The 72,089-nt window shown below is 41.0% G+C and overlaps 2 protein-coding genes and 1 long non-coding RNA gene across 4 annotated transcripts in view; all 3 read right to left on the bottom strand.

Annotated features, from left to right (window-relative positions):
- The window catches only part of LOC112842715 (uncharacterized), a 14,005-nt gene extending 11,066 nt beyond the window's left edge, over positions 1-2,939 (bottom strand). Inside the window, exons 1-2 of the long non-coding RNA XR_003214693.1 lie at positions 2,849-2,939; positions 2,343-2,574 (exon numbers count right to left, since the gene is read on the bottom strand). This is a non-coding gene — a long non-coding RNA (uncharacterized LOC112842715). The remainder of the gene's footprint in view (positions 1-2,342; positions 2,575-2,848) is intronic.
- A 33,591-nt stretch (positions 2,940-36,530) lies between these two features.
- Positions 36,531-40,694, bottom strand: phlda1 (pleckstrin homology-like domain, family A, member 1). Its single transcript, XM_005475557.4, has 2 exons — positions 40,008-40,694; positions 36,531-38,823 (listed from the first exon to the last, which is right to left on the bottom strand). Exon 1 carries the CDS (start codon positions 40,497-40,499, stop codon positions 40,047-40,049), a length of 453 nt encoding a protein of 150 aa, XP_005475614.1. The 5' UTR covers positions 40,500-40,694; the 3' UTR covers positions 36,531-38,823; positions 40,008-40,046.
- Positions 40,695-43,364: 2,670 nt separating this feature from the next.
- On the bottom strand, positions 43,365-64,140 carry nap1l1 (nucleosome assembly protein 1-like 1). 2 transcript variants are annotated; one of them, XM_005475556.4, is made up of 16 exons: positions 63,986-64,140; positions 59,902-59,940; positions 58,753-58,841; positions 56,412-56,514; positions 54,313-54,454; positions 52,940-53,020; positions 52,419-52,547; positions 52,180-52,251; positions 51,965-52,104; positions 51,257-51,402; positions 51,135-51,154; positions 50,520-50,642; positions 50,335-50,367; positions 50,198-50,248; positions 48,241-48,279; positions 43,365-45,238 (listed from the first exon to the last, which is right to left on the bottom strand). In XM_005475556.4, the coding sequence occupies exons 2-15, from the start codon at positions 59,916-59,918 to the stop codon at positions 48,274-48,276; spliced, it is 1,152 nt and encodes a 383-aa protein (XP_005475613.1). In that variant the 5' UTR covers positions 59,919-59,940; positions 63,986-64,140; the 3' UTR covers positions 43,365-45,238; positions 48,241-48,273. The 2 variants fall into 2 exon arrangements, with proteins under 2 accessions (XP_005475613.1, XP_003449837.1); XM_003449789.5 differs by lacking the exon at positions 48,241-48,279 and having other exon boundaries at positions 43,368-45,238.
- Positions 64,141-72,089: the final 7,949 nt, after the last annotated feature.

Genomic DNA, 72,089 nt, shown 5'->3' with positions numbered 1-72,089 from the left:
TATTTCACTCTATTGTGAATCAAATGTGGCTTTATGAGATCTGAAAATTATAGCATTCTGTGTTTTTTTTCGTGATTTCATGCACCGTCCACCAGTGTTGGCCAAGTTACTTGAAAATAGTAAGTACTGATTACTTCTCCAAGAAAGTAATACAGTTACTTTACTGATTACTTATTTTCAAAAGTAAGTAGTTACTTTATTACTTAGTTACATTTTAAAAACATGACACACAACCTGAATATGTAATAAAGAGACAGACCTTTCAGCCCAATTCTATTTTTTCTGCTTAATCCATCATATAAAATTGAATCAAATAAAATAAAATAAAAAATAAATAAAAAAAGTCTCTTTTTAAAACTTGTTTTATTAGTTTGAATCTTTTGACTTTATGCATATTGCATTAAGCAAAAATTAAATTATATGCAACAGTCTTTGACTTGAAGAAATAACTTGAAGCGGACACTAATGTTTTTGTCACTTTTTACAGAATCAAAGTCAAAGTAATGTGAGTACTTCCAAGCTTTAAACGCTGCATGGTCGTACTCTCTCCCGCACTTCATATTATTTAGTGATGTGCGATACCATTGATTTCCTTTCCGATCCGATACCAAGTAAAATTCAGGGTGGTATCGATGATACTGAACTTAATATTTCATTGTATTTAATAATACAATATATAATTGTATTATATAATTGTAATAATAACATAATAATATAGCTTCATAATGATTACAGGACATCAGACTACTTGTTCTTATTGCTTAATAATGCAGGATAATCATATAGAAATAAAAAACCTGAAGTTGTGCGCTATTTGAACACGTTGCCTGCCTGCAGCACTAAAGGACTCCGCTAGAGACGTCTGTCTGGCCCTAGCAGCACCTGTCCCTCTCCTCCTCAGTTCGCCTCAACATAAGCTCATATGATTTACTCTGAGGCGTTTGACGAGGTTAGTGGTGTTGCAACAATACCTCACTGTCTTGCCACATGTATCGCAAACCACGTCCTGGCTGTTTGTGGAGGTAAAATACGTCCACACATGATGCCGTTTACGCTCTGCCATTGTTGTTAGTGCACACGCCAGGGGCTGCGACACATTTATACAGCCGTATTTCGCATATGACTATGAAAAGCGTAAGAGGAAGTCGTTCCTTAGTGATATAGTTTCTTTCCACTGCGTTACTTTTAATGGAAAAACTACAAATTTACCCCAGAGTACTAAAATATCGATATTTTAATATGAGAATCGATTCTAGAACATAAATTACTGGTATCGGAAGAATCGATATTTCACTATCGATCCACACACCACTAATATTATTGTTGATCTACACACGTCTGTTGCCACGGACGTCGCACACTCGTTTGTCATTGTCATGAGACACTCTCACAAACAAAATCACGGTTTAGTAACACAGTAACGCAGAGTGCTAAAGGGAAAGTAACAGTAATCTAATTACTTTTTTGCAATAGTAATCCCTTACTTTACTCGTTACTTGAAAAAGTAATCGGATTACAGTATTTCTGCTTATCTCTGCTGTCCACTGGGTAGCCATGGCTCAAGAGGTAGACAGGTCATCAACTAACTGGAAAGTTGGTGGTTCGTTTCCTGGTTTCTCCAGTCAGCACATGAAGTAGATAGAAAGCACTCAGATGTAGAAAAACGTGTGTGATCACGGATAAATGAGGGATGCTGTATAAAACGCTTTGTGTGCCCAAGCAGAGTAGAAAAGCACCACATAAAAATCAGCCCGTCATAACCTCTAAACTTGTTTTTGATCGTGTTTGAGAATAGCGAAGACCAAAGCATGGACAAGCTCATTTTTATTAAATTACCAGGCCCAGCTCCACTCAGCCCCCTCTGCTTCATGGAGGGCTGTGGTGAAATATTGAGGCCTGAGCTGACCGCTGCACAGATAACAGTAACTAAATGATGAGTCTTTCGACAGAATCCCTGAAGAGGGTATTTAAAACAGATATCTGCTGTCTTCCGGCCTCGGGGATGTTAACTCTTATCTATGATGTATCGAGGTGGATTCGTGATTCCTAGCAAAGTGTTAAAGCCTATGTTCTAGTGCCCCAGGTTATATTTTCGCAGACTGTTCGAGCTGCAGACGTGTTCCTCAGATCTGCCTTTTTCCTCCGCTCTCCTCCCGTCTACCTGTCAAACACTGCAAGCTCCTGCACTACGAGCCAACATAAACGCCTGGTTGGTGCTGATGGATAGAGACAGCTATAGTGCAAATTCAAAATGTGTGAGCACACACTCACACAAACACACACACACACTGTTTATAGAGGGTGCAACCAGAGCCCTGGAGCAGATTAACGACTTTACTTACCAATTAGCCCACTCAGCAGTAGAGGAAATGGCTCTAACTGGCCTTCTGCTTCCTCTCTTCTGTGTTTGTGCTTCCCCCTATGTAAGTATGAGCGTGTCGGCTCTGTCTGATCTAATTCTGGAGTGTTCGCCGCTGCTCCCTGACAGCTGCCTGCTGGCCAGTGGCTGTCACATGTTGCCTTCACTTCCTGTTCATGTTAAAGCTCTTCAGAGGCAGACGCGGGTCTAGCAGCCTGGTAGGGGGGTTACAAGTTGGACGTATATAAATGTGTTTGTGTGTGCCGTGTGACACATGCAGTCACACAGCAGTGGATCTTTTCTGATATCTGATTATTAAATGATCTTATGTGACATGCTTACTTTACTCTTTGGAGCATTTTTTTTTTGGCATTGTTTGTATTGAATGTTGACTTTTTTAAAAATGGGAAATTTTCTGCTTTTGTTTTGAAAAGTATCTCCATAAACCACACACACACATAAAAAGACAGACAGTGATATGACTCTTACCACAGAGATAAAGGTGCACACTGTTGACCCTGCAAGACAGAATCTTTTCTTTATCCACTGGAAGTTTTTCAAAAGCCACATTTGTGGTGACCTAAATACCCGTGTACGTGACCTGCAGATCTCACACCTAAGCCAATCATGTGCTAGCTGCTAAAAAATATAGAAGCAGCTTCTTCTTTTAGCAGGTTGCTACTGTAACCAGTGTTAGGTATATAACTTTTAACAGTAACTTACCACATTACACTATAACAAAATACTTTTAAAAAGTAATCAGCTTAACTACATTAAGCCCAACCTACTGAGAAAAGCAATTTGTTTGTGTAATGAGCACTAGTGGTGTGCAATACTGCAAATACCAAGTACAGAGTACCAAGTAAATACAGGCCAGTATTACTTGTACTAATACTGATACTATTACTTTTAATTTGTCATGATTTATGAGATGAATCATCATCACTTTGCCAAATCTAAACACAATTTAATGGCCACTAAATTTCATTGAGGGGTGGCTGTAGCAAAGGTGGTAGAGCAGCTCACCCCGTCTGTTCCACTCTGCACACCATATTATGTTTGGGCAAGATACTAACCCCTAATTGCTCCCTGATGTATCCATTGGAGTATGAATGCATGTGGATGTCAGATAGAAAGAGCATAGAAAAAAGTTATTGTGTGAATAGTCAAAGGAATTTGCAAAGAAAAGCGTCTGGACTTCTTTGAGTTGCTTGAAGACGTTTCACCTCTCATCCGAGAAGCTTAACAACGTGGTGTATGCTGTACAGTGCAGTGAGGAATGCCCAGACCTCTACATTGGAGAGACCAAACAGCCACTTCACAAGCGCATGGCACAACATAGAAGAGCTACCTCCACAGGACAAGATTCAGCAGTCCATCTGCATCTTAAGGATAAAGGTCACTCTTTTGAGGATGCCAATGTTCACATTTTGGACAGAGAGGACAGATGGTTTGAAAGAGGAGTGAAAGAGGCCATCTATGTCCACTGTGAGCGACCATCTTTGAACAGAGGCGGTGGTTTACGACACCAACTGTCTGCCATCTATAATCCAGTTTTGAGTTCCCTCCCCAGACGCCTTAACGCCCACTCACATCCTGGGCCATCTGACCTCAGGAATTCACATGACAAGGTGGGGCCAGGTTTCACAATGAGCTCACCCGAAACCCTGGCTGATTAGGTCCCACACCCGCTTTCACACCTTGGCGCATGTGATTAGAGGATCACCAGGGGGTCCTTTGTCCCTCCTTGGGGGGATACTCCCACTGGGTTTAAATCTGGGACTCTCTGCCATTTGACCTTAGAACTGAAGAAGCTTCTCGGATGAGAGGTGAAACGTCTTCAAGCAACTCAAAGAAGTCCAGACGCTTTTCTTTGCAAACTCCTTTGACTACGATGACCTGGATGACTGAGAACCTTCACAGACATTGTGTGAATAGGTGAATGGGGCAAGCTGTGTAAAGTGCTTTGAGTGCTCAGACAGAGTAGAAAAGCACCATATAAGAAGCAGTCCATTTACCATTTACCGAACCACTGTGATTTTTACTTTTCATAGACATAACACATCTTTCAGCTTTTCATGTATTCAAAGACCTGGAATGTAAATGTACCTGTCTTTACAGCACTTTGAGTTAACGTCTGTTGATTGCACTTGTCGACAACATAAAAAGGAAATTACATTCAGATATTTTTAAATATAGTTGTTTCTATTTGAGGTATATTTCTGTGTCATTACTGGGGTCTGTGTGAGGGATTTCCTTCTTCCTCTCTTCATTTCTTTGCTGCTTGTTCTGGGCAAACCCCTCTTTTTCATGGTCTTTTGTGTCTTACAAGTCGATGGTGTTTCCACAGTGGAGAATTTCCTTCCAGCATGTATCATGGTTTCCAGTTTTTTTCTTTCACAACCCTAAAGCATAATGCTGTGCTTTCTTACTCACTGGAGCCTACTGGCGGCTCAGTGCCACTGAGTTGTGTGACCGCACAACTAAACACAATGAAGCAAATTATGAATACATGGGAGGAGTGGTGTTTGCACAGACATGTCTACTTTCTGATGAATGGGAGAAAACTACTGAACTTATTGGAAGTAAAGTATTGACCCTATCATGCTAATATCGGTCTGATATCATCATTGTTTGGCTCAGTCGGCCCACCCCTAATGAGCATCTCTTAGCGGTTCCTTAGTTCTGCTAGTATAACCTTTAAACTTACTGACTGTACTACCCATATTAGTAGCATTTCTTTAGAGTTGCAGCTTTAAAAGAGCTAAAAGCTCCATTATTCTCTTCTTCAGTAGGCCTTGCCACAATTATTATGGAGCTATATTTAGCTTGCTGGTACTTCTCCAAATATGAACCATGACAGAAATCTGTATGTTATTCTATAATATTCTGCTTGTGTTTTCTTACACAGGTTTTACATAATGTGACTGCTTCCATGACATGCAAGCTATCCTGCGAGATAGAAGTCCACAAAAATAAAACTGTCACATGATCGTAATCTCAGGAATGGCATAACTGATATTACACCTTACATCTACAGAGGAGGATATGTTCAGCTCTCTTAATGGTAACAAATTTAAAGGAGACAAGCTTTTTGACTACAGAAAAAAAGAAAAAAACTTCAGATCTGCATTTGTTGAATTAGAGAGCAGGTAGAAGCAAAAAAATAAAAATCCTCTGACAGCTGCTCTCTCTGTGGTGCAGAGAAGCTTGAAAAGCCACTGACACACTTCTAGTGTAATATAAGCTGGGCCAGAGTTAGCGGTGCTCAGGCAAGTCACGCTTTCCAGTGACTCATGTGCTTAATTTTCATTTCAACAGTTTGTAGAGACTGTGTTACACAAACACCCTGGTGTGTTTACTACAATAAAGAAACTCATTAAGACATCTATGATCATAACAGATGCAAGTTTGTTCTGTGCATATGTAACAGCACAAAGAATCAAAAACGACTTCAGAAATTTACAGACTGCACCAATCTGATGTTCATTTCAGAGCTCTCTCTCTCTGAGCCCCCCCAGTTTGATTTTAACTAGCTTGTTATCAGGTGGGCAGATATGAAGCTGAGGAAACTAAGGACGGGGGGAAAAAGAAATAAAAGTAATTAAAAGAAGACTAGAGACACTGATGCAGCTCAAAGAATTGACCACTAGGAGAGGAAACAAATTGCATCAGTGTTGTAGTTGGGGGAGAGCAATAAAACACAATCTGAGCAAAGGACCAATGTAAGACATGTAAAGTCTAGCTGGTGGTGCAACACTGACCACTAATACCTTGTTCTCATCATATTCATCTTGAGATACTTGGAGTTTGTGGGTGTTGCAGGTTGCAGGTGTTGCAGGTGTGTCCTCTCACACACTGATATTTGCAGAACAAGTCCTGTAAACAAGTAAGTACACCCCATGATTCTGCAGCTTGGAGAACCTCCTTTATTGCAGTAACACAAAGTAAGAATTTTCTATGTGACTCTTATCAGCCTCTTACATTACTGTGGAAGAATAGTGGCCTATGCTTCAGTTCAATGAGCTCCATTTATGCATAGCTCTCTGAGGTCAAACCACAGCATTTCAATCAGACTGCGGTCTGGACTTGGACTGGGCCATTCCATCACCCTGAGTGTTTTGTGTGTGGGTTCATTGTCCTGTTGTCCTGTCCATTGTCCTGCTCAGCAGAGCAAAGGGCCTGAACATTGTAACTATGCAGATCTAAAACATCATCTTTAGATAAGCATTTAAATGTATTTGTTTTCATAGAGCACTTTAGATTTATAACCACCATAACCGCCGCATAATGCAGAAATTCACATTTCTAGGGGGAAGTTTAGTGTGATGATAAGCAGCTGGATAAGCAAGTTCCAGTTCTAGCTGAACTTGGTTGAAAGTTTATTTTGAGCAGCTGCACTTGATCAAACAGGTTTGGGGAATGAGTTATCACTTACCGCTGACCTTCAGAGTGTTCTGTTTATCCCTCCACTCCAAGGTTCTTACATGTCTGAAGTGTTTGAGTTTACATTGACGAACATCTGCTTGACTCCTGCTAACACTCTGGGTGCTCCTTCCTGTCAAACCAGCACCAACTGCTACTACCAACTACTATCAAAACCTCGTGCCATTCATTTGAGGAAACGAGTCATTTGAAGGACCTGCTAATTTAATTGGAAACTGCAAATTATTAATTTGAGGGAACAAATTGCTACTTTGTGCATGCAATTATCAAATATTGTACCCTTGATACCTGATGGGCTGCATACTTTTCAGTCTCTCTGCCTTGCTTTGATAATTAGCCGAGTGAAAGTGCAAAAGCCACAGCACTTTGATATTAACTGGCCTGCAGACTGTGATTTTTTGCTAGGTTTGCACTTCCACTGAGCACTAAATCTATTTATATGATATAAAACTGTCAGTTTTATATCTGTCAATATCAGTCAGATTTGACTGATATTGCATAAGGTCGGCAAAGAGCTTAGAACAAGCTTGAATCATGCAGCTCTTTTTCTCCTGGGCTCCCTTTCTCTAACCAGTTCCCTGTTTTCTTCCTCCTTTCTGTCCTCCCTGTGGGTATTCTCCTACCTCTCAACGATCCCAGCAGCTCCTGTGCTGTCTGCTTGACAGTGCTCTGTCAAGCCCCAGCATCATCTTCCTCCCCTTTAGTTGCCATAGAAACCGACGGCTGTGGAAAAGTACAAGTGAGTGGATTGTCTGGGTAAAGGACAGCGATAGTTGGCCATGCCACACTGCGAGGCAGCTGTGAAAAAGGGCCTGAGGATGCATGGTGTTATCTGAGACAACAAAGAAAATGTTTTATGGGGGGGGGTCAGCTTACACTGCTGATGTCCAGATAATTGGAAGGTTCTGGAGGTTTTAGAACATTAAAGTAATAACAGCTAAGCCTAGATTCACTAATCACACATCCTCCCCCCCAAAAAGCCATTCCCTTCCACCCAGACATCCAGGAACAGCATGTAGTGCAGAAAGTACACGGGCGGTTTAAATGTTTCAGGCACAGTCAGGCTTGTTTTGTATCGGACAGCCATTGCATGTCTAGAGCTAGGAAACTAGAGCTTAGCAGCCCAATACTCTGACATTTTTCTGTCACATGTTTCCACTAATTCCCCCCAGGTACTTTATGAGGAGGATAGAACTGCGTATGATCAAGATAAGAGAAAAAAAATCAGTTAAATTACATTTGTCTGCAAGACCAAAGACAATTGTGGAGGGAGCTGCAACACAAGCTTGCACATTACAACTTTACTGTTAAGCTGAGCATTGCAACTCTTTGTCTCTGTCTTGCTCATAGATATAAAAGATGAACATAGCCACTAATTTGTTAGTAAGGTTCCATACTGAAGCCTCACCATCTTGTTTTAATGTACAGATCTTACTGAGGGGTACTGCAAGCTCAGAGTAGATTTTTCAATCACCTAAAAGGATTTCTGATCAGTAACAGGGACCATAATTTAACAAATTAACAATTCTGTGAATTCAATTCAAGACTTGAAAGGAGCAATTAAAACATGCAATCTGAGTGCTGGTTAAGCTGACCAGGCAGAGCAGATGACCCACATGCTGCAAGGCTCAAATGTCATTTATGCCCCCACAAATGTGTCTATCTACATATGCACTTGCGTTTGAACAGCAAACAAAACGTGGTTCAGTGTAGTCCTCACATCCCATCACAGATCGCCGATGATGAAGTTCACTGTGAACCAACATTAAAGATCAAAAATGTCGGCTCTTCTTTCCAGCTGGCTGATGGACCAACAACAGCACAAGTGAGACCAGCCCACAGGTTCCAGATATTGATAGTATTCATACCAGTGTTAGTATTGGTATGAATACTACTGTGATATACTTGCATAGCGACTATCTTTCCTCACTCATGATGTGAGCCAAATTATCATACTGATAACCTGACTGTGGTTTGTTGTTCTCTGCCAGAAAGTGAATATCCAACTATCGCATTAGTGTGGGGAGCAGTTTGATACACACCCAGGGCACTGCTGGAAAAGTGTAAGCCTGTTATGTCGAATTTCACAGCATAAATAAAGGTTTCGAGCTTTGCCACCAAAGCTTTTGTAACACAACAGCAGTCATCGCAGTGATCCCACTCCTCTGCGTTTATCCTTGCACTGCAGGCAGCTGGGTTTTGGGGAGATATGCCGTAAAATCGAAGCTCAAATTTTAGCCGCCTGTCAGTCACTGGGTTGTAAGTTCTCGCTGAAAGGAAAGCAAAGCCTGTTTTTTTTTCTTTGTACACAGACATTTGTTCAAAGACTCAAAAAGAGTCTTTGAAGAAGCATTAGAGCAGCAAGCAGGAAGGGAAAAGAGCGCAACATAAAGAGCATATGTTAGTTTTTAACACAGGCAAAAAGGAGGTAGGCAATCATGAGCTAACTGGCTAACAGAGCAGAAATGAACAAATTAAATGGAGAAAAGGGGCTCCTTACTTTTATTGAGCTGCAGCTAGGTGTTACATGTTGCTCTCATTCATAAAAGCTGCTGATGGCAGTGAAGTCTCATCAGCGTCTCACAGGCTACACATTTGTTATGCAAACACACAAGTCTATTTAGGGCATCTTCAGAGGGACGGGATCATCAATAATATATGGCTTGCCCCTGTTTCAGAATACGCTGGTTTAATTTTGATCACACACTCACAGTCGGAGCGTGCACATCGTCTGAGAGCTCATTTACCGAACACTGCCTGCATCGCAAGTGTGTAGCAGCCATGCCCAGAGCGCACACATGGTGCATTTACAGTTTCACAACATGTGAAGTTGTGATGTAACTGTCGCTTGTCCTGTTTCCGCGTCTTCATTTTCCCCCCCACCGTTCTACAGGAACGCTGAAATAAACAGAGCACTTCAGTTACAGACAATGAGACGTCACTTTCGTGTATTTGCAGCAGCGTGCGCTTGAAAACAGAAATGTTTGATGCAGCAACCTAAACAGAATGAGTTTAAAGACCTTGCGTGGAGTAAGAAATGTTGATAGACGTGCAGAAAGGGCTTCAGAGAGGATGATGAATTATACATGGGGTATATGCGTACTGACTGTGCTACAGAGTGCATGTCAGTGTGTCTAGGGCTCCCAAATGTTTTCGATTTTTTAGAGTAAAATGCCATAACCATTTAGAGTCATTACTGTTTCAAAAAGGTTACAGCATGTGGTGGGAAAAGAAATCAGCTTGCAGCTAGAGAGTTTCAGAATAATTCAAGGATGTAAATGTGAGCTGAAGTTCATCTATGTCTTGGTGAAGAATTGAGTTTAAAGCAGCATGAAATGAGATTTTTGCTGCAAGAATTTGGAGATGTACGAATGACTCGCACAGACTGGTTCAGGTTCAGTGTTTTACTATAGGATGACTCTTACATCTGTCGGCGTTAATAAGTGGTGCTCGACTTCTCTCAGTGCTGACTGCAGGAGCCTCACTCCTCACTCTTTCTTCTTGTTTTGCTTGAATTTAGAAGATCATTTTTGGTAAAGTTACAAAAATTCAAGTTTCTCATAGCTTGGTGCTTCCAGTATGTGATGATCGACTGAGTGGTGAAACTGTTAAACAGTTTAAGAATCTAGGTTTCTTTTGATTTGTCGTTACAACCATGGTTCATTGCAGCCTGGATGCAGTTTGGACAAAATTAAAAAGCTGGAGAAAAATGTAAAAAAATAAATGGGAAAACTCAAACTTGAAGATAACAAAACTAAAGATAACTAAGAAAACTGTGGATACAGTTGGGCCCAGCCCCAAACACATTTCAGTTCAGTTTAATTTATATAGCACCAGATCACAACAACAGCTGCCTCGACGTCCTTTATATTGTTAAGGTAAACACGCTAAAATATTAGAAAGAAACCCCAACAATCAGTCAAACCCTTATAAGCAAGCACTTGGTGACAGTGGGAAGGAAAAACTGTCTTTTAAAAGAAGAAACCTCCACAGAACCAGACTCAGGGAGGGGAGGCCATCTGCCACGACCGGTTGGAGGTTAGGGGAGGGAGAGAGGACAAAAGGCACACTGTGGAAGAGAGCCAGAGATCAATAATAACTGAACTACTTTTAGTAAACACTGAATATGGTCACACATAAAAATTCACACTTTCACATAGAAATGATGCATTTCTTCATAATAATAACTAATGATTAAATGCAGAGTAGTATATAAATATATAGAAAGTTACAAGAGGTGAGTGAGAAAGACAGACTTCTTCAGTTTGGTGCAATGAGACGCACTCTGGATTAAAACTGGTAAAATCAAGCAGTTCCGGGTCAGCTGCTCTTGAGCTACAGCTGAATCGACACTGGCAGCAACCCTCGCTGTGACAATCACTTTAATTTCACACAGACAGCCTCTTTTTCACCCCTGTACCCCACTCTGCAGTCTCTGAACATTCATAAATGTGACAGTATTGCTGAGAGAAAAATGCATGTACCTGTCTGTGAGAGGGAATATTAAGAGGGGGTATGAAAGTGAAAGAGAGAGAGGAAAAGACATAAAGTGGGGGTGGAGAGGCAACGATAAAGTGTGTTGGATTACAGGGTGACATTGAAAGAAGCCTCTCTGTCCCTTTTCACTCCATCTTTCTATCCCATGTTTCACTCTCTGTGCACTCTTCACTTCCCACACATCATCCATCTCAACACACTGACTTTCCCACCCCCATCTCAATTTTTCCCCATCAGTGAGGGTCCCCCGTGGTATTGCACGAGTACCTGTCAGCGCTCGGGAGCGTCAAACATTTTCCCAAGGTGGGCGTGAATGAGATCATTGTCCTTCGACACAGTGCCGTACAGGAGGACTGCCTGGGGAGGGGTGAGGAGAAGGAATGTTGAATGAAAATGAAAGGTGAACTGACAGGAAACAGGAGGGAATGAGACAACAGGGAAGTAACTGAAAGGAGAGACCAGAAGAAGGAAGAGAATTGGAAAAAAGGAGAGGACGAAAACAGGGTAGGAAGAGAAAAACAGCAATGGCTGATAGAAAAAATGATAAGTCTTCAAAGGAGAAGAATAAGAATGGAATAAAGATTCAAACGAATGGTGGCAAGGAAAGGTGAGACGAAGAGAGGAGGGAAAGGAGAGGAAATGAGGAGAAAATGATGAACAATTGGAAAGAGCAGTTTTGAAAGAAGGTTAGGGGAGAGTTAGAGCAGACAAGAAATAAAACGAGCAACAATGAGAGGATGAAAAATAACAGGCATTACTTTGAGGAAGAGAAAAAGGGGGATATAAGATTAAAGGATCAAAAGAAAGGTAGAAAAACGAACATGGATTAGAGATGTGTAGACGGAGTAAAGAGTAAAGACACAGACATCAGATCATCTGCTGGTGTATGGATTGCTGTTTGGGAAGTGGGCCATTGCCATCTTGATTTTTTTTTCCCTTTTTGAAAATAGACATGAACATATTTGGAAGTTGGCGGACAGCTGGTGAATTATCAGCTAGTTGCAACCATAATACAGTGTAATTAGCATTTAATGCTGATTAATCCTGTCTCAGTGTTAGTGGATATTTTAGTATAAGTAACTACGACAAAGCATCCTTTGAACAGATGTTTCCCTGACTCCTAAGCCTTTTGGTCCTCTTGCCCTCTCCATTGCATCCACCACTAACCTCATCTGAGTTTTCTTGGCTTTCTGGAAACAAACGAGAATCAAAGTAAAACTGCTCTCACCTTCTAAATTGTCCTGTACAAGGGAATCTCCAGTGGGGACTTTAATGGTGAATTTAAAAAGGTCACCTTTCTGGAAAAAGACATATGTACTGTACACACAACTCTAGTATTATGGTTCATAATACTAGATATTATTAAAGGGCACTATTTGGCTGCTGTTTTGCAGAGACATTTTAAAAGCCATAGACAGCAGTCTGGCATATTTGCCTGAGGCTCTGAAAGAACTGCCTGGATTGCTGAAATTTTCTGTCGTATAGAGATTTTCATTAAGGGGACATTCAGTGAACGGCTTGAGCTGGATTCTTCTGTATTTGCAACAGGCCCTGAAGTACTTTGAATTACCACGAACTTTGGAAGTCTCCCAAAGTACATTACAGCATTAAAGGAAAGGACACACTAAATCCATCTTGTAGGAATGAAATTGAAGTACATTTGTGACTTGTTGTGGCCAGAAGCACTTTTGTAAGATAAGACACTGATGTTGGACAAGAAGGCCTGGCTCACAATGATCTAATTCATCCCAAAGGTGTTCTAACATGTTGAGGTCAGGACTCTATGCAGGCCAGTCAGGTTCTTCCACACTAAACTTGCTCATCCGTGTCTTTATGGACCTTGCTTTGTGCACTGGTGCACAGTCATGATGGAACACAAAGCGGCCATCTCCAAACTGTTCCTACAAAACTGGAAGCATGAGAATGTCCAAAATGTTTTGGTATGCTGAACCATTAAGAGCTTCTTTCACTGAAACTAAGGTGCAGAGCCAGAGCCAGCGCCACACCATAATTCCCCCTCCACTAAATTTTGAACTTGGCACAATGACTCATCCATCAAATTTACAGATTTAGAAGCAGAGAACACATCTCCACTGTTCTAGAGTCCAGTGGTGGTGTGCTGTGGAATATTTAGCATAGGGAGGAAATTTAACAGCTGGACTTGCACAGGTGGTACCGCACTGGAATTCACTGAGTTCCTGAGAGCAAACAATTCTTTCACAAATGTTTGTGGAAGCAGTCTGCATGCTATCTACTTATACCACTTAGGGTTAGGGTGACTACCAGTGATAACTTAGACATCACAGGTTTCATCTTCCAGCCTTCTATTTGGTCCTGAGCTTGGTGCATGGCTTTGACCTAAAATAGGTCAAATGATTACTGATTAATGCATTACTCAAGAAAATCACAGAGTTGTTGCAATTCATTGCTGCTGACTATAGTTTTGTCTTTCAGTATTAAAAAGTACAATTCCAAATTCCAAATATAAAGTATAAACTGAATGATCGAACACCATTAACAGGATGACTCTTTGAACCATGTTGGTGACAAATTTGGTGGCTACTGGACTATTGCAGAATAACGAGCAGTAACAAAAACACAAACACTAAAAGAAACAAACCATTTCCTAAAGGGCCCTTCGTGCACAACACGATAACGGCACTACTGCACTCTGAAACCCGTTGTTTTCTGTGGTTTGTGTCACACAAGAATGGTTTCCTGCTACACTGTTCTAAGCCAAGTCTAGCACAGTGTAAGCTCTGTGCTACATTTACATGACCAATAGAAATGCTAAATAACAGGCAATGAGCACATTATTGGTGTTTTATCTTGTTCATAAAAGTAATTTGTTTAAACAATTGTCTGGCTTTGGAGTCACTCATATAGATCCTGTTCCTGTATGATGCTTAAAGTATCTAAATAAATTACTATATAAATTACTGAATGTATTAATTACTCAAAAGACTTGAAGCAGCTTGAAGCAACCTAGTAACCATTACCTTGTGACAAAGTTTTTTTTTTAAATTCTCTGATGTTGAAGGTTTGTTTTATGCTTGAGTCGGGGTAGTGCAAAGATGTGGGCAGTTTACCTGCAGAAATTTATTAGATTGAAGAAATGTCAAAAACATGTGATACATCCAGTCTGTGGGCTTCTCTTACATGTGCTGTTGGTCAATCAGCCAACCACAAACAAGAGCAAAGTTCTAATCGATTACAACACTTAAGGACATCAAGAGAAACTGAGTGTTGAAAACAATGAAAAGTTCATCCACTGTCTCTGCTTTTCATGCTGTATTTTTGGTCTTTCATTTGTTTTCATGCTTATCCCATTTCTGTTGAAGTCTGCCTTCACTCCCTTTGTGAAGGGAATGAAGCCCACTTGTTAAACCAAACAACATTCAGCCAACACATAAGTCATCCACCTCAAGCGGAGTGTAGCTGGAAACCCATTTTAGCAAGTTGGAGCAAAGAAAATAATTATTTAAACTGACACACATCAAAAACTGTTCTTTTACTTAACTTTATTTCTCTAACAGTTGATTCTGTTCATTTGGATATAGCGTTTTCAGTGGGAGAAACGTTAATTTTATTTATTTATTCTTTTTATTTATTGCCGCCTTATCAAAATAGGATAGGGTTCCGTTTAGGATTACCACCTATGAAGACTTAGCCCTCAGAAGGAGTTCATCATCATTTGACCCGTTACAGCCTCAATTTTCTTCTAAATAAATCTGTGTAGGTGTATTTAATCTGTAACAGATGGCAAAATCTAGAGCAAATTTAATGGTGCAACACTTAATTTACATCATATAATCATATAGACAGTGGCACTCTTAAAAGATAATCAACAAGCTTATCTGCACTGTTACTTGTGTCTATAGTACATCAGAGGAACAGCTTAATTTAAACAGGCTGAAAAGAAAGAAATGAAGAAGAAATGAATCTGCTTGATGCCAGTGTTCAGCACCAGGATGCTGATAGTGACATGTCGTCTGAATATTAAACACTCTACCAGGAACAACAATCACCCTTATCAGCATTACAGGCCTGATATCAGATGCAACAGCAAACAAAGAGTTGAATCTGTTTCCACGACCTTCTGTTTGCCTTTGAAAGAAAGACTTTTATTGTTCCACATTATCAGATGACAGCCTAGGAGGTTCAACCAGTTCTGAACTTGCAACAAAATGTAAACTTGCAAAAAATACAAAAGCAACTTTTTTCTTGAGCAGTTTTTATATGACTTAGTCATATAAAGTATGACTAAGTTAGTATGGCTTAGTCAGCAGGTACTGATACCCACTGAAAATATTATTAGGTTATATATTGTAAGGAGACATGCATAGTATAATCTTTATTTATGTGCGCATAAACTCTTGCCTTTACTCCAAACCTTTAGTATGTATTACATTACCTGAAGAGGGAAGCCATGGATTTAAAATGTATTGGCATGTACTATAGCTAGCAAGGCAATTGCTAGCAACACCAGGCTAATAAACCTCTTAATTTCCTACTACTGATTTATGTAGGGTTGGGTTATAACTAGAGATGGCACGATACCACTTTTTTATGTCCGATACCGATACCGATATCATAAATTTGGATATCTGCCGATACCGATATCAATCCGATATAGTGTTTTTCAATCAATAAAACTGTTTTTTTTAATATCTTGCTGCAAGTTCATACTCAAGTTTAATTAAACAACAACACTAAAGCTATTCTGTTATACTTTTATGTAAAAAATACACTGCACCCAAAATATTTCATAGTTCACCAATACTGATCAATCTAATAAACTTAAACCTGCACCATCCTCCCTATTCTGGTATTTTAAAGAGTACTTAGCAGAAATATTAAGCAACCTAACTAATAGGGTTGCAAACTCCCAGCAAAAAAAACATAGGGAACCACCCCCCACCCTCCACCTCATGATGCTTAATCGATGTAATCAACTTTAATTTGATGCAGTGTGAAAAAAAAAAAAATGCACAGAAATAAATTATTTTTCAAGAATAATTAAATAGATTCAACATCTTTCTTCAACAGAATTGCAGAATTCACAGATGGTACCTTCCCAAAGGAAAAAGTAGTATACCTTACTAGGGTATATTAGACTTAACAGTTACTATATACAGTAATGGACTTCTATACATTTTACATCAGATCAAAACTTTGGGTGTAAGATTCAGATAATTATTTATTAAAAGCTCGACATTTTAAATGAGAATAAGAAAGAAAAGTATGTCTTTGTGCCCCCTTTTCCCTGTTCATGCCCTTTCGGCCCCCCTGGCTAAACTTTGCTAGATCCGCCCCTGCACAGTTACCAGCCGGCAGCTATGGAGAAAAGGATCCTGGTGTAGAAAGTAATATTAAATAAATTCTAACAACAGCTTATCAAGCTTAAACGTGCTGCTGTTGTTCAGCCGCTGGTTTCCTCTTTCTGGTGCAAAGTGGGCCAAAAACAAAGAAGAGAGACGGACTCGTGACAGAAAAGCAGATCAGCTGATCATTGATCAGTTTCACAATTGAAGTAGCAGCAAGAAGAGGCAGTCGCTCCATATATCGGTTGTTAAGCTTAACATGGGAACGCTTTACAAACATTCAGAGATGAACTTACACACTTGCTTTACTTCTCTCTTGGATAACTTCCTCGGAGATGAAATGCTGGTTTGGTAGCGAGGCTACAAATACACACAGCCGCTCTATCACGTGATGCATACTGCTCCGACATGCTACGGTTATGAGCCGAGTTACGCCGTGTCGCATGTTTTGTGAGGTGCTTTTTTGATATTTAATGGATCGATTACATTTTTTATTTCTCGCCGATATCCGATCCAGTAATTTACGTCAGTATCGGACCGATACCGATACGTAATATCGGATCGGTCCATCTCTAGTTATAAGCAACCATTTTTATAAAAATGTTTCAGTATTTGGAACACCCAGACATCAAGAAAACACAAAAACCCCAGTGAACGAGATTTAATATAAAAGGTAAAATATTTAATATAGGACTAAAGCAAAACTGAGCCATTTCTGGTTGACTTTTAAGGTGGTTTTATTCTTACTTACAGGATCAGTCTTTTAGTGTTGGACAGTCAATACCATCTTCTATGAAGATGATCTGTGGGGTACCTCAGGGGTCTGTACTCAGAACTCCCCTGTTTTCTTTTTATGTTACCTGTGGGAATTGTCTATGTCATGTAGACCAAGGCAGGTGAACTCAATTGCAGACTCGGAAGGGCAGTTCAGTGCGTTTATTTGAAGAGTGCTATATAAATACAGTTGTATTATTATTATTGTTGTTGTAAGCTGCATCATCAAGGTTGCCAGAGTAATGAGTTCAGAAAGTATTATAGGCAAAAAGGAATATTTGTTTATATAGATGTCGACAGAAGTGCTTGATTATTCTGAATATATGAATTCCTGCTTTGTAACTGTGAAAAAAACCTCTTCCCTCTTTTCTGGAGCAGAGTGATCTGCAGCGGTGCGGTTAAATTAAAAGTGACTGTAGCTCAAATTTATTGGTAAACAGGACAAGCTGACATTTCAAACAGCAATATAGAATTTGTTGTAAAACATTCCTTCACATTTTACATTCCCACTCAAACATATCAACTCAATGCAATAATTTCAATTAATATAAGTTGGTGACAAAACTCTATACCATGTTATAAAGTGCTTTAATAAGACTAAGACTTAAAAGATTACATCAACTTCAGTAAGGTACTGTTTGTGTTGTATCAGCTTATTCTTATTCATATGAAAATATCAGTATTCATTATCATCATATTTTTTATTAGAGAATCCATAACAAAAGACAACAAACAGTCACTGGAACAAAAGGAAACTTTGTCCCGGGGCTGTTTTCTTTCACCACATTGTTTAGCCTTGAAATAGCTACAAGGTAGTATCAAAAGCATCTGTCTCATTGCACACACACACACACACACACACACACACACACACACACATAGCAGGCCTACCTGTGTGCTGTGAAAAGCCACAGTCAGACTACTTTTGTATCAGCTTGGGTGCTGATTCACAGTGTGCGTCACCTCTTATTCGCATTCCTGGAGACTGAACAATGTCTGTGTTTATCATGACGATACGCAACATGCAGGGGGGCCTCCTGCCGGGAAAAGCAATAAAGATTAGCCGTAATTGGAGAGGATTGTGTGGAAAATGTTGATGCTTTTTAAGGACAAAAGGTTGGGTATTCATACAGATTTGGCAAATGTCAAGTCGGCTACTGTTGGTACACCCTAAAATTACACATAATCTCCTGTGTCTTGTTCTGTGTTTACGTCTTTGAAAAACAAAAAACTCACAGTCCCACCAGGAGTCACAAGACTGATTATAGACTGATGAAGGTGGAGAACTATGGGTATCTGTAATCACATAATGTATTGTATTATTGTATTCCATTTTAAAGTTACTTTATTACTTGTGTTGCAAAGTTTCTTCAGTTGGGGGGGGGGGGGGAGAAAAAGAAAAAAAAAATCAAACAAATGTGTTTTTTTTTTCTTCCTGCACCACAGTCAGCTGATTTAAGTTAATGTGCAGATGGAGGAAAATGGTTGAACGGCCACAGCTTTGTGGAATGGAGATATGGGCATCACGCTTATTTTTATTGCAAAAAAGGGTAAGAATGCGATGGTGAAACTGTGTCCAGGATGTAAAAAAACATAAACCTCCTAATACAACTTCAGGTCTTTTCAAGCATCTGCATAGATCACATGCTAAGGCAAAGCTAGATGAGAACCCAGAATCATGCAAGTCTGTACATTTTTCTACAGCAGAGTCATTGAGGTGATTGTTTTAAAGTCTTTGGGATGCTTTTCAACTTTGCTTTGTAGTGTCAGCTTTGTGTGAAAATGTGTGAAAAATAAAAGACTGTACACGTGTCCTTATTAGGATAGGGATTGTGTTGGTGTGGGGGACTGTAGCCTATACGTTTATATTGTTAACTGCTACTTATGTGACAGTGCGTTTCAGGTCATTTTACCCTGTAACAAGAAAGTAATGTAACAAGTAGTGTAACAAATTCCTAAGTAACTTACTGCACTAGAAAACTAGCGGATAAGGTGTAACACATTACTTTTTTCCTGTAATAACCCAACACTGGTTGTGACCTACTGTTTTCTGACTTAGGATTTGTTGTTGTTTGTGAAGTAAAGTTAAGATAACGTTGCCCAAGCCTTCTACTTTTGAGCCTACTTTAATAACATGTCTGAATTAAAAAAAAAAATAAAAAAAAACACCCCAAAACTTAGATATGTGTGACATATTTCTGAATGTGCAGACAGCTTTGAAAATGAACAGAAATCTTGCTGCAACACAGCCAAGCTAGCAACGCCCTGCAAGTCCCAGCCCTCCAAAGACAATGGCGAATTAACCGGTGCACCATTATGAGGACAGTCAAAAGTCATTTCAGTTTGATGGTTGGTTGCATTCATTGAAAACAGGGCTAAATCAAATAGGAAATGAGGCTCAGAGGCACACATAAGACGGGCTGATCTGAAAGACGGTGCACGTTGGCTCTGTGCTCACTGCTCTGCTGCAAAGAATGAAACCTGCTGATGCCAGACTTATCAAATAATATGAATGAGAGTAATCCCAGTTATGGAAGCCTGACGACCACACTGTCTACATGGACTAGTTGGTAGCTAACATCAGTGCTCATCTTAGAGTTTTTCCTTCATAACATAGGAGTGTTGTGGCATTTATTGATGACAGCATAGTATGCAGCATAACGTACACACACACACCTTTAACATCTGTTAAATCTGGCACAGATAATGGTATGAAGGGGGTTGAGCAGATTAAAGTGTCTTTTAATCCCATGGTTGGATGCTCACATCTTGCGCACTTTTTGCGTGTGGGAATTCCTCCCACTGAAGTAAACAGCATCACAGCACTTGCACATTTCCTCCTCTCCTCTCCTTAGATCTAAAAGCCGCTATTAGTGCTCAAGGTGAAAATATGAAAGTCATATTAGGGAAATCATACCAACTGCTGTGTGTTAGAATAAGATTCTATATAACCAATGCATTAAAGTGCATCTCAAGCACTAAGAGGGATTTTAATGAAGGCAGGACATTGATAGGGCCCAGTTTCACCTTCTTCTTTACCTGATCTTATAGTGTTTGAAACAGAAATGTGTCTGTTCACTTGTCTCCATTTTTGTTTAGAGGGATTTCATGGAAATTGCACTTAGAAAATGCATGAACCACAAAAAGTATTGGATTATTTGATTAACACCTGCTGCCAATATCTATAAAAATAAAATCTGCAGTTGTAATCATGAAAATGTTGTATCTTTAGTTGCCAAAATGGTTCTGGCCAACATATTTCCCAGATTAATTTGCCTGCAAAGTGCTTTGGTGTCTCAGTTTACATTATTCAGAAACTGCCATTTGGCTACTGGCAGAAGATAATCCCAGTATAACAACAACATTATCTCATGCAAAAAGGAACTGTGCTTTTCACACAAACAAAGGAGGTACGTCACTGGCTGAGACACAGCTGTGCCTGCTGTTGCGGGCGTATCGCTGACCTTGATGGTGCAAGGAAGGTTGAGTCAGCTCAGCTGCTGGACTGCTGTTATCACAGGCAGACACGGTATAACCTGTGTGTGTGTGTTTGTGTGTTTTTCCCTGTCAAACAGACTGTCGGTGTATATTTGCAATCATGAGTCTAAAGCTTACACCAGCTGCATATTCATTCTGATAAAGGAATGGATATTTATTGTGTGTGTGTGTGTGTGTGTGTGTGTGTGTGTGTGTGTCTGCCCAACTGGCCTCCTGCCTAAATTAGAGGACATAAATGTCACATAAATACATTTGATACCTGTTTTGTAAAACCTCATGTTTTCATTACCACTCGGCTAAAAGGGAAGAAAAACTTAAAAAGAAACACTATAGTTTTCAGAAGGATTTACTTCATTCTTCTCACCCATGTACGCACAGTAGTAGACAAAACACACACAAAGACAATGCAAAAAACATATTTTGAGAGTTTTGCTAATCTATTAAAAAAATAAAAGAGCACACTCTATAATATGACAGTTGCTGTTCAGCTCTACTCCATTCTACTTCTATCAGTTCAATTCAGTTCTCCTATATAAGCAGCCATTTGCAATAACAAAAAGCCACCTCAAGTGGCTTTAGGTAAACCTCAACAATCAGTCAAAGCCCTATAAGTAGTCGCTGGGAAACAGTGGGGAGGAAAAACTACCTTTTAACAGGATGAAACCTCCAGCAGGGATAGCTCAGTAGGTAGAGTGTCTGCCCCATGATCGGAAGGTCGGGGGTTCGACCCCACTGAACGGCTACCCTGAGGTACCGCCCCTACACACTGCTCCCCGGGCGCTGCACTGGTGGCTGCCCACTGCTTCACTGGGTGAATGGGTTAAATGCAGAGGAGTAATTTCCCTTCGGGGACTAACACAACACACTTTACACTTTACACGCAGAGCCAGGCTCAGGGAGGGAAGAGAAGAGGGAGTGTCATGGCCCCAGGTCTTGAACCCAGAGTTTAAAGTTTTGTGGGTTTGAGATTTCTTTTGGGTTTTGTGTGTATCATGTTGTTCTCTTGCTCTTTGTTATTTGTGACCTTATCACTATGTTCCTGAGTGTCCCCTTGCCCTTTGTTGCATCCTTCCTCAGTGCTGTGTGTCTACTTACGATGGTTTTTTCTTGTTCAGATCCTGGTCTGCAAACATTTTGGACTTTCTATATTTCAATATGTCACAATCCTGCCTGTGTGAAAAAAGGAGCCAACAAAAGAAGAAGAAGACACAGACAAGATCAAACATGTACCAAGTGATTTGATTTTCTTTATTACTAAAATAGTCCTGAAATGACACGATTTCATATCAGTATGGTTTAATAAATCTTCATTCATGCAGACTCAGGGATGAAAAGCTTTGTAACCCTCTCTTATTTAAACCAGTTGGTATGAAGCAGCACTTACAAAGGACTGAAATATGTGTGGGGAGAAAGTCAATAGGTTAGTTAACTTCATTTGATAAATATCACCATGACCAGTCATGAAGTAGAGACTCTGGCAAGTCAGTGTGTTAGGTTAATGTATTTAGATCACTTACATGTGTCAGTAAAAATATCTCACTATGTTTCTCGTTTTGTTTTTCCTTTCCCCTAACACCCACTCAGTCATGGCCAAGGCGCAACCCAGAAGCCAAAAAATAAAGCCAGCACCAAAGTGACAAAAACTGCAGTTCCTCTAGTCACAGCTCATAGCCTCCCTTGTTAAAATGGTCAGCTTTGCAGCACTGACAAGCATATTACAGTTTTGCTTTCTGTGGATAGTTTCCTCCTTCACATTTTGATTGAGGTGATTATTTTGTACTTTTCTTCCCCCTTAATTGCATAAGGGCCACGTTGATTAACCTAATTAAGGAGCCGGTTGAAATCTGCTTTTTCAAATCATTAAACTGAAATACACTGTGTGTGTGTATACACAGACCATCCCAGAAACTTCAGTTTGTACAGGTACACATTATGATTTAACCTGCTAACCAAGTTTGTTAGAGATAGCTGATGAATCAGCACTGCAATGTTTCATTTATATAAGCTACCTTTTGGTTCCAAAATAAAAATAAATAAATAACAACAACATGGCAGCAATCAAATGGCCTGTAAATGGCCTGTATTTGTATAGCGCTTTACTAGTCCTTAAGGACCCCAAAGCGCTTTACACACCCAGTCATCCACCCATTCACACACACATTCACACACTGGTGATGGCAGTTACATTGTAGCCACAGCCACCCTGGGGCGCACTGACAGAGGCGAGGCTGCCGGACACTGGCGCCACCGGGCCCTCTGACCGCCACCAGTAGGCAACGGGTGAAGTGTCTTGCCCAAGGACACAACGACCGAGACTGTCCAAGCCGGGGCTCGAACCGGCAACCTTCTGATTACAATCAAAACACTAAAACTACACAATGTGAAATCCAAAACCACTGGGTATTATCACAGTTGCATCTATGATTTATATTTTCTTCTACCTGATTTTTCTAATAAAAGTCAGGGTCCTGAGGTGATTTTGTAGCCCTCTTATAAAATGGCTTTGATGAGAAAGATCTGTGATAAAGCTAAACTGCAAGTTCTGTGATTTCTGTAACTCCCAAAGGTCGGTTGGTCATAAAAAAAATTGGTCTCATAAAGTTTGGTTTTACAGCCAACACATCTCTGTGTCTGTAAACTCTCACTCAGGATTTTATGGAGTTTTTTTTAGCAGGAAGAGAGACCAAGGTGACATTTCTACTCTTATCACCAACTTTCTTCTCTAATCACTGAGAGAGGAGAGATGAGCCAGCTGACCAGCACTGCCTCTGCTGGGTGGTTTGGCAACAGGTGCTGCTGTGTGGGTGGGAGGTCATCTAGGACTAAAGCCAGCAAGTACAGAGAGAGGGTTGAAGGGCAGCGACAGGTAGGAAAGCCTAATCTACAGACGTTCGAGACTCAAAGGTGTTAAATATTAAAAAATAATAACTCCTTTATGCCGTGTGGATTTCCAAAACACTTTGATTTTCAAAAGAAATATTTGGCACCATCACATGCAAGTTACAAAGAAGTGAGTCAACAAGAGAATCAGGCTGATGACAACAACCCAAAAACACCCGCAAAATTAAAAGATGTATTTACTCCATTGTTGTCCTAGCACCTACTTGGCTCGCTCGCCTCAACTTGACTCAGTTTTTGGGGTTTTCCATTAGGTAGTAGTTTTTAATACTTACTCAGCAGGAGTAGTACTAGTGGAAAAGGGCCTCAAGTGTTCCTAGTTGAAATTAAAAGAAAGCCATACAGTTTAGAACAAGCTTGGCAGAGGTAGGAAAGACTTCAAAGACTCTGGAAGGAAAACTAGTGAGAGGTGTCTCTAAAGACCCCGGAATAACTGCCAAGACACTAGCAGTGTTGGGCAAGTTACTTTGAAAAAGTAATTCAATTATAGTTACTAGTTACTTCTTCAAAAAAGTAACTGAGTTAGTAACTGAGTTACAATATTCTAAAAGTAATTAATTACTTGGCAAAGTAACTATTGCGTTACTTTAAAAAAAACAAAGAACGTTTAACCCCCTGGGGTCCAGGGTATAATTGGCCATTTTTTTACTACTCTTGATTTTCTCTCCACATTTTACCTTTAAAAACTATTCACTTTGCCTTGTTTGGTATCATTCTTTTCAGCACAACCTCACATGTCTGAATTTACAGTTATGTTCTCATTTTGACATACTGTATTAACACAATTGATCCAAAATCAGACAAAAACCATAAAATCAGAGTAGAAAAAGTTATATTTTTACTGTAACAACCACAAACATCTTTAATGAATCATATTTCATAACTTTAAATGCAAATATTAATTGTCAATTTTAAAATCCTATGCACAAGTTTTGCAAACAACAAATTTATTTGCATCCATTTACCTTGATTTTTTAAACAACCATTTCAAACTATTTACAGAACAATCAGCTGTTCTTCAATAAGATGCCACACAAATTATTTGTGCCACTCCAAAAACATATTTTGTGTCCACTACAAAGGAGAACATCACAGCCTGATACCTGCAGGTGTGACAGCAGCAGGTGTATCACTGCTGTTTCTACCTGGAGACAGCAGTCGCCTCATTGTTCTGACACACAACACAAGACTATCCACAACACTACACACTAACTACACAAGACAACACATTAACTACACACTCCAAACACGCTAAACGTCACAAATCTCACATCTCAAAACTCGCTCTCTCTCTTTTTCTGCTCTCTCTCTCTCTCTCGACGTCACTCCTAAAACTTCCCCTGTTTTGTTTTGTTTTTTGCTCATAAGCAGAGAGTGCTTGCTAGCGCTAACGTGGCGAAACTATTGAGGAAAAAACGCCGCGTATATCTTGTTTATCACGACTCTGGTTTTACGTGGCCTATCGACACAATTTACAAACTGGTATATATCACCTTGTTGCTTTGTCTTTAAGTGGTCACGTGATTGACTTACCACGACTACTTTACTCTTCCTCAGTCAAACAGCAGCACTCGATTGTTTTGCCCCCTGAGCTCCAGGTGTTGTGCTAGACAGCGATCGTGATTGCCGTCCGCGGGAGCGCGCAGCTGCTTAAAGCTGTAGCGTCCAGATTACTTACAGCTACTTCCGTGCAGCTGATATAAGATGCGGTAAGCTGAACACAGCTTCAACCGTCTGTTTGTTGAAAAATAGTAACGGACCGCGTTTCCTTGTTAGTAACTGTAACGGCGTTGTAACGATAGGAATAGTAATTAGTTAGATTACTCGTTACTGAAAAAAGTAACGCCGTTACTTGTAACGCCGTTATTCCCATCACTGGACACTAGTGAGTGACTTTGTAGTGTCACAAAGACGTTCACCAGAACCCTACACGGGAATGGACTGCGAGGTTGCAGACCAAAAAAAAAATCCACTTCTCCAGAAGAGACACGCTGAAGTATGCTAAGGACAACCTGGAGAGTCCTGTGACGTCCTGTGGGGTGGATAATTTTGTTTCTTTCTGCAAAATAAAATAAAAGTAAAATGTAAGCATCTGAAATAAAATCAAGATGTTTGTAAAAGCAGAGCTCAAAACGTCTTGCTCTGTTCAGCACTTTTTTAAATGAATTTCACATTTTACACGGGAAGCGGGCTAATGATTCTGTCCCCATCTGTAACCAGCTCACAGTGCCAGTTTGGAGCAATCAATGAAACACTGTATTGAGATGTAAAAGCAAAATAATAAATATTCATTTTGTTGCTGCACATATTTCCACAGCCTGAATATCACAACTCAAACTGGCAGCACGGAAAAGGCAAATATTGCAAAACTGCAGTTTGTCTGAAAATGCTGGACTCAGCTGTTTCCTCTGCTTTGATGAAATTTGCCTTTATAAGTCACATTTTGAAGTTTGGGCATTGAAGAAATATATCTTGGCCATGGTGTATGCTTCTTTTCAGTTTGTGAAGCCTCTGTGTTCTGTCCATGGCTTTCTGACTATGCGCAGGTTGACCAGGTTGCTGTTCACTACTGTAATTATGAGGGACAGGCTACACTGCAAAAGCAGTAGTGCTAGTACAGTATATGGGACGTTAAAATAATGCATAGATGCGAAAACTGTTTGTTTGTTTTGGATCAGGCTGTAACCGTGCTTTTGTATGTTGTTTAACTGGGCATTTTAACGGAGATTGACTTGCTTTTGGAGCCAACCTCAAGTAGCCACTAGAGCAACAGCTATTTCAAACACTTCAATGTTTGCTTCACTTTTCAGCCCCAAAGGTTGCTGCTTATTTCTCTTTTATCTCAACCTAACATTCTCTAACAGGAAAATCTGTGATATAACTCAAGCAAAGAGGCTATAACGAATATAAAGCTATAGCTATCTGACAAAAACGAACTAAACCCCAAACACGTCACAGCGTCTATGAATCACAGAGAAGCCCAGTGATGATCTTATATTCCACGGCACTTTTGCCTGGAGACATGTTTGCGTAACTGAAACTCCAGTCTGTGCCCACACATACACACATGGAACGAAATGGGCAAACTGACAAGCTGAAATACTTTCTCAAAGAGCCAGCTTGCCTTGCTCATCATAATTATTATTTTTTTCTTTCCATTTCAGTCATTTACATACAAATTATAAAACACAGTTTATGTACTACTGAACAGATGGTTCAGTATTCCTGGATTTTTTTATATGGCTTCACCACACTGCACAGCCGGCTAATAGCTAATCACATAAAGCATAATGGTTTAAAAATGCTCAATAGTTCAAATGAAGGTCTAAACTATGGCAGCATTTATTTTGCGTTCTGACTACAGAATAATGAAACTTAGATTAAACAAACAAAAAAAACCCTGCAACTTAAGTGGAGCACTCGCTGGTGTGCAGTCCATCAGAAATACAGACAAAAGCACAAACAAGTTGGCTCTGATTGTAACGTGGAGCATGAACAAAGCAGCGTATAGCAGTCTTACACCTATCTATCTTCCACCCACACAGCAGGGAGAAAATAAAACAGCTACTGTGTGAACAATCTGCACTCCGTTCTCTCCGCTGATGAGCTGTTTCCCCGTCTGACGAAGCCCGTGGAGTCGGGCTGACGCCAGATGTCCCAGAATAATGGGCCTTCTTTGTGTACCTGTTATCGCTTCGCCACTTTGAATAACGAAGCAATCTAAGCGGCTGCTACATGAGCTGTGATACGACGTTGATGTAGCACAATGAGAGTGGCAGCTGAGTTCCTGTAACCTAAGTAATGAACATCCTGAGGATGATTATGGCTTTTAGACAGTGGTTAACAACACTTGTGGACCAAACCTTTTTCTATAATCAAGCAAACAAATATCAGAATAAAACCAGAACAAACCAGGCAGTGTTCAGAGCAAGTGTATAGAGCAAGCAATAGAGCATTTGACTCTCAGACTGCTTATGAAGATGTTATGGATATTTTTTTGTACTGTGTTTATTGTCTGCCACACCAGAGTGTGGCATAGTTTGTGTCCTGTGTTATTGCTGCTATGTGAGTTCCAGGTGGAGGCTGACCATTGGTGGAGGACTGGGAGAGGCCGGCTATAAATGAGGACCCTTTTTAACCGGCACGCCCTGCCTACTTCCTGTTCCCAACGAACTGTGCATGTGGCTGCGTGTGAATTTGTATTCTGGAAGCTTTTGCCGTGTTGTAAATAGTTTGTTGTAAATAGATGTCAATATTTTTTTTTACTCGGTAGCTGTAGGGGTGAGAAGCCATTTTTCTTTGGGAACCTTTTCTCTTGTTTTTGGTTAGGGAGGCAGGTAAGACACCTGTAATTTTCTTTTGGGGGTTTTCTGTGAAGGTAAGCCAGCTGCATTTCATTTCTAGAGTTTTTTTTGTTTGTTGTTTTGGCCATGCTCACCCTGACGCCCGCTACCTTTTGGGACTTAATAAACTGACTGGCTGTTGTGAAATCCGTGGCAGTTGTCTTTTTGGTTCGTCTTCCTTGAGAGCAGGGAGTGTGGGGGCAGTTCTCCTTATTTGTATTTTCCTTATGTTGCACGCCGGTTTTCCCTGGGCTGGGGTGTAACATAATTGGGGGCTCGTCCATTCCTTTTTTTCCGTCTCGCTTGGGTTGGCTTGGAGCGTGGGCTCGTTCGTTCTTTGTTTGTTGCCGTTGCCGTCGCCGTCGCCAGTGAGTTGCCAGTGTCCTTTGTTGACCCTGTTTTTCTGGTTGGCAGGTTTTTTCTTGTGTGGGGGGAAGGGTGTTTGTAGTGGGTGTGTTAGTATGGAGTTTAAATTAGAGGAGTTCACCATGAGTCCAACTAAGGGGAAGTTGGAAAGGTGTAAAAAGGATGATTTGGTGCTCATTGCAAACTTTTTTGATGTGCCTGTGCCATTGAATGTGAAGAAGAAAGAGCTGAAAGAGCTCCTGTGTGTTAAACTGCATGAAAGGGGGTTGTTTGGTGAGCCAGCTCCTGCAGAGGGAGTTGAGGCAGGAGCTGTTGCTGGCATTCCTGCCCCACTGAAAGATCTCCCTCCTCAAACTGGCCCTTCTGCAGAAGAGCTGCAGTTAACACTGCGCATAAAGGAGGTTGAGTTACAGAAGCAGCAGTTGGAGGTGGATGCCATGCACTTAAAGGTTAGGACTCTGGAGATAGAGAGGGGAGCCGCTGTATCTGCCAGTCCTCCTACACCTCGGTCAGCCCCGCAGTCACCATCCCCGCAGTCAGAGGACAGCTTTGATGTAAGTAGGCACATCAAATTAGTCCCAGCTTTTAGAGAGACTGAGGTAGATTCGTATTTCACTGTGTGTGAGCGCATTGCAGGTCCACTACACTGGCCAAAGACTGGATGGTCTCTCTTACTCCAGTGCAAATTGGTAGGGAAAGCTCAGGAGGTGTGCACAGCTCTTTCATTGGAGGACAGTTTGGATTATGAAATGGTGAAGGCTGCTGTCCTACGTGCATACGAGCTTGTCCCAGAAGCTTACAGGCAAAAATTTAGAGGTCTTAGAAAAACTGCCACCCAGACTTATGTAGAGTTTGCCAGGGAAAAGAAAACTCTGTTTGATAAATGGTGTAACGCTACCAAGGTAAAAACCTTGGATGATTTGCGTGAGCTGGTGTTGTTGGAGGAGTTCAAAAGCCAACTCCCAGAGAAAGTGGTAACCTACTTAAATGAACAAAAGGTTACAACTCTTGCTGCTGCGGCTGTACAGACCGATGAGTTTGCGTTGACACACAAAAGTGTGTTTTCATCTCCTGTTCACAGCACACCAAACTCAGTCAGTCCAAAAATCTGGTCTCCAAAGAACACCGGCAGTATCACATCTGCAGCCACTGAAAATGGAGAGTCCTACTATTGCCATGAGCAAGGACACCTTGCACGCCGGTTTTCCCTGGGCCAAATCAGGTGATTCCGGCAGCTCCATTAAAACCCATCCCAGTCGTTGGGGAACCATTTGAGCATGTCATTGTTGACTGTGTTGGTCCTCTTCCAAAAACAAACTCCGGAAACCAATACCTCCTCACCATGATGTGTACTACCACCCGTTATCCTGAGGCCATTCCGTTGCGCTCATTAAAAACCCGTGGGATTGTGAAAGCACTTGTTAAGTTCTTTTCTACCTTTGGACTGCCTAAACGCATCCAAACAGATCAGGGTACAAATTTTATGTCTAGAATTTTTGCCCAGGTCATGACAGAGCTCAGTGTTAACCATCACACTTCCAGTGCGTATCACCCGGAGAGGCAGGGTGCATTAGAAAGGTTCCACCAAACTCTGAAAAACATGCTTCACAAATTTTGCACTGAGTCAAGCCGTGAGTGGGATGAGGGTTTGCCACTACTGCTGTTCGCCGTCAGGGAGGCATGCCAGGAGTCTTTGGGGTTCAGTCCAGCTGGTTTCGTTTTTGGCCACACTGTGCGCGGTCCACTACGTCTTTTGAAAGAGAAATTTCTCTCAGATAGGCATCGTCCAAGAGAAAACATTCTGGACTATGTTGGTTCGTTTAGAGAGAGGCTGCATAATGCCTGCAATTTTGCTCGTGATGCGCTAGCAAAGGCTCAGGACAGAATGAAAACCAATTTTGATAAAAAGTCTGTAGCACGGATGTTCCAGTCAGGTGATCGTGTGTTGGTTTTCTTGCCTGTCGTTGGTTCTCCCCTGCAGGCAAAGTTTTCTGGTCCGTACGTCATTGAGCGCAAACTGAGTGAAACCGATTATGTTGTGTTAACCCCTGATCGTAAGAAGAAAAGTCGCGTCTGTCACATCAACATGCTAAAAGAGTACATTGATCGTGAACGCTCTAGTCCGTCACCTGCTGTGTCACCTATTGTGTCGATGTCCATCTCTCAACCCTTATATAGTCCCTGCGATGATGGGTTGGATGATAGGCACAGCTCTGTTTCTGGTGCGCATCTGAGGAACTCTGAAATCTTAGCTGACTTGGATGTCTATTTAGCACATCTGTCTGATCCCGCCAAATCTGATGTCCATGAGCTTATTAAAAATTACCCAACTCTTTTCGGTGATATCCCCACTCAAACGCATGTGCTAAGTCACGATATTGATGTGGGTGATCACAAGCCCATAAGGCAACATGCATACAGAGTAAATCCCACTAAGCGTGCTATAATGCAGCAAGAAGTTCAGTATCTTCTTGACCATGGTTTTGCTCTTCCCAGTAATAGCTCTTGGAGCTCACCATCACTTCTCGTCCCAAAACCCGATCAAACCTCCCGTTTCTGTAATGACTTCCAAAAAGTAAATGCTGTTACAAAACCAGACTCTTTCCCACTCCCACGCATGGATGACTTGGTCGACCGTGTCGGATCAGCAACCTTCGTGACCAAGCTTGACCTCCTAAAAGGATACTGGCAGGTTCCGTTAACTAACTGTGCATCCGAAATCAGTGCCTTTGTTACGCCTGACCATTTTTTGCAATATACCGTCATGCCGTTCGGGTTAAGAAATACCCCAGCCACCTTCCAGCGACTGATGAACACTGTGTTACATGGAGTCAGAAATTGTGAAGTGTATCTGGATGATATAGTGGCCTATTCATCCACTTGGACTGAACACCTCAAAACCCTTAGCGAAAGTGCAGGCAATATTAGACTTCCCAGCTCCTCAAACGCGTCGCGAGCTGCGTCGTTTCTTAGGCATGGCCGGTTACTACCGCAGTTTCTGCAAAAACTTCTCTGAGGTAGTAGCCCCGTTAACCAGTCTTGCCAGACCCTTTTCAACCGGCACGCCCCGCCTACTTCCTGTTCCCAACGAACTGTGCATGTGGCTGCATGTGAATTTGTATTCTGGAAGCTTTTGCCGTGTTGTAAATAGTTTGTTGTAAATAGATGTAAATAGTTGTCAATATTTTTTTTTACTCGGTAGCTGTAGGGGTGAGAAGCCATTTTTCTTTGGGAACCTTTTCTCCTGTTTTTGGTTAGGGAGGCAGGTAAGACACCTGTAATTTTCTTTTGGGGGTTTTCTGTGAAGGTAAGCCAGCTGCATTTCATTTCTAGAGTTTTTTTTGTTTGTTGTTTTGGCCATGCTCACCCTGACGCCCGCTACCTTTTGGGACTTAATAAACTGACTGGCTGTTGTGAAATCCGTGGCAGTTGTCTTTTTGGTTCGTCTTCCTTGAGAGCAGGGAGTGTGGGGGCATTTCTCCTTATTTGTATTTTCCTTATGTTGCACACCGGTTTGCCCTGGGCTGGGGTGTAACAAAGAAAAGCACCATACTGCTTGTGCAATGCTGTCACTTGTAAAAATCATGCCATATTTCTGCACACTGTATAAACAGTGAGTTAAAGTATGCTGTGTGCGTTAGATAACTGAGGCACATTAGCAAAATCAAAATGTTATATGAAGGCGAGGCATAGTTACTACATGAGGAAGAAAACTGGTTTGCTGGTCCAGTGGCAGGATGTGTGGATCATAAATATATTATAATAATAGGTTCCCTGATCTGCTCACCTCAAGTTTTCATAACTGCTGAGCATAAAGAAAAAGATCCTTAAAAACTAACAAGCAAAAGGGAAACATATACTCTATGTTTTAATGTATGAAGGTGTCAGAGGTGTTTCAGATGCCTGCTGTGCAAAGTCTAACAAACATGATGACTGCATGCAAATTTACACTCCTCAATTTGCAAATGAAATGAGTTGTATCCATGTTGCATATCTTTGTATATCTGCAGCATATCATTTAGCTGAACATTATAGTAACCCCAAGATGGATAGTTCCAGTCTGGCCTGTTAATCTGTTCAGGAAGTTGAGCCAAAATGTTGGTTTTGGCACAGTCCTTTTCCTCCCTGATAGAACAGTGCCGCCAGAATGAAGACCATCTTAAAGGAATTACAGAATTCACTGGAATTTGTTCAGTTTTATTTTCACATTAAATCGCCTTACTTATCTTGTTATATCCCAAAAAGTTATTGTTATTGTGCAAAAACTTGCATGTCTTGTTAAAATGTGTCAGAAATTCTGCAGAGAGAATCCAAATGGTGGATGATCCTACTGGTGCATTCAGCAGGCAGCCAGGTTTGTACTTGGCCCACTGAGTCTCTCTGTTTTGTTTTTCAGGCTCAGGGGAAGCACAAGGGGGAAAGTCAGTTACGCTCACACTTGAGGAGTCTGGAGATATAGTGTCGATAGAGGCAGTTCGGGGTGCAGTCTCTGCAGGCGACAAGGTGAATCCTCGCTTCCCCTGGGAAGAGTGGGCTCAAGGAGCTGGGGCAGCAGAAGCCTCCGATGACCACAGGCACGGAAACTCCAACAAGCTGCACACCATCCTAGGCCAGCTGGCCCATAGTCAAGAAAACCCAGAAACTAAAACAACAAAAAAAGACTCCTTTTAAAAGAAGAAGAAAAAAAAAAGACTCCTCCAGTGTGAGCCTATTCAAAGTCCTTTTTTCATCACCCAGGACTCCTCATTTTTGGACGGGGCACAAGAGGCAGCGGTGGAGGTGAGCTGGCACTTAAGTACTTCTGAAAAGTTGCCTAAGGTTTTGTGAGGGTACAAAACCCTGTTTACTCTTTCCCTCCCAGGCTCCTAGACTTCTGATTGGCCAACATTTTGTTTTTAGCATTTACATGGGGACGGAGATATTTTTTCAAAACTGCACGTGTGGACGGGATATTTTTTAAAAATGAAAAGGGAAAATCTCAGTTTTCAAATATACCCGTGTACATGTGGACGTAGCCTCAGTGACTTGTAGCAAAAACAGATTAGTTTGTGTCGTGAACAATTAACAAACAGGTACTGAGTTAAACTACCTTCAGCTATGAGCTGCAATTGAAGCCACAACCAATGGGAGTAAAGACAACCACTGACTGGCAACCCTGATCCTCTAGAAGAATCGGAAGAGTGTGTGACAAGTCAGTTACTCTATTTGTGGACAGGAACCAGTGCAAACATTTCCAGTAAGAAAATAGCAAATATAACTAAAGAATTCATCTGGCCGTCAGAAACACAGCTCCACAGCTTTTACTCACCTGGAACTGTGTTTCCTTACAGAGTTGGTGGCAGGAGCAGACAACCCCCGACTGTCTGCTAAAGTAAAACACAGACAATGTAGCAAATTCGTAACAACTTAAAGTGGTCACACCAATTTGAAACACTAAGCCTATAGTTTAGGTTAAATTACACCTTTCTCAACAAGAGTATAAGCTACTGTACATGAGTGATATGGAGTTTGAGGATCAATGACTGCCCGAGGCACTCTTGTACTGCAGTTCTCACAAAGTCATTTAGCCTAATCATATAATAGTGGATCCAGGGAAGGTTGCTGGTTACCCGGAATATTCTGCAATTTATGGACACATGAATTCACTACTATAAAATCAACAAGGCCTGACAATTTTTATGCACCATTTGAGAGCCAGTATTGTGGCATACATACAAATGGTCTGCTTAAAGATCCAGGGCCAGAGTGCACCTGCACCAAATGCAATATATAAGACTCAGCTTTGGAAGGGATTTCCTGAAGAATTTATTTTTAAGACTTGAAGCGTTGTAGGCAGAAAATCCAACACAAACTGAATGCAACAGATAAGGACACACAGACACACACTAAGTGATGAGTTTAGGCTCTTTTTACATGTTTATACTATAGAAGGGAAGGGGATAAAGACTTCCAGGCATGTCTGCCAGCTGAACTTCATCACAGCATCGGCTACCAAATTATGAAAGCTGCTATTCACCTGAACCAAGTAGGCTCCATTCAAATTTAACATACAAAATCTTGCACTGTCTTCATCCATCTTAACCTGTGCAGGTGGTCGGACATGAAAACGACCTTTTAACCCATATATATTTGTCTGTGAACTTCAAGTCTAGGAAATAGACCTAAATATCTTAGACTTGCTGGCTTAGTCTCTACCTTAAAATCCTATTAGCTGTTCTTTTTTTTAAATATATAAAGGCTTTCAATGAGTTTAGTGTCTTACTCTCCTCATTCTTAAATTGTTATGCTGCATTGTTTATTGCATTGCTTGTGCAACACCTTAAAACTTGTATTATTCATCCAAAAGGGTCTTATGAAATCACTCGCTGTGGTATTAACTCCCATCAGCACCAAAGATCAGCTTCAAGTTTCTACAGTACAATGTGCAGGATTTTGTTCCGTTTTGTTACAACTGAAATTCCCATATTTGTCTGTGCGGGATACCTGTAGGAAAATACAGAATACAAAGAACTCTGGTGAAGGTATTAAAATGTCAGACTGATATACTGATTCAATATATATCTCTGTAATACGCAGTCAACTTTTAACTTCTGGACTTGACATATAGGATAAGCCTGAATCCAGCTGCCCAAAATAGTCTTGTTTTGAATCAGCTTCTTGTTTGGAGATTATTGAGTTAGCATCTTGATAAATAGGCTGGATACAGAAGAAACCTTTTTTTTTTTTAAATTGTCCTTTCCGGTGAGTAGCCCAGTGGTGGAACAATGGCAGCGGAGTATCCCGAAGGGACCCCACAAGTCTGGATTAGATGCTCTTCCGAAATCACTCGCAGCCACATGCACCTGCTGTCACAAGTCCCCCACGTCGTACTCCAGATGAAAGAGAGCCGCTTACGGTGAGGAATGAGTTAGCAGTCATCCTACATGCCAAGACGGAACTACAGAGGCTTCTTAAGTAATGTTTGAAGAGCAGCTGCCGCGGCTAGTTCAAAGAGGCCGGCTGCCATATTGGACAGTCGCCAACAACAGGAAGAACTGTAATCGTATCCTTGTTGATCCTTTCTCTGCTTTGTAGGACAGTCTGAACACAGCTACAAATGAACACAGAAGCACTAACCACTTTTGTTAGGTTAAAAAGAAAACTTTTACCATTGATTGTGATGCACTTATTGTTAGCAGTAAAACTCTGGAATTAATGTGTTACTGGATGGAAATGAACAATGTGATCTCTTTAACTAGAAAGCTCATTCTGGATACTTGTTGAACTTTATTCTTTCCTTCAGCAAACTGAGCGTTTTCAAAACTGTATCTATAAGTAGTGCCAAACACCGAGTTTGTTACCCTTTTCTATCTCTTCTTGTTCAAAGTTGGTGTTCAGAATAATGTGTAAATTGCCAAAAACAACAATGAAAGTACAAGTTCGGCTCAGAAGCAACAAAACCTTTTAACTTAAGCATTTTTGCTGTTCCAAACTTGTCCTGGTATGACCAGTGGGTTGTGATGGCTAATGTCACAAACTTTGATAATTATGCAACCATTCTGCCTGTACTGCTGTTGTCACAGCTTGTAGCACTGATCATCAAGGAAATAAAAAAATATTTAGCCTTCACCTTAGAGCTTCTGCTAACTGTTTGATATGAACATTAAGTAGAAAATGTAATGAAGGACATGGGTCACAGATAGTAGTCCAGCATTCCTGTGTTGGAGAGAGTGCTGCCTGTCACATGCACCATGTTTAATGAAATTAACTCTGCTTTAAACAGAGGAGAAGCTGGAGCCACGTGCGCTTTTGACATTACACGCTCAGTTTATCCGAGTAGCGACAACTGCCAGTGAAACCCAATTCTCTCTGTGGTTTCTACTTTTAGAGCAGGAAACATGGGGTGAGAGGTTCAGGGGTTGTAAAGCACTGAAAGGCTGGAGACAGACAGAGCGGCAGCTAGTTAAACAGGTCACTGAAAAGACCCTGCAGGGCTCTGACATTCATCTGCTGCTACAGGAGAAGAAAGCACAGAAGACAACAGAGTGAGTTTGGTTTTGTTTTTTGTTTTTTTGTTGTTGTTTTTTGTTTTTTTTAATGGAATGTATCTTGTATCGAGGTATGAAAATAGATCTCACGTTGAAATAAGAAATTGAACAGTGGCTACAAAGGGCACAGCTATAACTGTGTGTGTAATGATGGCAACAGGAAGGAATGTCAGAGAAGCATCACACCAGTTGCATTAGATAAAGGGCAAAGCTGTGACCCTGTGTGGGAGATGACAACAACACGGAGACATGTGCTGGTCTGCCGGTGATACGCTGGCAAGTGGGGACAGCAGAGGGAAACTGCCAGCTAACAGGAAATGACATGAGCCACAGTGAGAGAAAATGTTTCCTGACAGCACGAAATTCCTCCATCGTGAAAACCAATAAAGGACATTTCTGAGCCCATTACCCAGCATGTCCCTGTAAATGTTGCCATGTACCACACCGTGTATTATCAGTCTGTTTGCTTTCACATGAAAAGTATGCCATGCCTATTAAAACTTTACAAACGAGTGTTGTGGTTTTACAAACATTTCTCAGAGCTGCTACAGAGACAGAAAGAATCTCAGTGGTCATGATAAATGTCTGTTAGCACAGCGAACAACAGTGCTTTAGCTTTACTCAGATGGCTGGCTGGCTTAAATTCACAAACTTCTATCAAAATACAGCTAACTGGGAAAACAAAACCTATCAGGTCTAAATGCCACAATATTTTGTTGTGCAACATGGACATTAGAGAAACATTTGTACAACTACAATGCTTGCTGATACTTTACTTACTGACAGTAAGTATCACAGCGAACTACTCAAAACCTGGGCCTGCAGCACTTTTTTCAATTTCTCCATCTTTAGCAGTGATTTGAACAAAGTTTCTGACAGAAACAGGTTTAACGTGACACATGAAACAAATTGCAAGCGGAGAAGGTAACATTGCATTTGAGGAGACTATGAATATGAAAATCAAAAGACCTGGCATTTAAAATAAGTCTTTTTTTTTTAATGTATAAATGTCAATAATCTCTGTATGAGTGACGATGTCTGTGCAAAGTTTCGTTCAGATCAGCCCGCCCCTGAAGGAGGAGGTAGGGTTCATACAGATATACTACAATCGCTATAGTAAGACTATTAACCCAATCATGCTTATGTAAAGTCACTTAATTCACCAAGTAATAAGGACTTGGATTTCCTATGAACCTGAAATTTCAGAAGCTGGTGAGAAACTTAATATAACTTAAAAGCCACATGAGCTCCCTGCAAAGACTTGGTAAAAATGGCAGCTATTTAACTTGGTGGTAAAACAGGACGGTAAAACTCAACACCAGAAGCTTTACAATTTCTGATTCCACACAACTTTGAGAACATTAGGACTGTCTGCTATGCCTTTAAGTTTTCCTTCTCTGTGTTTCAGCCATGCCAGAAAAGATTTAACACAACCACTGAACATGTCTCAGATTGCAGCTCGGATTCTGCAAACTGGTGTTGTAACACACACACACACGCACACAAATCCACTTTACTTTGCACTAATAATCTTCTGCTGTTACTAAGCTCTGCTCTGTAACCACTGAAAACCAGCTAAGTGTAATAAGCTAGCATCTTCTTCAGTTTTAAGACTCACATAAAACAAAGATATCAGACAGCTTCTGTATCTATGAATGCAGCAAAAAAACAAATTATGATCGATTTACACCATAAAACACTCCCATATACTGCCGCTATACAAATGAAGAGCGGAAAATAATGTTTGTATATACTGAGCAGGTATCTCAACTTGTAGACTCTCCACAGATCTTCAGTATTGTGAGTTATAACACTGCACAAGAGAAAAAAGATAATTGTTTTGAAATGAGTCTTTGGTTCAGTTGAAAAATAAAACAATGGACAATGACACATTCTACTAATAATGAACTGGTTTGGCTAACCTACGATATCCATCCTAATACATAAGCAAGCTTATTTCCAATGGCCTTGTAGGCTATGAACCTCAAAGCCACTCCTTCCTCTTCCATATATCAACAACGTAGCATTTTTATAGAAAATATATATACACTTCTAATAAATAAGAGATAAACCCATCGCGTGGTAGAACACAGCTCTTTTTTCTCACATGCTTTTTGTCCATGAGTCTTTTGTGAAACAAGTCTCTGTACTGAAAAAGGGCGAGGCGCAGGTCTGTGGAAACCACTGCATGGAAGAGGGGTTCTCCTGGAGAATGGAGGCTCGGTAGGGAAGCGGCAGGGGGAGATGCACCTCGGGTTCAGATTCATCCACCAGCTGAGTGTCCAGTTAACCTGAAGATGCAATCAGTTAGTCAGGCTATTGCGTGTGTATGCATTATTTATATCATTATGCTTTTGCATGGAAAAGAAAGAAACACACACAAACAGCAAAATATACAAAAAGTCATATTTCTGCTGAGGGAAAACTTTATCCTTAGTCAGTTTTTCTGCTGTCACATAGTCTAACAGTACTAGCATCAGCAAATGCTATAATCCCCAAATGATGTCCTCAGTGTCCTCCTTTGCACTGCACTTAATTAAGACCACAGAACAGCAAAATCCTGATCCATGGACAAACATTTCACTAACATTTACTGTGGGGGAAAGGATTGCTTTGGGAATCTATTCCTCTTACAAAACCAGTGAATATGTTTTAATAGCGGTTTGGGTTTAAACTAAGGATAATGCACTCTAATGACTCTTCAGTAAGAGGGTTTGTGCCATATTTGGTAATTGATGCTGATTATTTTTCACCATGAATTGGGAAAAACAAACATCTGTGTTGACTCAGGCTGGGTTTGAAGCTGCATGTGCTCCGTCAAGCTGCTCCTACAGAATACTTTAAGACGCATTTGTGGCCTTCACGTAATGTGCGCGCGCAACTTCACGAATACGCCTGACGGCTGCAAAGTCCGCGCATATCTACGCGTAATTTGGCACGCGATGTTTCACTTTAGCTTTAATTAAACTTTAAACTGGTGTAAAGGTTCATGCACTAAAGTTAGTTTAAATTTAGATTTAGACAGATGAAGTAATTTTTAAATCACATACGAGTCTTTCGGTTATGTATGGTTAAAGCGAATGGTTGGAATTACTTAACTCTAAGTAATTATGTCAGGGGCATCATTTCATTTTATGGTTATCAGAGCGAAAGGTATTTTTTGGTAAGAAACCCTTTTATAAAATGTCAAACCTGCTGTCGAAGTCCCTTTTCTTGTGAGCGAATTCACCTCCACGGGGGTGGGGTGGGGGAGCTGTACAAGGAGGCCTAAAGCGCGCGGGGGACTCCTAAACTTTTTTTCCCCCCACCAAAATACATCCTGGTTTCGTGAGATTAGTTTGGCCGCTGACGGTAAAACAGGCGTCCCTAGTCTTGGTTCAACCATCCAGGAAATAAACGCTGATTAATTTAAAGGGTATCCCCGGGTGGTCCGCGAGGGACCCCCCTCCACCGCTTTCCCCTACAGCTGTCTTACCGCAAGTCGTGCACCAGTGTCCGCGGGACTCGCCGCAGGTCACGCTACGTTCGGAGAGCTGCGCACGGTCTTTTGTCCGGGCATCTGCACCACGAGCAGCTGCTGCTTCTGCCGGGTGGACTTGACGGCCAGGATCGCCTGCCGGTTCTTGTACTGGACCATCTGCAGAGTGATCTCTGCGTTCCAGCCCTCGTCTTGCGGGCACCTGAAGTCAATCTCCTTCCCCTCCGTCATGACCACCGTGAAGTACACGTATTTACCCTTCCGCTCCACGCAGTCCACCGTTTTCATGTTGGCGAAGTGCAGCTCCTTGACTTTGCCCGCGTCCCCGCCGCCGCCGTGATGCTGCTGGTGGTCGTGCTGCTTGGGCGGCAGCAGCAGCACGCCGTCCTCGGTCAGGACGCAGTGTTTCTTCTTCCAGAGCTGCAGCAGCCCGTCGCTCCGTTTCTCCAGCAGACCCTCCTTGAACACTTTCCTCCCATTTTCCAACATGTTTACCCGGACGCCTCGGTGCTCCTGCCCTTCGTGGCTGCTTCACGGACTGGACGCGTGTTTTACTCCCAAGCAGGTGAAAGGCATGGGATGCTGCTTGTGACTGCGGCTCCAAGTAGCGCTGGCTGTAGTGAGAAGGCTGCCTGCCTGCCTGTCTGCTTGCGCTGTTTGTGTGTGTGTGCGACAGAGAGAGAAGTGGGTTGGGGGCGGGAGGGGTCTGAAGAGGTGCACCGCCCCCCTGAGTAACATCCAACCTCCTGGGATGATGAGCACAAAGCAGAGTACTGATAACGTCAGTATTTTCAGTTTAGTATGGAAGAAGAGATTGAAAGCCTGCCATTAATCAGTATGTGCAAACGCATCAGAGGTGCTTTAAGTTTCAATGCGCAGAGCTGGGATTTGTCCTCCATGCATAAACACTGATAACACCGCCTAGACTTAAACGCAGGCAAATTATTGTAGTCTGAGAGTCGCTCAGAGATTCACAGCCCTCCAAGTGAATCACAGTGACAGTAAGCACCTGCAGTCCGCTTTACACACATTCGGTTTTCATTTGCATCACTACTGCTGCCCTTTACTCTCCATTCAATTGCCCCTTTGGTTCTTGTGCGGGGTTTTGTGCTCATGTTCAGTTTCCATTACAAACCACACTCCCCGGGGGACATGGTTTCAAATGTTTCACAACTGCGCCATCTGCTGGAACAAGCACTTCATAGGCCACATTCCCAGTGTAGTTTCAAAAGTAATTTCTGGGGCTTGTGTTTTATTTATTCAGTATCTTTTGTTGGTAATCAGGATGAGTGCGTTATATATAACGCAAAGAAATAACCTGCTTTTCAAGTATGATGGCTTCATTATAACCAGTCCAGTTCTTTTTTTGGTCCCTTAAATGACATTTATAAAACTGCTGTGATATTTGTTATTCAGAATTTCTGACACTCTTGGCCAGATCCGTTTTGACAAAAGACATTTTTTCATGTCAATGAGACTTTACCAGGATAAATGAAGGAAATACAAGCAATGTTCCCTCTAAGGTGCGCACGTGCGCAATTGCGCACTGCTGGCACGGTCTCTGCGCACAGAAAATCTGCGTTGCGCACAAAAAAAAATCTAACCTGAATTGAAATTAAAATTAATACTTTAACAATTCCGTTTTGCAGTGTTAGTCAGTGAGTGACTGGCTGCTCCTGTATGGGATTAGAACGATGCCACCTTATCCCATAGTCCAGCCAATGATGCGATTCACATTCGTATATACGCAGCCAATCAACGTCGTTGACAGGCTATGACAGCGTCCTTATGTGCCGACACCGGTGTTTTAGCTGGCAAAGCGGCGTGGCTGATGTGCAGTGAAGCCACATTAATGACAACGTGTCCAACCATTGGAGATGTGAGCAGGACAGACGGAACAATTGACGGGAAAAGTGTGGACTTTATACCAGTTTTTAAATTGTGTTGATCGGCCACGTAAAACCAGAGTTATGATAAAAATATCTGCAATGTTTGGTTTTCTTCCTGAATACTATCGTTGTTTATATTTACTGCGGGAAGAAACGGTAAAAACGGCGTTTTATAAGGAAAAAGGCTCGAAAGCCTGTGAGCAAAAACAACCCCCCCTCCTAGCACCACCCCCTCTTCCTTTCCTATTGGTCGAAAAAAGTACCGTGTCGACCAATCAAAAAATGATATGGCAACGTGGCATCTAGTTGTTAAGAAACGGGGGGAAGTTTTAGGAGTGACGGCGGTGTTCTGAGATGTGAGAGCTTTGAGACGTTTAGCGCAAATCTTGTGTAGTTAGTGTGTAGTTAGTGTGTAGTGTAGTCAATAGTTTTGTTGTGTGTGTCAGAACAATGAGGCGGCTGCTGAATGTTACAGGTGTTACAGCAGTGATACATCTCCTGCTGTCAGGCCTGCAGGTATCAGGCTGTTGTTCTCCTTTATCTCATAGTGGACAGAAATGATTTTTTGGAGTGGCACAAATAATTTGTGTGGCATCAGATTTGATGCAGAACAGCTGATTGTTCTGTAAATAGTTTGAAATGTTTGTTTAAAAACCACCTTGGCTGCATTTAAAAAAAAAAATAGCTGCAAAAAACTTTGTTTGCCAAACTGAGTTACTTTTTTGAAGAAGTAACCATATAATTAATTGTCCAACATTGGTCATTATATGCTGTATTTGGCAGACAGAGTTACAGACTCTCTCCCAGACCACAGACTCATAATACAAGTCAGAGCTTTATTTTAAAAAAAAAAAGTTGTTTCGAAATTGGAGTTAGTTATTTTTACTTCCAATAGTGTTAACATCCTACACAGGTCAACGACTAGATTTTTTTTTACATTTTCATTGTAAGTGGGCTAAAGCAGTTAATTAAAAGTAGTCTAACATAAATGTAAATGCTGTAATTTGATTATTTTAATAAACCATGTAACTTGGATGGATTAGATGCTGGCGTGACCACAGTGCACACGTCTGCTGCCGCTCACAGTGGTCCAAGGGACGCTCAGGGAGTTTGTGTGTTCGCTCAGACACATGAAATATTAGAGGGAACATTGAATACAAGTCACTTTCCCAAAGAACAGGTATATTCAAGGCACTAAAGGAAGCCGACTCACTGGCATGAAACTGTTTAAATTGAAACTCTTATTTTAAACATTACTTTGTCAGGACCATGTGTGATATTTTATGATGCACGACTACAAGAAGTGCCAGGGCATGCAAATTTACTTTGATGGCAATCTAATAACCATGCTGTAGTTTCCGGGTAATACTCAAGCAAAGCAATGTGTTGATGTGAATGACAGATTTAAATATTCTACAGACAAAAACTTGATGGGGAGGGGAGAGGAAAAGAGTCAGCCATTATATACATGTTTAACCAATTTATTCATGAACATACACGTACAGTTATTGAGTACATTAGTATTTTGTAGCATAGCATTTTGCCTTGACAACAGCTGCTCAGAAGGACGCCCCCACAGAAATCCAGTCAGGTCCATTTCCAATGAACATGATCTGGATACTCCCTGCAGAATGCCAAGTACCCTGGATCTCCACAGTGGACATGATGCCCCAGTGAGAACCAACACGTGGCTGTTCTCACAACCGAGCGGAGAGGAGAGAAATGGGGGAGGGGGGACGCTAAAGGACTGGGAGGGAGCAAGGCTACGGTTTCATTTCGGTTCCTCTCCTGGCTTTAAGTATTGCTCCGACAACCTTTTCCAAGGCATTCTGTGTAACAAAGGAAGCAGGTTTGGGTGGGCAGGGTGGTGGGTCATGAGCCAACACAATGGCCTTATCACGCTTCCCCATTTCTTTCACAGTGATAAAAATGAACCATGACCTCAGCTACTGGGATCAGGTTCACATGAGACATGAATTGGTTACATGAGGGGGTAAACAAACCGAAGAGGAAAAAAGTGAGGTGTGAGCCCGATCTTGACACTCCACCCCCTCCCCTCGTCATCCACTGTGCTACATCTGCCCAACACTGTTCCTATAAAGCTTCCCTGAACGGGACTAGTGTGCCTTCCCCGACAACAACGGTAATGCACTTTAAACCAAATAGCACAACTTGAACTCCACAGAGCGGGGTTACAGCAGCACCCCCTCCCGCATCCCCTCAGGTGTGGGGTGGGAGGAGTCAAAGGGCTGCTCACATTGAATACTTGGACAGTTAACTGATGACAGGACACCACTGGTACACCACACACAAGTAACAAAGTGCTATAGAAAAAGACGATAGCCACACTACTGCGAGCCTTCGAGGAGCCTGAAGCGTGAGGTTATCAGGGCTATGTGTCCCCAAACTAGGCCATCCTAACAAACTGTCTCACCAGTTCCAGAGATTTCTTAAGATAAGGAATGTTCGAGAGAGTCGGCTGTTCAGAGCCATAGGAGCAAAGGAGTCACTGCAAACGTCAGTTTTTATATAATTTTTAACAGTCCGTCCGGTGGAAGAATGGCAGACTCTTTAAGAGAGGTTCACTAATGGGGCCAGCCAGTCTGTTTACTGGAATGTTTAAGCAGAAAGCAGTTGAGCACAGGTGGCACAGGAATTCCCAAAGAAATTGTGGGGTGGGGGGGGTGTCGGGTGAAGGGGTGGCAACTGTGGATCCCACAGAATAAACTGGAATGGACACTCAGGTGCAGGTAACACATCCGTCCTGTCTGGAAATGCTACAGTGCTTTGTGTGTTCTCTTTTACGTGCTCAAGTCCCCGCTAAGAGTTTAGAAAACAAAAGCTAAAATAAATCACCGGGACAACCTGGAATTTAGCTGGGAGGAGTGGATATATAGATTGGTGTCGCCGCAATGCCAGTCTAAACCACAGCTGTTGTCTAAGAGCAAATACAACAAAAGACTTCACAAGAACCCAAACTAGTTTAGCAGTGAAGAAACAAGTTCATGCTTTTTGAGGGAGGTTATCTTCCTGCAGTCTAACTATTGTACAGAGAAGGAAGAGGAGGAAACAGGTCTAGTAAAATACTATGTATATCGAGCCACACTGCTCCCAGTATATTACCATGAGTTTTTGTAACAAAAATCTTGAAACCTTTTTTTCTCCAAGTTCTCTACCAAGAAAAATACAAAACATTATAAGGCGGTAAGTAACTATTTTTTTTTTTATTTTTGTTTATATATTTCTTCTTTTGAGAAGCTGTTACAGTGCAGTTGATCCTCGAGGCAGCCGGGTCAGGCTTCACTGCTGCTTGCACTCAGCTGGGGGGGCTGCATCCTTCTGCAAGAAACAGGATGGTGGGTGTTAAGATGAAGGCCGCTCCATACAGACTCATTCAAATGACATGCACACACAGTCAAGCCACTCCACCACACTCAAGCAGCTACAAACTCAAACTTCTCACCTCAGCTATTTTTAAATGCAACAGAAATGAGAAGGATGTGATGACTGACACATTCACATTAGACAGAGAGCAGTATGAAAATACTTTTTCAAGTATTAAACAGTATTGATGTAAATAAACATCAGGCCAGGGATTCTTTAGGGTGCTGGTGAGACCATTTTAAAGTCTAAGTGCCATGACTTTCAGAGGATCGAGTGCACTCCCGTGGGAAGCTCCAACAGCAGGTTAGCTTAGCAGTAGGCTGGCTCTGCTAAGCTAACATTTTTTCCTAATGATCATATGCAACTTGTGACCTTTAAGTGCTTCATATAAATCTTTCCCCATATGTCCTTTTGTATCAGCATGAGGCCAAATGATGACAAACCTTAGATAGCCATTTAACGTTTTTCTTTTGGAGTGTAAGAGTAAGAGCACTCATGATGAAATGCTTACTGATTTACTTCGGTGAAGTCTACACTCACTACTACTACTACTCCCCCCGCCCCCCACAGTCAATTCCTTCTGTGAATTTCCAGCCATTTTCATTGCAGTCTTTGACTCTCACGGCGGAAGTCTAACATTAGATCTTATTGTGAACCATCTATGGTATCAAAAAAAAAAAAAAAAAAAAAAAAGGCACCATATCTACGCAGCCAATGACAGCCCAAGGCATGCAAGTGAATGGAGGATTCTAAGCTGACCACAGGTGTGAGGGAGATAAAGTGCCTAAATGGATAAAATAAAGCGAGATGTGTATGGCTTGGAGTTTTATAGTGCCCTGAGTGAGCTGTAAATATTGCAAGCATTTCTTTTACACAGCTAGGAGTTCCTGTCATTTTTAATTTACTACAGTCGAAAACAGTCGTGAGTGAGAAACTTCAGGTGGCTGTGCGCTTATGTTTCAGTAAGAACCACATCCCCACCTACCAGTTTCTACTGCACAAACACGATCAGCTGCCAGCATCCCCAACATGCCAGCCTAACATGCTAGTTTCAGCAATATTACAGTTCCTGCTTTAACGCACATTATTTGGCATCTACCAGAGGCATGTCAATCTTATGCGACTCTTAAAGCACGTACCCTCAGACAACCTTCATCTTTCAACACTCACAGGTTACTAAGCACTTGAGAAATCAGTGTGAGCCTAAAATCTTAGAAGGGTTTCCAACATCATAGAATACACTTTCATTCTCTTACTATCAGCTGTGCCAAAGGATTAAAGGATTATTCTGTTCCATTTATCAGCACATTCATCCAGTAAACACATTTCTACTCATCTAACTTGATACATTCTGAGCAACCAGAAATGACAGGTAAAGGTAAAAGTAATTTCTCATTAGATAAACAGTTTTCTCATTTTTCTGAGACTTATATGTTGCCGTTTGAGAACGCCGAAATTTATTTTGGTGCCTTAGGAAATGACAACTTGCAGAGGTCTCTGAAACATTACAGACATGATGGATCTCATTTTACGAAGAGCTGATGGATCTTCTTGATGGGGTGTGTCAACAGAACAATCTGCTGTCCTCAGTTTAACTTATGGTGAGGACAGAAATTCAGCTCAGTAATCTTCAACAAATGCAGACAAATACTGGAGTTTCGAGGCCTCCATCACAGTGTGAGATAGTCCCATAATGACTCCTCTGGAGAAAAATAATAATGAGAATGTTTGTTCACTAAAAGGAAAAAACAAAGACATTTCTGTGTAACTTGCTGATTAGAGGCTGATATACCAACATCAAACCAGCTAACTGCCAAAGATTCAGTGACTTTGAAAATTTAACTTCATAATCTCCACTGGTTAATTAAATTAACAATGGCTGGGGTTTTTTTTGTTTTTTGTTTTTTAAACCAGCAAAGTTGAATAATGGGACTCCATATTAACAGTACATACTTTGGAGAGACCTACATCTGCCATAAGAGCCCATTTTCCATTAGCTCTTTCAAAATAACAAATGTCAACACTTTAAACATAAACTCAGGGACTTGGGATCAAATCAATTAGCTGCCAAACAAACGAAACACTGGGGCAAATTAAGGTTTAAAAAGCACACAGACGATAATTAAGCCCCCGGCACACTCAGGGTGGGACGTCCTTGGAGTAGACATTACACACTTGCAGAGGTGATGATGGCACACTGCAGCTGTTCAAGGCTGCTCTTTATGGCCTGATGCCACACACAATACTACAGAGTGAGGTCGTTGCTGCCACCGTTCAACACATGTGGCTTTTAATGAGCATTTCAAAGTATGCATTCAAAAAACAAATGCCCTGTCTGTAACCAATACCTCTGCTGCAGCATCTGAGCTTCTTTCTCCATATACTACCAGAACTCCAGGTTCTAATGAATTGTAACGGGCTCTTGAGACATTTGAGAGCCATTTAACCAGACATTAAGACATTACAGCAGCCCTGAATTAGAGCATTCAGATGAACAGAGGTCATGAACGAAAACAAAGGACGTTCATGGACGAACAGACCAATGACATTTAAATGGGAATTCACACACAGATAAACAAAAAGGACATTTTTGCCAAACAAATCATCACCCTGATGAACTAGCCTGTGTTTGTGCATGGGAAGAGTTCAACATGGTGGGGACAAAACAAAGAAGGTTGGGCTCGCTTCAACATACAGAAATGATACAGGTGCAAATGCAGAGCTCTTATATGGGTTAAACTTCATGAAAGAAGAAAAAAAAAAAAAGAAGCCAAACCAGTGAGTTAGTAAGTCAGGATAGTGTTAACACAGCAGCCAAGGGAGGGTGGAGAGAGACAAAGATGGAAAAGCCATAACCCAAAATCAAGAGGTGGGGGTGGGGGTGGGGGGGGGGGGGGGGTGGAAGGGTGGGGGGGATGTGATGGTGGAAAAGCTGACAATTCATGAGCTGTACCTACCAGGATAGGGTTATTTTTTTCTACAGTCACCACTTAAACCTAGTGAGGAAAAATTTAAAGAGTAGCTGACAAAATATGCCAAAGTGACAGGTGATGAAGACACATTAATGAATAGGAGAAAAAAAAAAAAAAGCCAAACTAGCAGAATACAGAATGTCAGATGTTTTAGTTGAGCAAAGAAGCAGCAGAGCTCATGCTTGTTTACATGCTGTGGTGTCAAACTCAACAGCTTCTTCAGTTTGAATTACACCAAAGTTACTAGTCTCAGGCCAAATGAGTCAACACGCAAGGTCATGCAGGTAACCCCTCAAAAACCCTACCTTACAAATATGACTACCTACAAAAGGACACCGAGTCCATTGATTAGAGACTTTCATGCACCTTGCTGCCGTTTGCAGTGCTTTTGTTTACTCACAGCTTTTTTCAGCTGCATTACCTTCATCAAGAACGCAGTGATGCAGAGAATCTCAGTGAACAAAGAGCCCCGCAGGAGACAACCTGTTATTTTTTTGTCTCAGTGGGACTAGGCCAAATCTCATCAGATTTGCACTTCATTTGGCGTGTGCATGCCCACTTCTATTCAAATGGTTAAAGATGGGTACAGAATTTCTGGCCCATTAAAAGCTGCTGACCATGACGGGTGTTCAAGCAATGTTAAACTGATAAATACTGTATAATGTTGTCTTTACATTCCATGCATTTTCAAGTTCATTTCTAATGTAGTCAGTGTTTACTGACAGGTGATGAAGGACCCCTGGCTCTCAGTCACAATACTTTACAAAGTGGTCTGGCTCAGCCCAGTGCTGAGTAACCATAATGTAGTAAAGATACATAGTAGTAATAACTTGGACTGTCACAATAAACACAGCTGTGTGTTCAGGTTACAGTAAATTTGGAATCCTAGGGACGTAGGCAGCAGCGGCAGCTCGGGTGAGGAGGAATGTCTGATTGTGTCTATGGGATGAGAGAAAAAGCACCTACTTTTGCCTTGATTTATGACTTTAATATTGAAGTCATTTGTGACTTAAATCCATGTTTTATATCCAACCTAAGGTTTAGACTAAGATTGACGTGGTTTCCAGATGAATTTGTTCAATAGGCGATGAAGTAAACTGCTTACCGGCAGATAGATTTTGATACATTTCTGGGCAGTTAACATAAAATGAGGTAAAACCTTGTCCAAATGTGGCAGAAAAATGGCAGGAAGCCAAACATTTTATACTTTAACTATTGGCTAAAATTCTGGACAACTAAACTTTGTTATTTCTGGCCTAATGAAGCCATAAATGCAACAGCAAAGACTGTAGCAGAGTTATAATCTGAAGGGTTAAGTTTATAAAAAATAAAATAAAAAAAAAAAAGTCTGTCTGGCAGTTCTATGACATTTTTATGCCTCCATCACCAAAACTGAAATTCATTTAGGTAATGTTTCAAAATAAGTGTCAAAAAAAGGATTTTCAAAAGCTTAGTCGTTCCAACACAAACTGTACAAACTTGAAGGATTTTTTTTCCTAGTGTCCTTTTGTTTCAGGCATACTGTATCTGTGTTACTTTAGCTTTAACAACAACATGCAGCATTCAAATTTCAACACCTTGTAAAAGTCAAACTATAAATGGAGCGCTAAAAAGAGAAAATATCAACTGGATGCATTTTCTGTCTTAAACAGAGGACAAATCAAGGTCACAACAGAACAGAAGCTGAAGCAAATTAAAGCTGGTGTAAAATGAGATGCATTTGTTGACAGTATGTATTCTGTATGTTGAAATCAGCTGTTCTCCACCTGCAGCTCAGGATCCTCAGGTGACAGAAAATTATGCAGAAAGATTCTGAACGCAGTGACTCATGAAGCTATCCATCGCCTTAAGTAAGAAAATCCTGAGCCAACAAAGTTGAGAACTGCTGAGTAAGGTCTTTTCTCACAGCACCAGAGATCTTTAGAGGGACGTGTTCTCTCACCTTGGGATCATAGTCGGGGTCGTTCTCCTCGTCAGCCTCCTCTTCACCTTCCTGAACACACAGCACAGGGCAACTTCAGTCTACAACTTCCAAAATGTAAGCTCTAGTGTCATGTGGTAGTTTTTTGGTGGTTTTACCTCATCATCTGCCTCCTCTCCCTCTTCATCATACTGTAAAAGAAAAACATTTGTTAAGAGCCAGGTTCATGCCTTTAAAAAAAAAAAAAAAAAAAAAAAAAAATCTTATTCAAGTTGAATTAATTCCCAACTTACAACTCAATCACTTTGTAACCCCACCCAAGATATCAAATGCCCACACTCACATCATCGTCATCATCCTCTATGGCCTCTCCTGTGAAATAGAGCACCGCTCGAGGTACGATACGTTCACGGATGAAGTGGCCAATTTCAAAGTCAGCAGCCAGAATGGCTTCCGAATCCTCATCCTGAAATCAGAGTTTATTCATGCATTTCCTGAACAAAGTGAGAAAGCAAACAGAGCTGCCCCTGATTCAGCATTTCTTTACAAATGGCATCTGAACTGTGTTTCCTCCTTGGAGGGAAGAACGGGTACAAGACTGAGTACAAATCCTCTGGCCTGTCAGTCACTGAGGTTTGCCTTTAAGATGTGCCAAGATGCAGCTGAAGTTAGTTTGTGATAAAATTTTAATTTGGTCAAAATCAAATGTTGAGAAAACAATTTTTATTGCCAAACTCTAGTGGCTTTGCTTGTAGTATTACTCAATATTTAGATTCACAGTCAGCCACTCTGACAACCTTGACCTTGACTGTAGTTAATTATCTGGGTCACCACATCATGTTTTTAAGTCACTACATAATGTTTGAGGTTGGAAGTGTACGTCTTGTATAAAGAAGCTCAAGTTAATATCACAAGACATCCCAGGTGAAACAGTCAGTGTGTAAAAGCACCAACTTACCAACTCGCCATTTTCTGGGACTGCAAAGAAAGTACAGATCAAAATTAAACAATGCAAACAAAACTCAGACTGGTGCAAACTCTGTATAGCAACGGTCAACTTTTCTGCCATGTCATTCTTACCCTCTGGTGGGGTGAAGAAGTTGAAAAAGGAGTCGTTGGGGACCGTTTTGGTGACCGTCCTGACCGTGCCACGGCCCTTGTGCTTTTGTTTCTTTTTGATTGTTTTCAATGTGACGTTCTTGCCCTTTGTCCAGTCAATCGTGCAGCTGTTGTCAAAAACAAGGAGCAATGGAAACAAGGTCAGGAGGCAGCATTGGAAATGTCAAATCTAAAAAACGTCTGGGATGGAGGAGTTATCCAGCAAGGACTTTTGATTATCCTCTGCCTCTTTGGTTGGAGAACAGAAATACGGGAGGGATATTGTATTCATGAAAGGGGGGTGGGGGTGGGGTACAGGTAGAAGCATGAAGCAAAAATACTGGTGGCCACCAGTGCTGACCCGCAACCTCCTAGTTAATATGAGTTTGGTATACATTTGATTTATAAATTGTGACCTCGAGGTCACAGAGTTCAAACTCGTCTCAGATATTTAGTAGATGCACCTATGGTATGACTTTCAAAGTCCTATGTCAGCTTGTTCGATTTCACAAGCTGCCACGTTGCCCACTCAACAGCACCACCCCATCAGCTTTTGACAGATGAGGTGTAAAACTGAAGAAATTATAAGCTCTTTGCCAGCATTTTATTATGTGCATCAAAGGTTGTTTAGAAAACAAAAAACTGGAGAGAGAGAAAAAAAAAAAAAAAAAAAGGATCGCAGATACTCACCCTGTGCAGCTCATAATCTCTGGCCCATCGAAGGAGAAGGGGTCGTTCTCATCAGGCTCTGACCTCATCTTGTAGGTTTTTGTCAACATTGTGTTTGTGAAGAAGTCGTTTGGCTCGAAGTGGAACTCTAATGTGAAGCTCTGGTGAACACAAGAGGCTGATGAGCAAACAGTCAGACTGGTTTTAGGCATTTAAAGTATGAGAGGCACACTTACCATTGGCTGTCCTGGATCTGAGAATTTAACTTTAATGTCTTGTAAATGCTTAAGGATGGGTTCATCATGTTCCTGAGGGGAGGGAAGAATGGTGGTTTAGAAGCGAACACAGAAAAGCTGTTAAAAACCACACCAGCCAGCCCATACAGCTATTGGCCAGGAGGTGGAAGCAAACCCTGATTATTGAATTAGAGAAGTAGTCGCTGTCTGTGACCCATTTTCTGTGTGTGTAAACCTACCTGCAGCATGTCACTGAGCAGGTCCACATTTTTGAAAACTGTTAACCAGAATTCAGGAATGCCTTTGGGGTCTTCTTTTTCCTCATCCTTCTTCTCTTCCTCCAACTTGGCCTTCTCCTTCATCTCATCCTGGTTAAAAGAGGTTTTCTTCTAAATATTTGCATGTGCGTTTGGTGAATAAATAAACCAAAAAATATTTTACACCCTGTCCACATATATAACCACACAGCACTGAACAATAATGACCAAAGGGGGTGTTTAAAAAAAACAAAAACAGCAAAAAACAAACAAACAAACAAACAAAAACAAAAAACAAAAAAAACTAGCTTCACATGCAGCACCATAGTACAGATTTAATCCACTCTTTGCAAAGCAGATGTCTGAAATCAGTGACGGTTGGATGCTGGGCAGTCACTTTGGGAAGACAAATGGGTCCACGTATGAAATGTGAAAGCAGAAAAATGCAGAAAGCCATACAGTAACCATGCAGGTGTATTTGTCATCTTTCCCTGCTTACTTACTGTCAGCTCTTCCTCTTCATCCGCTTTCCATTCACATTCCTCATCTGTGGGTTCATAAGCTGCTTTCACTATGTCACTTCTCTGTGAGGAAACGAGAGAAGAGTACCGTCTGAATTACAAATTTACACATGCATTTATTTTATACTGCAAGTTATACCACAGCAAATCAGTTCTTACGAAATACACAAATCCTGCATTCTGTGAGTTGTATGAGAACAAGCGATCTCTGGATTCTAATGGCAAAGTAGTCATTTCAAACAGTGTTTATTTACAGGAAAATGTGCCTTTAACACTGCATTAGTGACATCAGAAACACCCAGAATAGCAGCTTGAACGCAGTCCTCACAGCAAAGGTGAAGGATCATGCATTTATGTTACAAGCAGTACAACAGTGTGATCCAAATCCATAAAGGGGCTTCTTACAACCTCTTCTTTCATCACCTTCTGATGCAACACAAAGCAAACCTTTCAACACAAGTCAGCTTAAAGCATTTACTTGACTGTCAGTTAACATTTAAGAGTAACTATTTTTAAGTCATTTCATTTCCCAGAAAAATTCTGGCCCCAGATTATCAAAGGTTTGCAGCATATCTGAGAAAAGCTGCTTTCTTGGCTCCACCACAAATGGAAGAATGATGAAAAAGCTATGGTTACTATAGATACACTTACACACATGGAGTGTGTTCAAACAGCAGACCAGAGCCATACGTTTTCTATGCAAGCTCTAAATTCCCTGAGCTGCTTCTAAATCCTGATGTAGCTTCACAGATCCAAGAAAGTGTGCACTCGAGGCAAATGATGCTCAAGGAGAAAGCATCAAACACATCAGTATCAATGCATATTTAAACCTACTCATGTCCAGTTACAACGTGAGAGCTGCAAGTCTCTCCTTGTTCAAATCGAGTGCTTTGGCCCTCATCAAGCACTCAGCAGATTCTTATATTTAATCAATATTTAGGTAAATGATTATGTAACCCAAGAGCTGCAGGCCTATGAGGGCTTTTTTTTCCCTTAAATATCTGGACTGAATAAAGACGACATGAATTTAACTTTATCCATAACAAGTGGATGCATAATGAGTGCCGACATCCCAAAGCTAGGTGCAACTTTCTTCTGAAGAGTAGAATTTGTGATTCAACAGTTCCTCCAAAAAATAAAAATAAAAACATTTTCAAAAGACAGTTTTTAAATTTTCATTTATGTCATAAGTCGCTGTAAAGGGAAGAACCATACAAAATTAGGCTTTTGGTCTTACTGGGAGTGACTCTAAAGAGTGGCTGTATCACGCTGGAACACATAATACGCAGAAAGTTTTACTTTGTGGTGATTAACCATGACTTCTTTACATAATATACACAAAACCAAAAACATACTTTGTCGAAGAGGGGCTGGTAGAGGGCAGCATACTTTCTTTCCAGCTCATGTACTTCCTCGTAGAACTTCGCTTCAATGTGGGCGCATTTGACCTGCAGGTTCTTCAGAGCATTGACACGTCTCTTTACGACCTTTGGTAAACTGAGGGAGGACACATGAGCAGAAGACATGAGGACAATCCTGGTTATTGAAAAGTAATATTTAAACTCCAAGTAAAAAAAAGTATGGATATCCACTTGCTTGTCATTCGTTTTCTAGCCCTTACAAAAAATTTTAAGTCACAGGGGGAAAAAAAAAAGTGATTGAGGCAAATAGTGGACCCCCCTCTAGAAGTTAATCTGAGAGAGCTTTAGAGAATGGCAAAAAAGTGCGCAGAAGTACTCTCTCCAGAGGATCATAGTGAGTCTGGATGGCCCTTCCAAGAACACATTTTAAACACAGTAAAACTATGAACATGAAACCATTTCATCACATCCGTGCTTCTCATTTCCAACTCATCACAGACCTATTTTGTAGGATGCTACCGATTCCATTCAGCTAGCTTTCAATTTAGTGCATTTATCTGATGGTGGAATAAATTCTCCATCCTGTAATGCAAATCTACTCTTTCTGCTTGTTCTTTCCGATCAGACCCCATATTTCTGCAGTGCACATCTCTGCTGTCCCATTTGGACACCCTGCAACTTTAACATCCCAATTATATCTTTAGAATCTGTTGAATGATCTTGCAGAATAGTCAACCAGGCTCAGAAGTGCAGAGAGACTGCACCGAGTCAGGTTTCTCTGCAGTATGGTAAATTAGAGACGCCTGCACTAGCCTGGCAGGGGAATGCGAGTCCCAAGTGCTGGGATGTAACCGGTGAGTTTGGTGGTGACTGCCAAACACTTGACATGTTGATCAAAGAGCTGCTTGCTGATGGTTTTGCTGAAGAGGAGCAGTGGGTGGCTCAGCCCTGTAGCCAAGACACACAGCGACGCTCACAACCTAGCATCTCAGAAGCCCCAACCACTGACTGAACTGTCGGCTGTTTCAGGAAGCGTCCTTCAGTGTGGTTTTTGTTAAAACTATCTCCTCCACTTGGATTATTTTCGTTTCAACTATGACTCACGTCAGCTGTGATTACATTTCCTGGACTCGGGCAACAAATTGATCCATGTTAACTCAAGTGACTACACAAAATAAGTCACTGTACAGCTATTCGTCCACTAAAGCAGCCCTCATCATTTACAACTGACGCCAGTACTATGTCCTGAAATGCTCAGTGCCCCACTGTCCTTTTTCCACAACACCATTGTATGCATTTATTTTAAAGGCTCTCTGGTATGCTGTTTTATGAAGGACACACCAGGTGCTCACAGCCACTTACACTGAGAAGGAACAGTGCTAGACTTTGGATTTTGCATTTTAATACGAACAGACAATTTTGTCTTATTTGAACTTCTGTTTAATGTTTCACTGCCTACAGTCTGGAAGTGGTCTGTAACATTAAAATGGGGTTTCCTATTACCATACATCTCACCTTTATGTGCCTCAGCATACCCAATTCAAATCCAGCTGTCCTTACAAAGTGATGTTTGAAACTCAACATGCGTTCCTCCTTCACTGCATCTGAGATGATAATAGCTGACCTCGGCAGGGGCTGAGGCTTCCCACTTCAATGTAAGAAGCCCACCCGGTTGTATTTCTTTGGCCATGTAGTGTCACACTGGTAGATGCTCATCAACTCTTGACTCACTTGTTTTGACTGTACCGTTGACGTTAGCCGCTGGTGTGGCTGACCTCAACTTCAAACTGATTTGCATTTCTACTCAACAAGATATAGTCACCATTTCAGATACTCATCAGTATGCTAAAGCATGTAGATTGTAGGTGGATGTTTTTGCTTGTCTATTTGCAAGGAAGTGATTGCTGTAACTGACTGATAGCCCACAGCAACAGTTGCCAACAGCCAGACTTAAAGAAAGAAAAAGCGGGATCTACTGAACAAAATTTAGTGAATACAACTCCTGCATAAAAACAAATACAAAGTCTCTACATTATTCTCAATTCAAAGCTGCCTGTGTGCTGCTCAGGCAAGACAAATGAGCCATCCCTCACCTCTCCATGTACCCTGATGGTGAGCCATTCAAACCATCCAGCCTCTCCTGCAGCGCAGCCAGGATCTGTGGATTCTGCATCATCTGGACAGTCAGCTGACGAGCTGAAGAGAAACATACAGTGAAAAGAAATCTATGAGCAGAACTTGAGCATCATCTCAGAACTGATGTTGAGTGGGATTCATTTAAAACTATGCTCAATATACTGATTTATAATTGAAACCCAAATCAGGAGACGCACAATAACAATTTTACAATTGTTTTTGTAACCATTCCATCACTGCTCGGTGGAGTGCTCTTAAGTACTTCGCTTGCTGTATGCTTTGAAGTGTGGAAACAGAGGTTGATGTCTGGTTATGTGCATTATGAATGCTGCATATACATATATGCTCAGCAGTCAAAGAGTGCTCTTCCTTTGTGCAGCCAGACAGGTGACAGATGGTACAACCCAAGTGTCCGACACATTGCTCACACCTATCAAAGCTCAGTCAGATTGCTGCTGGCAGGTGAGAAGATTAAAAAGACTGGAAGTCACTTTTCTCTGCTGCCACATCCTGGACATTTTGCTTGTAGTGTGTTACAAGCCAAAAATCAGTGAGCTGTCTGGGATGCTGCACTGAGTCAAATAAATAAGCTTCTCTGAATTTAGACAAAATCAGCTCCTTAAGCAGATGCTTTAATGTAGAATTCTGTGGTAGACCAAAAACCACAAGAAGGGGGCTGTTATGAAGTGACAAAATAAATACTACTTTTAGCTGCTTCCCTTGTCACAAGGGGTCAGCACAGCAGGTAGCGCCACATGTTTTCATTTGGCATAGTTTAACACTGGATAACCTTCCTGAAGGAACCTTAAAGTGGATTTGTGTCTCTGGCTGAAACTGAACCACTGACCTGTGTGTAAACCACCACATTAGACTGATTTAGAGAAGCATCACTACACCTTTACAAACTGATCCCCCTGTAGTCTTCAATTGTTAAATTTAAGGTTTTAAAGCTATACACACTGAGGGGGATTTGAATTGTGTTAAAACCCATTTGCAGCACTGTCAGAATTAAGTTAACTAGCAGTTGCCGCGCATTTTTCAAGTTATGTAAATGCAGGGGCAAGTTCAGCAACTATAATGGACCACGTTAAACACACCTCAAGTCAAAGTCTATCGGCTCAGCTTACTGGAACGACTGTAGTAGTAACTGAATTTCAACCAAGGTGCTGCTAATACACAACCAGCAATAAAAACTTTTTAATCATTACCAAATCTACCAACCACAGGAACTGTTCTATAGTGCATCCACACACTACAGGTAAAGTGTACAACACCACAGTACCTGTGCTACAGCATTACTGACAATAAAACTACAATAAAGCAGACAAGTATCTGCGGGGCGTGGGGTGCTTCATATAATTAATAGATTTACATTCAGCTAAAACATCAGTTAAAAATCTCAAATGTTCAGAGCTTGCGATTCCCAAGTTACAGGTGTTCCACAACAGCCCTCATGTGTGAAATCTCAAAAGATTTCTTAATGAGGGTCTACACTGCATGTTAACGCCAGCAGGCTGCAACCATGTATTACTCATGCATTTATAATCCTCCCCCGGCTTCCAGGCCTCGTGTACAGATTTCCTTAAAGTGCTGCCGCCATGACAGATCAGTCGTAGGCAGCCAGAATCAGTCTTCTTTCAAGTCTGGCTTTTAAAAGACTGCTCAAACTAGCTATAAAAAGATAGCCCCAAGCAGCAATCTATATCTAGCCACAATAAGCCGGGAGTAGGCCAATATGTGAGGAGTCGTCGGAACCATTGAGGATCAAAGCATGCATAAACAGCATCGAGATCCCAAAATAAAACAGATCAGTGCTCCCAGCTCTCAACCAGAATTTAGAATCATGTCATGCAAAAAACTCAAGTTTGATTTAAAAAAAAACAACAACAAAAAAACCCCACAGGCTGAGGCACATTATGGGCTATGAGATGTCTGAACTGTGTAGCTTGTCAGGAAATCTAACAGGATTGCTACTAGCACTGTACACGAGTTAACAAATGTAACTAACAAATACTGTTAGCATCCCGGTTTCTGTCGTGAGGACACCGCTATTAAAAATAAAAAATTAATCCAGTAGGTCTTTAGTTTCTCAAGTATCAGAAGTGCACAATATTGACCTGTGTCCATATCCTGGCACTCGAAAGTTAATGTGAAAACCATTTATTATATACATGTGTCTGATCACCCTGTAATAAAAAGAGTTCCTTTTTGAGTGTTCAGAACTCATCACTATACAAGTAGGACGCAGCCAAAACCAAAACACTGCTGCTTAGTTGACTGATACACAGACTGCCTTACCTTTGCTGTTTTCGTCTTCTCCTGTCTCCTCCTCTTCCACTTCCTCAACATCCTCCATATCTGCTGGGTCCATCTCAGCCTGATCTTTGCTGCTCGAGGAGACGGAGGGGAAGGACAGAAGGTGGAAATGTTAGCCAAAACACACAAAACAAAGTACTTCTGAAAGAACATTTAAGATTGACCAAAACACTCCTGGCATCTTTAGGCTGACCACTGACCACTATGCCAGCCACATCATGTGGCAGTAATAGCATGACTTACAATGACTGGCGCTCTATGCTGAGAAGAGCCAACTGCCATGCTGACACACCTTGCCCAAGATCATCCTGATACTGAGTGAGGGCCAGCAGTGATGCTGTGCAGCTCTAAAAATTCACCAGTAATCAAAACTGGAGTCTGCCTTTACCCATGATGCTGCTCAAAGCAGTGAAACATGATGCCCGACTTCAAGATGCAACACTATCAGAGTTCAATACTGAACATAAGACAGCTTCACCAGCCTGTCTCATCCTTCCATCAGGCTGCAGACTGTTGTGAATAATCAATGCCCAAGAGTGGAGGAATTTAAGAGTCAAAGAGACAGCTTCCATCCCATTGGGCCATTGTTACAGAGCAATACATGTTTTAAAGGTGGCCTGTAAAAACACACGCATTTAACAAAAAAATAAAAAATAAAAAAATGTAGCCCTAGCTGTTGGAGAGGTGTCTGGAGGAGATCCTACTGCACTGCACCCTTAGATTTAACCTGAGGGGCACTTTCTTGATCTGAAAACCACATGAGGCTGGCTCCAAAAACATGTGCAACTACTGTAGGCTTCATGTTAAAAAGTCCAATTTCATATCATAAAGAGTGTGCAACAATAAATCACTGCCTCTTTTGAAACAACAACACAGGAATTTTAGAATAAAAAGCTGGGGTGTGGATGCTTTGACAGGTGTCCCAACAGAAGCACCTGTAGCAAACCCTTTGTCGGGCTTTACCGCAACTAATGTGGACCTCTCCATGGTTCTGCTTTTGGTATAGTCAAGGTGTACCTCATAAGCATAAAAAATGCCACCTTCAACTTAGAAAAGAAAAAAAAAAAAAACTGAGTTGACAGAAAAGACAAATGTTTAATCTTAGTTACCAACACCACATAATGTACTTACTTGTCAATGTCTGCCATCTTAACCGAGTCTCAAGAGATGCTAGAAAGAAAGAGCAGAACCAGTTAGCTTAGAAATCCTGCATAAAATGTTATTCTTACCAGAGGTGTGCACTACACAGTCTTTTGGCAAAATTGTTCAGCCTAAAGGCAAAGCTGCATCTATCCTAACCAGGTTAGGAGACGGCAACTTATTAACACAACCTGCTCAAAAGGACTAGTTTCATTTTAAAAACTGGCTGCAAGAGTAATTCATTTAATGACAATAGGCAGAAATTTCATACGCACAAAGGTGTAGTGCAATTTGTTTAAGTACCAGAGGGCACCAAAGAGACGTGCATGAGGTTACGCATGATTGAGCTATAGCGCGCTTTATGTTATGCAACTTCTGTTCTCACAGTGGAAAGTTCAGAGATAATGACCACAACCAAAATAGGGCTGTCTTATCAGCAGTTCATCCATCTCTTGAGCCTCATCTCTACCTTTGCACATCTTTTTCTAGTAAGCAGTTAAAGGGTGAATACCATCACTTTGAGCAATTTTATGTAATATACTTAAAAAAAAATTAAAAAAAGCCTGGCATTTCCACTAATATTAAGAACTTGCAGAAAGGAAAGGTATCTGTGGGGGCATTGAGGATATTAATGTGCATTCAAGTTTTTAATTAATACACTAAGATTTCTGTTAAACACCATTTACAACCAACTTCTAAGCTAATGTAAAGATACTGAGTGTTTAAATTTAACAGTCATTCATTGTGCTGTTAAACAGCTACTGGAATGTTACTGAGCACCTCCACAGTAACAAATAAATAGAAACAAATTTCTGCAATAAGCGCCCCACAATGTTGTTGGAGAACTCTAATAATAAACCACAAACTTGAGTTACTGTATATCAAGTACGCTTCCCTTTTTATTACCACAAAACAAAAATGATATAGTTTTTATTGTATAATTTTAAAAATGTAAAACTGCAGCCTCACCATTTTGATGCAAATGAAACTAAACTGGCTGTATAAGTAATGCTACTCCTGAAAATAGTGCACACACAGCACTACCCACCACTCCAGAGGAAATGCATGAAAAATGCATATAAAAGGAACCCTAGGCTGCAGTCAACAGAGCACTGACAGCATCTCACGAAAGATCAAAGCAGAGCAGAACCTTATGAGGCATTCTCACACTGATTAAAAACAAAAGACTGAAAATGACTTTAATGCATATGAATGGCATTTTTTCCTCATTAGTCCTTTGCCGATCAGTACAGCAGTCTGTTTAGCGCTGTGGCTGCTCATTACCTGCTATGATCAATATTCAAATAAACTTTGCTAATCTCTACAAACACACCCATTCCCAAATAATTAAGTTAACACTTTGTTTTTCACATGCTTTCAAAAGATTCAACTTCTTTTTCCAAATAATTTTTTTTTTTTTTTTTTAAACACTCAGGATTTGTCTAAATCCATCACATGCTTATTTTAAGAGTCCCATCCCAGTCTACATGGGATCAACCCTGGCTGTTAGTCACCCACCCCCTTGCCACTCAGCCAAGGCCACCTTCCCCTGAGAGAGACTGATTAGGGTGGCGAGTCCTTGATGCAATTCAGTTGCCTCTCCCTACAGACATATTCCAACTCCACCAGCTAGGAGTTTAGCTGCTTGACAGCAGTCCCTTTTCTACTCCTGTAGCCTGGTACAGTTTGGCTTAGCACTACAGGAACCAGTTCTCCACTGGCTCTAGGATGCGACTTGCATGCAATTGTGACATGGAGCAGGAAAAGAACTGCTAAAACCCATAAAGGATGGACCCGAGACTCACTGAAGAGGCAGCTGAGTGCCATGGAGGAACACATGAGCCAAAGTATTTTTCCCCCCCCCATTTTTTCACATTAAGAAAAAAAAAAAAACAATTATTCAATTTTTAAAAGCGTAATGGACTTTGACTAGCACTACTTTATCATGACAAAGTTACAAGACACATTTTATATGAATCATTACTGACCTAGCAACACCTGAATGACACAATGACATTTTAGCAAAGTGCCGATGATGGTAAAAGGTCCCTAATCCTTTTCCTGACTGCCATGTTCTTGCTGCTGTCCCAACTCATCAGCTCATTAACTACATTCACCTGTCATCCCAGGGGCAAATCTGTCCCTTGTTAGCCTGTAACACTAGCAGCTGCAGGGCTACAAGAACTAAAGCCCAGGAGCTTATAATTTGCTACACTTAACTTTTGTCAAATTAGAATCGAAACCAAAAGTCTATGTAGGTCTTTCAACCGAGCAAGGAAATTATTTCAACAAAGCAGCATATCATAACTGTTTATCTCAGGTGGGCTATATTCAGCCGATACGCCAAGATTATTCAGCTGCAGAGCTGATATGACACTTTTAGCTTAGAAAAGTCACATGACAGATCAATGTGTTCCTTCCCTCTTGCGGAGGATAACTGATTCAGGGAGAAGCCTGCCTTGTTGGCTGGTTTGTGACTTTAGTCACATCCCATTTCTCAAATGAAACCTGCAGTCTGCCACTTTTGGAATGGCAAGAAACGTTTTCAGGCTTTCACTTTTTAGTTTATACTGACAAATGAAGAAATTTGAAAGTGTCTAGGAATAATAAAAGCACATGTGATTCATGTTACTCTTGGATGACACCCACCATCCCTACCACCTTGTGTTCTCTATTACTCCAAATTATTGATAAGTACTGGAGAAAGCTCTTAGGACAACAAAAAAAAAAAAAAATTCACTGTGCAGAATGAGACGACAGTGTTTTTAGTTGGGGCAGTTGGCTTATAATGCACGAAAAAAAGACTTGGGTATATTATGCACCGCAAGCAGGACAATACCAACCTGGAGCATTTTCTATCAAATTGCCCAGGCCAACCTGCGTCAATATCAACAGCATGCCTCATTGTTTTTAAGTCCCTAAAATACCTCAACAACTTGTTTTTTCATTGTGAAAAGTGATAACATCAGCGCTTCCAGAGCTATATGATTCATTTGAACAACAAAACAGATTTAAGCTGTTCCCACCTTGTTTGGTTGTTTGGAGTGTAACTGTCATTAAAAAAAAAAAAAGACAACTTAAACCCACCTACGTCTTCCCTGGAGAAGACTAATTGCAACATTCTCCGAAAAACATGAAACTGGCCCAAAGACAGACCCTTACTCAAGATAGCCATTTCTTCTATCCCTGCCCAGCGACCACGTGTTGCATGCTGAAGTCATGTCGACCCATTCATGACTAACAAAAAGCCCCGGGTGGGTGCCTGCCTGCTGAAACCACATTTCAGCTTCATTTGGCAGCCAACCTGTTGAAACGTTTACTCATTTTACCTACACAAAACAAGCCGGACCCCGGCTAGTGTACAGACCAACTTTAGCCGGCCTGCCTCAGTCTAGTATCAAAGAGCTCTTGTGTGCGCGCTGCTAGTTAAAGCTAGCTTGCGTGCTGCTAGCTCGATGCGCACTACTCGGGCAGAGCAAGTGGGAGGAACAGCTTCGACAGACACGGTGCCGTAACTAGAAAATATGGGCCAGTTAGGAAGTGGTGTCAACGCTCCAGCACCACGTTTTAACCAGCTTCCCCTTATGCAATACAACCAACTATCCAATTCAACCAAACGCCGTGTGCCGTTATCAGTAAAGCTCAGTCTCGTGAACAGTCCCCCTCCATCTCCACCCACCCATCCTCCACAAAAATAAAAATAAGGTCAAGTCCAAAATTACAAGATAGGAGACACGTGTCAACAAATGTCGAAAAACGCCGACTAGTGCCGGACTTGGCCAGCGTTTTGTCCTCTCTGCGAATGCAATGACTGGCCAAACAGTCCGGTGGAAGCGGACGAACATAAACGCTGTTTTATTGTTTTTTCCAAATCGCGTGTAACGTTAACACACATCATGGTGGAGCCAGTCTCAATGGCTGCTGCCACTGTCTGACTTGACTAGCATTAGCAAAAGCAGCGCTGTCACCCTCTTGCCGCCGTTCGCTCATACAGTGGGACTGAAATTCAACTTCGGGGACGACGACCAAGTTTGGGGCGTTAGCGCTGAAGCCATTTCCAACTCCTGTCTCTTACCTTCGCTGTCTAGCCGGAGGCTGGTTTGGTTAGCGGCGCTACGCAGTGAAGCGGTCTCGAGGAAGAAAGAGACTCCGCTCCGATGGCGGTAAAAGGGAGAGAGATCCCGCCGCCTGCGCTCATATACATCCGACGTCATCACGTAAACCGGCAATCACCGGGGCAACGCTGAGCATGGGAGGGGCGGCGGTGAGGTTGCCCCTAGGGGGGGGAAGCAGAGGATGAGGAAACATCGTTACGGTCCTCCTCCTTATAGTCTTCTAATCATCTGGTTGCTGCTCTTCATCACCTCATTCATTCATTATTATCACAATTCTCTCTTAATCAGCGTCTTAAAGTTCTTCACCATTTCATTTCCAGTGATTAATTTTACACCACGATCGTCATGATCACAATAATCTCATCAGCACCAGTACCAGCTCCATTGCCTTCATCGTGCAAGCAATCAGTCGTCTTCATCATCACTACCTGGGGAACTGATTACACTCATCATGGACGTTGTGACGCTCGTCCTTTTGCCATAATCTTCATTCTCAGTTGCCTCAGCAAGATTCGTGCTCCCCCTGTTATTAGCATCAAAATCACCATGTCTTCACCAGCATCCCCAGCCAGGGGCGGATCTAGAGAAATTTTCTTAGGGTGGCATGAGGGTGGCAAAGAAATCAAATGGGGTGGCAAAATCAAAACTACCCCCCCCCCCCCCCCAAACACATATGCAGGTGGTTACATATGGTTAAAATGATTCAAATGCAGTAAGTATATACATTTTTCATATAAATATAGTCTATAACTTAATTATCATCTGTAGCCCACATAATTACACACTTTAGTTACATAAAACATGTGAGTTTTGATCTTATGTACTGTAGCCTGTATAATAAATAAATATGTAGCCCAATAAGTATAAAATCCAGAAAGCTACACAACATGGGGCGGTTCATTTACAAACACAGGTCTAACTTAAGTTTCACTGTTTTTTGTTAGAAAACAAATCACATTGTTAGATGCTTAAATTACACAAAATGTCAGAAATCTGCACTGTCATGAACAAAAATTTAAACCTAATTTTTCATGATTTGTTGGATTAACCCTCTGAGGTCTGAAATACACCCGGTGTTCCAGATCAACTGGCGTTTAGATCAACTGGCGTTGGTCAAACAGATGTGTGGCAGTCTTGCGTTTCAGGAGCTGCTACCGACAAACCAGCAAAAAAACCCGCCAAATGTGTCATCTGTGACACTTGTGAGATTATCTCAAACACACTCCGTCAGTCTTGATGCCGTTGAACAACAAAATGTTTAAAAATGTCGCGAGTTTACCTGGTGATATCCTCATGCGTGACGCGATTGCGAAAACAGCAAACAATTAACACCACGCCGGTGCTGTTCACCGGGCAGCAAGAGTAAACGATCGGGAGAATCTTGTCGTCGTTATCATCCCCCTCGCAAGTTTTATTTCTCCGGTTTCAGCGTTTTTGCTTCACAACTAGAGCAGACAGACACAATTGAAAGTTACAAATGTATTGTGCATGAAACGAATTCAAACGTGCTGCAGATGTGTGTCACAAGTTGATCTGGCTGTAGGCTGTGGCACTTGGCCAGTGGTGGAGCTGGTTGACTCGAGTCCATGTTAGTGCACAAAGTAAACTGCACGCTTTAGTTGTGAAGCAAAAACGCTGAAACCGGAGAAATAAAACGTGCGAGAAGATTCTCCCGATCGTTTACTCTTGCTGCCCTGTGAACAGCACCGGCGTGGTGTTAATTGTTTGCTGTTTTCGCGATCGCGGCGCGCATGAGGATATCACCAGGTAAACTCGCGACATTTTTAAACATTTTGTTGTTCAACGGCATCAAGACTGACGGAGTGTGTTTGAGATAACCTCACAAGTGTCACAGATGACACATTTGCTCCTGAAACGCAAGACTGCCACACATCTATTCGACCAACGCCAGTTGATCTAAACGCCAGTTGATCTAAACGCCAGTTGATCTGGAACACCGGCCATTTTTGACTCCTTTTGAGTTTACGTTTGTATTTCACCCTCAAATTGTTTCATTTTATTTTTTTCCTCCTTGCCTTGTTTGGTTTCATTCTTTTCAGCTCAACTGAATTTAGTTGTTTTTTTTCACTGACATACTGCAATAGTGTTACTGATCTGAAATCACACAAAGAACTTTAAACCCTAGTAGTATTTTTTTACTGTAAAAAAAAACACACAGACATGTTGAGTAAATTTTTAAAACTTGAAATGCAAATATAAAATGTACATTTTGTAAACATATACAGCTATTTATCTAAAAATGCAGCCAATACACCTGCCGTTTTTTTTTTTTTTCATTTTCAACAATCATTTAAAAATATTACTAAAACTAAAACTAGAGAACAATCAGGTGTCACAATAAGATGCCCCACAAATGATGTGTGCCAGTAAAAAAAAAAGGTTTTCCACCAAAAGACAGAGGAGAACAGCACAGGGATAAACCTGCAGGCCTGACAACAGCAGGTGTATCACTCCGCTGGTTTTCTACTTAGTGACAGTGTTTACGTTGCAAATGTGCCTTTGTGACATTCATTAGTGCCCTCACTGACACACAAAACAAAACGACTACACAACAGAACAACTACACAACACAACACACTAAACGTCACAAATCTCCCACATCTAAAAACTCTCTCTCTCTCTCACTCGCTCGCTCTGTCTCGCTGCCGTTACCGTCACTCCCAAAACTCTCCCCTCTTCCTAAACAACCAAATCCTACGTGTTGACTTTTTTTTTAATTGGTCGACATGGTGCATTTTTTCACCGATAGGAAAGAGGTGGCTTCTTTTCCCTTCTTTACTGTTTTCGCGCTGTCCTTAGAAAACGCTTGAAACACACACACACAAAAACGTGACGACAGTATTTAGAAAAAAGCATGGCTTATATATATTATCATAACTCTGGATTTACTGGCCTGTAATTAAAATTTAAAAACTTTGAAGTCCGAACTTTCAACGTGGGCTGAAATAGAGACTCAGCGTGGCTGCAGCTTGTTGCTATGTCAGCTTAAAATAGTCATGTGATTTGGAGGTGGAGCGTGTCCGTGGACCACAGAGGGTTAATAACACTCACCTTCCTTCCATTTCCAGAGTGTAACATCCAAACACCTGTGTAAAATCCGTAATTCCCATGGTGTTGTTCAAAATGTGCTCTGGCACAATCATAAGCATCGCTTGCTACTGAAAACAAGAAAAAAGCTGGTCCTGCTATGGGCTGAACAATTTGTTAATGGTGGAGGGGGGGACACTATGCAATATATTCAGTTTTAGCATTTATATTCACTGTTGACTGTAACTACGCTCAAACTGTTAATGCTATCTTATTTTAATAAACAACACTGTCATATGCAAAACTGGGGTGGCACTTGGGGTGGCAAGGGATCATTTTAGGGTGGCACTTGCCACCCTTCTAGATCCACCCCTGTCCCCAGCCAGTACAACAAACCACACTTTGGGCCCTTTTATTGGCGGTGTCTGGTTTAGTCATAAAAACTCTCAGACTTCAATGCTAATGTGTGTTTCAGCTGTTCTAGCTATGTTTTAGCTTTTCTGTGAAGCACTTTGTGATTTTTATCTTGAAAGGTGTTATGCAAATAAAATTTTACTTACTTTTTACTTTACTTACATGGTGACCCAACAAAGTACTCACACTTTATGGTGGTTTGCTTAAAAATGAACTGTGTGTACACCGCTGTTACAGTGAACAATAGCACACCCAAAAAAAGTTTTTTTATAGACTGAGGACTTAAAATCTGAGATAGGTAATGGGGTGTGGTGGTTAGCACTCTTTCCTCGCAGCAAGTAGGTGCTCCGTTCAAAACCACCATCTGGCCAGGCCCTTCCTGTGTGGAGTTTGCATATTCTCCCTTTGTCTGTGTGAGTTCTCCCTTTGGGTGCTCTGGTTCCTCCCACAGTCTAAAGACATGCAGTTAGTGGGGTTAGGTCCAGTGGTGATTCTGTCTATCAATGTCCCACCATATAAGCGAAAATTTATCAGGTGGTTTTCAAGGGAAAGTGTATGCTGCTGGTTAAAAAAATAGTCTACACACATTTGAGTGATGACATATCTCAAAACAGAGACAGCCTCATAGAAAACCTCTTCCTTGTGACCCAGAATGAAGCCAGAAGCAAAGACTGGAAGGATTTCACTGTGATTCATCCATCAGGCAGCACTGGACTCAGTGTTACTAACACCAGGCACACTGCTTGGCTTCTACCCTCCTCAGAGCAATACCTGGCACCAGCCCAGAGGTCGGATCTCTCATTCCACACTTTCCCACAAGACAAAGCCTTCCCACGTGTGTCTCTGATGGCACAAAACTCAAAAGTGAATATTTCTCTGAGTCATGCCAGCCAGAAGCACCGGAATAGAAAGCAGATAAAAACAGTGAGAGGAATTGTTTTCCAGCTTTTACTTTATAGTTCCACTTGAGAGCTGCCAGGTAAACCCCACTTTGGAACACGTGTATTTTTATTGTCAAAGCATACCAAAAGCCATTTTTTTTCTCCAAGGACACTTATATCTGTTTCTGTTATATTAATTCATTTTTATTTCTAGTGTTACTTTTTTCTTGCAACTTTTGTGCTTTGCTTGTATTTTTTGTTTTTTCTCTCTTTTCAGTGACTTCCTGTCATCTTTTGAAAAGTCACTTACATTAAGCATCTTCTGCGCTTTTCCTTCCTGTCTCTGTGTCTCTGTTTTTGTCCAGTTGTGTGTCCTTCTATTTTTCTGCCCTGCCCACTGCTTTCCCCCCAGTTTGTTGTCTTGTGTTTCTGAGTTACTGCTGAAGACTTTTCTTGTTCCTGTTTTGTGCAGTGTTTTAAGTTACTAGTTTTATATAAACAGTTCATACCAGGGGCCTTGAAGTTGCTCCCTAAATGGAATGTAATCACCATTAATGTTAGCAGTTACTTCTGACAGAGAGGTTGTGTTTTTGGTAGTGTTTGTGCGCATGCGTTTCATTCTGTCTGTAAGTGTGGGATTTCAAAAAGTTCTGAATTAATTCTGGTGAACTTTGTAGAGTGGGGTGATGTTAAAACTCCATTAAAATTTCCACCAAGGTCTTCAAGGGCAGCGTAACTATTTGTTGGTCAAAAATTGACAAAAAGCCTTAAACTTAAAAACTATGAGTGTTTGACTTCTTATCTCTCCTTCAAGGTCAACAGATTAATCCGAAGGTCAAAATGATTCTATATTAATTAGATGTAAAGCTATTTAATTCTTACTCCCATAGTTTGTAATTACAACATACAGGCATAAGGCATATAGGGAATGATATATTGGGAATTTAAATATCACATTACTTTGGTTCTCTTACCTCTTCTTCAAGGTCAAATAAGGTCAAACTTTCATGAAATGCCTTTTATTTTTAAAACATTAGACATGATTTACATCCAAATATCATGTCACCTTTGACCTCTGACCTCACTTTTACATTTCTGGCTTCCTTTCAAGTTGATCCCAAAATGTGTCATACCTTTAAAGAGAACCTTGACTAGAGAATGAGCTGCCTAGTTAGTCAGGAATATACTGTAGTATCATTTTATATAATAAACTCAAGTTATTCATGTCCAATTATTTAAAAATCAATACCTATTATTAAGTTCTTACTCCTACATAATGTTTATATACCAAATATTCTACTATTGCCTTAAAAGTAAATAAAGCCGAGCAAGTGAGTTTTGAGCTTTGATGTAAAAAAAATGGTCATCATAAAAAACTGTAGTCAACCAACCAACCAACAGGGGCTGTCCCACTGGCTACCGATGATGTCTTATTCCATTGCACTTTTAGCAGCATTTCCATAAACAATAATTAAATTTCATTATATTTTCTTATTCATCCATTTTATGTTGTAAAGGAATGATTATTCACTAGCATTTGAATATATCACCACATGCTCTTTTAGCTGGACTGTGGATATGGGACTCCAGACTGCAAATCTGGTCCAACAAATGGGAGTTTCCCCTTCTGCAAAGAAACTGCCCTGTTCTTGTCATCGTTTTTCCACCACTAACTATTATCTGGTGATATATCCACCAGTCAAAAAAACCCAAACCATGTTTTAGCATTTTTTCCCAGTCAGTGGAAATACAGTATTGTGAAAAAGCCAGCATCATTTCTTTATAACCTGCTTCCAAGGATACAGACTTTATTTTTATGTTATTAGCAGCCTGATGCAAAAACACATAATTTGTTCCCATTTCTTCAGTTGAATCTTTTTTCTTTTTTTTTCTAAGGCTAAAAATAACAGAATTTGACAGGCATAAAATAGCATTTTAGCACCCACAAGATGATTCCCAAAGAGGTTCTTGATAAAAACTTGGCATATCTCATCATGGGTGTGCAGTAGAGGACAAAAGAAGAAGTGGCAGGCCTAAGATTCTATAGCATCTGAGAGTCATGTCATTAAGAATCAGGAAAAATCTCATCAAAGAATATATATAAACAAGAGGTCTTATGAAGTGATAAATCCAAATTTGAAACTTTGGTTCAAATTATACTCAGTATGTATGGAGGAGTTTGGGAGAGAGGACACAGCAAAGAGTGTCTGCAGATATGGTGAGGGGTCTGTCTGCATTTCAGTCAGTGATTTTGAGGGGATCTTTTCAAAATTGATGGAATTATTAATGCAGAAAAATACAATCAGATTTTGAGCCACCGTGCAGATCCAGACAGTACAAACACACATAGACCGCCGACCCCACCACATGCTGTTGAGAACCATTCCTCTAGAAAAAGTAAAAACAGGCAAACAGGCTGAACTACACACCTGAGCAAGTCAAGTCAGAATCAGTGTTAGAGGCAACCACATTTTTACTCTCTAGCTTTTAATTGTGACTGAGTTTTGTTTTGTTCTTTGTGTGTGTTTGATCTACTTTTTACTTTTTTACTATGTGCAGCACTTTGGTCAATCTGTGTTGTTTTTAAATGTGCTTATAAATAAATTGATTGATTGATTGATTGATTGATTGATTGATTGATTGATTGAACCTTAAGATAGCTGTGGTTGATCTGTCCAAAAAAAGTATTATTCCAAAGTATAACATGTACCTTGACCAGAGATGGGGTACAGTAGCATCTTTATGCATCCTGGGATGGTCCAGCTTAAGACTTTTTAATTTGTGGCAGTTCTGAATTTGAATGCATGTTTTTCCAGTAAAAGCACCAGCAGATGTACCTGACTGTACTATTTAAAATGTTGCCCTGGATTGTTTTCTGCCTTACCAGCACTTCTCTTATATAGCTCATATGTAAAGTACACTGTAAAAAAAAAAAATTGTAATATAAAAGTATTTTACTGTGTATTTTACAGTTTTGTACTGTTTTTCTAGAATATCATTAAATTTACATAAATAGACTGTGATTTTACATTTCAAATGTAAAATAACTTAAAATCACTGTAAATGTAATAAAACATAATTTTCCTGTTTTTTAAATATATTTGTCTGTACATATGCATATTTAGATTGTTAAAAGACATTCACAAATGTATCATAATTCCACAAATATTCGTCCGTTATTTGAAAGATTGAACTGTTAAATTCAAATGTAATGCTATGGAAAAATATATAAAATGATTCTTATAAACTCTTTTTACATCAAATAATGTTATTTAGGGCGATTGTGGCTCAAGAGTTGGCAGTTCGTCTTGTAATCAGAAGGTTCCAGGTTCGAGCCCCGGCTCGGACAGTCTCGGTCGTTGTGTCCTTGGGCAAGACACTTCACCTACCACCTACTGGTGATGGCCAGAGGGGCCGATGGCGCGATATGGCAGCCTCGCTTCTGTCAGTCTGCCTCAGGGCAGCTGTGGCTACAGCTGTAGCTGCCTCCACCAGTGTGTGAATGAGTAGTGGAATTGTAAAGCGCTTTGAGGGTCACGAAAAGCGCTATATAAATGCAATCCATTATTATTATTTAAACCAACTGTTAACTTTATTATTCTGTACATTTAAGTATTATTATTCATATTGCCGCATTCATTGACCTTGTTTATAGGTAATTTCATTGTTTAATCACATTAAAATGTTCCTAATGTAATGTTTAACAGCACTTGAAAAAGGC

Source organism: Oreochromis niloticus, linkage group LG17, assembly GCF_001858045.2.
Source record: "Oreochromis niloticus isolate F11D_XX linkage group LG17, O_niloticus_UMD_NMBU, whole genome shotgun sequence".
NCBI classification, from domain to species: Eukaryota; Metazoa; Chordata; class Actinopteri; order Cichliformes; family Cichlidae; genus Oreochromis; species Oreochromis niloticus.
Note: the sequence above shows the minus strand (reverse complement) of the source record. Positions and strands in the feature narration are given on the sequence as shown.

Excerpts from the sequence above, each read along its gene's own strand:
- phlda1 (XM_005475557.4), bottom strand. The coding sequence starts at position 40,499 with ATGTTGGAAAATGGGAGGAAAGTGTTCAAGGAGGGTCTGCTGGAGAAA.
- nap1l1 (XM_003449789.5), bottom strand. Across the intron at positions 54,455-56,411 it reads CCATCAGGGTACATGGAGAG|TTTACCAAAGGTCGTAAAGA; the intron begins GTGAGGGATGGC and ends GTCCTCCCTCAG. Across the intron at positions 51,403-51,964 it reads GAGATTATGAGCTGCACAGG|CTGCACGATTGACTGGACAA; the intron begins GTGAGTATCTGC and ends TTTTGACAACAG.